General features: G+C 39.4%; 5 protein-coding genes across 7 annotated transcripts in view; 3 read left to right on the top strand and 2 right to left on the bottom strand.

The window, feature by feature from the left end:
- Positions 1-17,366, top strand: part of ano5a (anoctamin 5a) — a 23,548-nt gene extending 6,182 nt beyond the window's left edge. Inside the window, exons 1-19 of one of the 2 annotated variants that reach the window (XM_074678338.1) lie at positions 2,895-3,206; positions 3,992-4,099; positions 8,289-8,357; positions 8,624-8,908; positions 9,000-9,119; positions 9,250-9,365; positions 9,450-9,584; positions 9,688-9,793; positions 9,910-9,970; positions 10,159-10,310; positions 10,964-11,038; positions 12,468-12,696; positions 12,788-12,960; positions 13,053-13,150; positions 13,275-13,405; positions 13,521-13,726; positions 13,814-14,013; positions 15,296-15,401; positions 15,511-17,366. In XM_074678338.1, the coding sequence (XP_074534439.1) occupies positions 3,201-3,206; positions 3,992-4,099; positions 8,289-8,357; positions 8,624-8,908; positions 9,000-9,119; positions 9,250-9,365; positions 9,450-9,584; positions 9,688-9,793; positions 9,910-9,970; positions 10,159-10,310; positions 10,964-11,038; positions 12,468-12,696; positions 12,788-12,960; positions 13,053-13,150; positions 13,275-13,405; positions 13,521-13,726; positions 13,814-14,013; positions 15,296-15,401; positions 15,511-15,741 (2,607 nt within the window). In that variant the 5' untranslated portion in view covers positions 2,895-3,200 and the 3' untranslated portion in view covers positions 15,742-17,366. Of the gene's footprint in view, positions 1-2,894; positions 3,207-3,991; positions 4,100-8,288; positions 8,358-8,623; positions 8,909-8,999; positions 9,120-9,249; positions 9,366-9,449; positions 9,585-9,687; positions 9,794-9,909; positions 9,971-10,158; positions 10,311-10,963; positions 11,039-12,467; positions 12,697-12,787; positions 12,961-13,052; positions 13,151-13,274; positions 13,406-13,520; positions 13,727-13,813; positions 14,014-15,295; positions 15,402-15,510 lie in introns of those variants that run through there. The other variant, XM_074678337.1, reaches the window with a different exon arrangement.
- A 2,197-nt stretch (positions 17,367-19,563) lies between these two features.
- Positions 19,564-29,398, top strand: slc17a6a (solute carrier family 17 member 6a). Its single transcript, XM_074678350.1, has 12 exons — positions 19,564-20,288; positions 21,658-21,913; positions 22,299-22,417; positions 23,344-23,458; positions 24,403-24,490; positions 24,686-24,772; positions 25,501-25,643; positions 25,730-25,879; positions 26,877-27,009; positions 27,107-27,217; positions 27,314-27,441; positions 27,592-29,398. Exons 1-12 carry the CDS (start codon positions 20,203-20,205, stop codon positions 27,919-27,921), a joined length of 1,746 nt encoding a protein of 581 aa, XP_074534451.1. The 5' UTR covers positions 19,564-20,202; the 3' UTR covers positions 27,922-29,398.
- An 8,811-nt stretch (positions 29,399-38,209) lies between these two features.
- Positions 38,210-39,826, bottom strand: fancf (FA complementation group F). The gene is made up of 2 exons (XM_074678363.1): positions 39,748-39,826; positions 38,210-39,466 (listed from the first exon to the last, which is right to left on the bottom strand). The coding sequence occupies exon 2, from the start codon at positions 39,413-39,415 to the stop codon at positions 38,384-38,386; it is 1,032 nt and encodes a 343-aa protein (XP_074534464.1). The 5' UTR covers positions 39,416-39,466; positions 39,748-39,826; the 3' UTR covers positions 38,210-38,383.
- A 498-nt stretch (positions 39,827-40,324) lies between these two features.
- On the top strand, positions 40,325-62,632 carry gas2a (growth arrest-specific 2a). Of its 2 annotated transcripts, none has more exons than XM_074678365.1 (8): positions 40,325-40,583; positions 46,136-46,297; positions 48,313-48,443; positions 52,620-52,761; positions 54,936-54,999; positions 55,087-55,291; positions 55,376-55,483; positions 61,318-62,632. In XM_074678365.1, the coding sequence occupies exons 2-8, from the start codon at positions 46,153-46,155 to the stop codon at positions 61,528-61,530; spliced, it is 1,008 nt and encodes a 335-aa protein (XP_074534466.1). In that variant the 5' UTR covers positions 40,325-40,583; positions 46,136-46,152; the 3' UTR covers positions 61,531-62,632. The 2 variants fall into 2 exon arrangements, with proteins under 2 accessions (XP_074534466.1, XP_074534465.1); XM_074678364.1 differs by having other exon boundaries at positions 52,617-52,761.
- Positions 62,633-62,741: 109 nt separating this feature from the next.
- svip (small VCP interacting protein) lies at positions 62,742-67,542 on the bottom strand. Its single transcript, XM_074678375.1, has 4 exons — positions 67,043-67,542; positions 66,711-66,761; positions 64,514-64,627; positions 62,742-63,812 (listed from the first exon to the last, which is right to left on the bottom strand). The coding sequence occupies exons 1-4, from the start codon at positions 67,103-67,105 to the stop codon at positions 63,798-63,800; spliced, it is 243 nt and encodes an 80-aa protein (XP_074534476.1). The 5' UTR covers positions 67,106-67,542; the 3' UTR covers positions 62,742-63,797.
- Positions 67,543-70,358: the final 2,816 nt, after the last annotated feature.

Below are 70,358 nucleotides of genomic sequence, written 5' to 3'. Positions count from 1 at the left end.
GAGCGGGGTAAGACGCCCTTTGAGGACAGTTGCATGTTGGTGTGTTTGTTTCAGAGTTTTCAGTCCTGACCTGACTGTAGCCATGCCTGCTGTGCTCAGAGTGAAACAAAAAGTTTAACACAGTGTGTGATGTGCTCAGTTTAGATATCCTCTGTGTGACTCTGGCTACAGTTTGAGCTGTCTGTCGTTGAATTTATTGTGATTTTAGGCTTCACCTCACTCTCCCCTCGGTTCCTCCACAGCTGGCGAGAAAGCGGGCGCTTTTCCTGAAGTTTCGTTCCAGGGTATGGCATGGTAAAACAGGCTTGTGATGTGATGCAACCATCTGCATATGTCTGTCTGCCTGCCTTTTCTTCCTCCTCCTTCAGGAGTCCGTGCAGTGTTGAGAGTCTCAGTTGGCTGTTATGTGCAAAGAAATGCTCTGACACCGGAGATAAAATCAATACATTGCTCAGCGCTGAGAGCTGATGTTGACTTTGATGCTTTCTGCAGAGAGAAATGGAAAACATGAAGGCATGAGCTGTGTGTTGACGCATCAGAAGAGCTCATTAAAAATGGAAAAGGCGCCTAACTTGCTTTGTTCTCACCTGTGATATTTGTCTGCTTCACTGGAGAAACATCAACAGTCTGCTGGAGTCGCAGCATAATTACAAATTCACACTTCCACAAACACATGTGTAGCCCAGCACCTAGACTTTACTCTGAATTCATCCTCTAAAGCAGATTCAGTCATGTAATGCTCTCAGACCTCTTTATAACACTAAAAGTAAGTTCTTTGTTCCACAGTTTGTTGTCTCTGTGAATCAAAAATGACTCTTCAGCAGTTAATCCTGATAACAAATAGATTAAAGCTCCTCAGTTAAGTGGAGTGGAACATTACAGCAAGGAGTTTTAGAGGAGAGGCAGCTGCACATCTATAAATTGCCTCCATAATGCAGGATAGGAATATAAGCTCAGTGTATAGCACTCCTGCTATAGGAAGTTTAATCCACACATACTGTATGTGATCTACAGGAATGTCAATGTGAAGTTTTAGAAAAGCAAAGTACCACAAATCATTTCAGAAAATCTTAGAGTTAAAAGCTTATTATTGTAATAATCTATAGTAACAGAATGAAGCTTCATTATATATTTATAAACTACCAGGGATATTGAAACAACCACTCAACAACCATGATTCTAAAAACCAAACAAACAAAAAAACAGAAAACCCTTTAAAGTTGTCAGGAGAGTCACCGGGTGAAGGCAGGACTTTGTATCATGATACTGTTACTGAGATATATATATAAATCAAAGAGGCGACCACTTCTATTTCAGACTCCTTCAGCACAAAAAAAGACCTCGAGGTACTACTTTAAAGAAACCTCTCCCTGAAACTAGTAGCCCGTTTTTTCTTACACCATGTTCTACATTTACCATCCTTAATTAAGATGAACAACATTCAGATGTCCAAACACCCAGTAGTTAGGGGTTAGTTGGTAAATGTATAGAACTTTGTGGTCTCTACCAGAAACAGCAGATGCACTGATTCCATACTACTGATCTGTAATTATGGAAAATTAAAGAGTCTCTGCAGCAATGTTCCACTTTAAGAAAGCACCCACCCAGCCATAGCCAACATGGTCCAATGTAGGCTGTGCGAACCAGTGGTTATGATGTATGCGGGAAATCAGAAGAGGAAAAATACGGGAAAGATTAGTGCCACTGGAAAAAAAACACTTGAAGAGAAGGCCAGTGAAAAAAAAATAATTTCTTTGTTTTCTTCGAAAAGCCCCCAAAAAATCTGACTTCAGTCTCAGAATCCCAAGATTGAAGTCAGAATTTTTCTTCTGATTCTCAGGTTGAAGCCAGAATATTATAAAGCGCTTTGTGGGAAAAGAAAAGATTACCAGCCTAAATTATCAAGTTCTATGAGGTCAAGATTTTTAATTGTTTCTCAAAATTCCCACTTATTGATAAACAAGGTTGAGAACAAAGTCAAAACTCTGTCAGAACTTAAGAATTAAAAAAATATATATATTATTATTGCAAAATTCTAAAAAACCTGTTGGAATTCTGTCTTTGATCTCAGAGTTCCTGGAAAATGTTACAAATCTGACTCTTATCTTAAAATTCCAACAAAGAATCAAAATTTGGCCTTCAATCTCAGATTTCCCCAAAATCTGAAGAAATCTGACTTTAATCTCAAATCCTGACAAAAGTTTGGAGTTCTTTCTTTAATCTCAGCATTCCAACAAAGTGTTAGAAGACTCTGCTTTAATCTCAGTTTACAGCAGATTTAAAATCCTGACTTGAATCTTTAAAATCCCACAAATTTTGATTTCAGATATCCGGACAAGGTATGATAACCCAGATTAAAGTCAGAATTCGTATGAAGTAAATTAGAATTAGAAATCTGACTTTAATCTGAGAAATACAACCAAGCATTATATAATTTACTCTAATCTCAGGATTCTGATTTAATAGACACAAAAAGGAGGCATTGATTGGCCTTTTCTTTAGGAACAAATTTTCTTCATGGAAGACAGTTTGAACACTTAAACACAAATGCTTTCAATAGTTTTTGCAGTTCTTTTTAAATCTCACTTTTGTTCCCAAAAAACAGTGTGTGGCAGTAACTCTCTGCAGTTAAAGGAAAATATGACAAACTTTCATTGATTAAGCCTCATTTGCTCTTTGAACACAGTGTTCTTTGGTCGACAGAACGCTTAATGGATCAGAGATTAGATCAGAGCAGTGAATCAGTATGAGCAGATTATGCTCCAGTAATCAGTCAGGATTTTCCGGAGTTCGGCTTTGTCTGAGCAGATTCTGATTTTTCAGCCAAGGTATCTTCTGATACATTAGACGCCATGTTGTTGTTATTCTACAGGCGGTCAGTGCTGTACTGTGCAGTGATATCACTTCTCCTTGTCCAGTGCTGCGCCCTTATCACATTAACTAGCCAGCCAGCCGCGTTAGCTCTGCCATCCCCCTGTGCTGATGTCATCTCCAGGAGTCTCCTCCACTCTCCCTTTTCTGGATGTCTGAGCGAGTGGGGGCTTGTCCTGAGAGCTGAGTGGAGTGGATGGAGCTCCTCCAGCCGGGGGATCAGTGTGGAGAGGGGGAGAGGAGGAGTGCTTTCAGGGCCGGACGTTGCTCCCCTGAGAAAGGCTGCTTGAGCTTCCGCTGATGCATCGTAGTCGTAAAGGGAGTGGGCCATGGAGGTAAAGTGCTGCTTGAATACTCAGAGTTGTGCTGAGGAACAGAGGCTCCTTCAGGATTTTGTAGTTTTCGTGATGCTAAGTGTCTGAGTCTCTGGATTGTTTGCAGCCCTGGGTAGATGCAGGTAGCTTCTGTTGTGAGCTGGTATGTTGACAGGGGCTCATGGGACATGGTTATTTTTAGCTTTCTGAGCAGCTGAAGCAGCAACATGAAGCAGACATGCCCTCCTTTCCTCCCTTGAAGCATTCCTGTGTAGCTCATCCCTCTTAGCCGTGTTACTGCAGAGGAGACAGCCACCGGAAGGCTAGTTGTACTCATACACATGCTTGGAATTTCTTAAGCCCCTAGTACAGGTGTTTCCAGACACTGTGGACTCAAGATTACATGTCAAGATACAGAAAAAGCACAAGGAAATAGAGTTTCTGGCTTCCTTTTGCACCTTTTATTCCCTATTTTTGTCTTTTAATTGTTTTTTTTTTTTTTGTGAGATGTAAGGAGGTTGGAGGTCAGAGCGTACTCTTCTTTAAAGCCTTGGTTTGTAACTGAAAGGCGGCATGAGCAAAATGAAACATTGTAGTCACAGGGGACCTACATCTGTGATGATGTTGCTTGTGTTTGGAGTCTAATTATGATAATCACTGTTTTGTCTAATGTGAAATTGGAGGCCTGGGTTTGCTATTAGCCACTCACACAGCTTGCCGGCCTGCTGTGGTGGATGCATCCAAAGATTTATCAACTGTGTGTTTGTGTGTCTAAATGATGCGACCTCTGTTCTCTCTCATTATAGATTAACAAAGAGCAGCAAAGCAAAGACTCTGTGTTCTTCCGAGATGGACGGCGGAGGATTGATTTTGTCCTCGCCTATGTTGACGATAAAGATGGTGAAAGAAAACAGGTAAGATTGAGACCTTTGACTGCTGTTTACACTACTTTCATTTGCATATTTAACTCACAGCACACACTTTCTCTTCCCATTGTTACTTTTGTTCATATCCAGCATATGTCAGCAGTCTGACAGATGTGTTATATATTTTAAAAAGAGCTCATTATTTAGAATAATAAAGAATAAAGAGAAATGTTATTACCACCTGTTGACTGAAGCAGTGGGTGCCGTGTCCCTCTCTGTTTACACGGAAACGCTGATGGGATGAAAACGCTGTAGTAAGCATGCCAGGCCTGTAGGTAGTGCTATAACTGTCTTGTCTAGAAGCAGCTTTTGGGAGAAACTTTTGTCCCACAGTACCTTTCCCAGTGACACCCATATGGCTTTTACCTCCTGTTATTATTGATACTTTTATACATGAAGAGATGGGAAGGAGAAAAGGGAAAGGAAACTGGGCAGAGATAGTAGAAAAAAAGATTACAAAAGTCTCATGAATAATTATTGCAGTATATACAGATGGATCAAAGGAACCTAAGAAGGGAAGTACGGGATTTGCTTTTGTTATACCACGTCTAACTATACATGTTGAGAAGCGTACAACTGATCATTTATCAGTATATACAGTTGAGATGCTAGCTATTGCAATGGCGCTGCAGTGGGGAGAGTATAATACACTTAAAAAGATCATTATATGTTCAGACTCATTATCAGCCCTTGAATCACTTCAGTCCATGTCATCTCTCTGCAGACCAGATATTCTCTATGAAATTCATGAAACTTTATTCAGACTACACCATCAAGAGGCAACAGTCAGATTCATGTGGGTACCAGCACATACAGGTATTGAGGGGAATGAAATTGCAGACTTCTTTGCAAAAAAAGCACTGAAACTAAATAGGATTATGGAAATAACATTTAGTAAATCTGAAGCAAAGGCAGTGATAAAGAACAGAATCATGAGTGAGTGGCAAAAGTGCTGGGATGTAGGCAGTAAAGGTCGACATCTTTATGAAATTAAACAAAAAGTGGGAAGAATGGAAGTCATAGGCAAAACAACCAGGGAGCAAACAGTTATGTCAAGATTAAGACTAGGTCATACCAGGTTAAACAAGACCATGAATTAATTGGAAAACTTCCAACAGGGAGATGTGACGGTGGAGTTGAGGATGAAACAGTGGAACATGTTATATGTAAGTGTCAAAAGTACAAAACTCAAAGAGAAATTATGTTAAGGAAACTACAGGAAAGTGGAATTAGAGTGTTGAACCTTAAAAATCTATTTTGTTTGGGAAAATGAGAGTATAAAGCAGTGTTTGATTTTTTTAAAACAAACAGAATTAATAACCAGAATTTAGTGTAAGGGAGTTTATTATTATTATTATTTATTTATTTATTTATTTATTTATATTTATTTATTTATTTATCTATCTATTAAATTGGGAATCGGTCTTTGTCAGTGACGTCATCTACAAGCCCCTCGCGCCATTTTGGTAGGTAAACGGATGTAAACAATAGAGGTTAACACTAGAGGTAAACGGAGAGGCAGTGAGGAGCTCTACGATTTTATACAATGTTAAAACTAAAAAAAAAACAAAAGCCAAACGAGCGGAGACCATATCGAGATAAGCTGACGAAAGATTCCAGGGAAAGATATTTAAAAAAATTTCAACAATGAATAATATTGATCGGTGCATTAAGATGCACTGCAGAGTTTGCGAATGTGACGTCACCTGACAAAGACCGATAGGGACCTCTGGCTCACACTCCTGTTTGGTAGGTGGCGGTAATGCACCTCTAACGTTGGATGCCAACCGCCGTAAAATGAGAAGAAGAAGCTTTTGGGAGATCTCCACCGAAGTAGAGTTGAGCCTGTCATCTAGTGTATTGGGGTTAAAAAGTGGGGCGACAGATGCACATTTTGTTGAAAGACAGACAGAAGATACGGCAGATTGAGCAGCACAACACGGTAGTTCGCGACGATTGTAACAACGGTTGCTCTGTTGTATGCGCACGCGAGGCGGAGTGTGACGTCAGCGTTTCTACTAAAGACGCCGGCTTACTGTTTACACGGCAACGATGTCGGGAGCGTTTCAGAAAAATCCCACTCTGGAGGCCGTTTTCAAAAGTTTGCGTTTTAGGTCGGCTGAAATGCACCAAAAATTTTACGTTTCACCCTCAAACCGTCGTCGTGTAAACGGCCCTAGAGGAATTCCCCAAAGTGTGTGTATCAGCAGCATACCCCAAATACTGATAAAGTTATACCAACTGTTTTCCTTTGCTTGTATCAGTAATCCTCTCAGGGCTTTTCCTAAGAAGGTCACACCAAAGATAAACTCACAACAGCCTTTTCTCAACGTTTGAGGCCCTTTCACACAGTTTTAGACCCTGAGTCTTTTCCTGCCTGGTGACTCCGCCAGCAGTGTGAGTGTTTGATACGAGGATGTTATACTTCACATTCATGTGTCACCGACCTGCTTTATTTCAGCAGACTCACATTACACTAACAGCCTGATGGGTGAGTCAGCTCTCAGGCCTGCTGCCTGGTCAGAAACTGTCTCATTTTTTCCACTGTTTAAGGAAGTGCAAATAGGGGGCCAGTTCCTGTGTTTAAACCACATGTGTTACAAATCTTTGTGCTAACAAGACAGTTTTTGATGACAGGGGAGATTCCTGTCTAAGAGTTTGTTACTTCACACACATAGTTCGGCTTATTCCAAGTATTTTAGGATGACAAAATGACAAATGACTGTGACATTACTAATAGATCTCAGTTTCTGTTTCACTTGATGACTAATACAACTGATGTCAAACTTGATACAGATTTTTTTTAATGGTTTAAATAAAGTCTTTCCTTGGATTTATTCACATTTTCTGTATTTCATTATTTTACTTCTGGGTTACATTTCTTATTTTACACTTATTGTATCATAACGTTGCACAATTTCAAAGACATGCTACACATCACTTGAAGTGTTTTTCCAGTCTTTAGCTGCTTGTGTATGTTGACTGTGTTTGTACTGGTGTTTGTAGTGTGACCATTTCTGCCGTGGATACAGTATTAAGAGAAAAACTGTTATCGTCCCAATAAATTTTTGTTTTATTATACTGAGGAAAGCATTGGTTCAGGCAGGGCACAAGTAAAGCTCTGTCGTTGCGTGTCCTTGTGTGCTATCTGTGTGCTATCGCTCCATATAGTGTCCTCTTGGTAAAGGTATAGATATGATTGCTCTGAAGTGCATCAATAAAAAAAGAAAGAGGGAGTACAAAAAGACAAAGGTCTTAAGTTGTTGTTGTTTTCTTTTTGGTCGCATTCACTTTTTTTTTTGTTTTTGTTGCGCAACATCCTGTACAGATAATCATCTTTTGCAAAATCCGTCTCTGAACTATGTTAGAAAGCTAACTTTTAGGACACTAAATAAGAAGAAGAATGAATAAGTGAATGTGTCAAGAATAAAGAAAGTATCAACACAAATTAAATTACATCAATAAGGGAATGTGACTTGTTTTTTCCTTCTATTTTTTTTTAACTAAACCAAAACCTTAAAGTTCATCACAAAACTAAACTTAAAATCACTTTATCCTTTCATAAGTTAATATTTCTGAATTCCAGGCAATAAAAAGCTTCTCCTTTGTCCTGTCTGTCTGTCTGTATACTGGAAAAATGAAATCTTTTCAAGTATTTTTGCTTTAATTTTCAGTAGAAAATGTCTCAAGTCCAGAAAAATGTCTTGTTCAAAGTTATTTAAAGACAAAAATTAGGTCTGAATTGCTTGAATCTGGCTCAAATCAAGTATAACAAGACAATTTTTACTCATAGTAAGACAAAAACACTTGATACAATTTCAGTTTTGCAGTGCATGCTTGTTAAATGACAATAATAATAAAAAAGCAACAAATAATACTAAATAAGTCTTAAAGCTACTTGTAAATCTCTCATCATGAGAGGAGGGTAAGAGGAATGTAAAATGTGATAGCAAATAGCAAAATGTATCCTTGGGGTTTTTTTTGCGGGGTCTTTGCTACTGCTCTCCATGTCAGAAAGGGGAGATGTGCTCTCCCCACCTCAGGCTTTGGCATTCTACATGCGGCAGGGCAGGGAGCTGACAGAACAAAGCCATACCACTGAATGTTACTGAATGCATGCAGATAATTAATTATTTTCAATACTTACTGAATGTATCTGCTTTTATTTCCTCTGAAGGAAAAGAGGGAGGTGTATCAGGCAAATCTGGAGAAAGTCGGCCTGGAGCTGGAGACAGAAGATAAAATGGTAAAAGCATCAAGTCACTAATCATTTATTAAAAGGCATATATGAATGTTTGTGATTGTTATGTCATATGTCTGATTTGTATTTGTTTTGAAGCTCCGTTATCAATTCTTCTTAAGACCAAATTATTTTGACGTTGATGAAATTAACTCTGTGATTTACCGTCATACTACAGTTCAATGAATTTACCATAAAACCCAGATTATTTTTGTGGTTTATGAATACCTTGCCCTGAAGTAACCCCATGTTAACTGTCTCATTGTCTGTAGGAGTCAGAAGATGGAAAGACTTACTTTGTGAAGATCCACGCTCCATGGGAGGTGTTGGCCACTTACGCTGATGTACTGAAGATAAAGGTCCCGTTCAAGGCCAACGACATCCCTGACAACAGTGAGATGCCCATGAACTGGCTGTCTACCCCTTTCCGTCTGCCGGAGCACATCATGCACCCTGAGCCTGATTATTTCACAGCTCCTTTCAACAAGAGCAAGTCGGATTTCTTCCTGATTGACGACAAAGAGACGTTCTTTCCTCCTTCTACTCGCAACAGGATAGTAAGGATATTCTTCCCTTCAAATCACATTGTTTTTCTTTCACTCTGCAGTATAAATCCTCAATTTCCAAGTTTTTCCTTTCTGTGCGCAGGTCTTCTACATTCTGTCTCGCTGTTCCTACACCCATGAAGAATGTGGAGACAGAGACAAGAAGGGAATCAAACGTTTACTGAACAACGGCACCTACTCTGCTGCTTTCCCCCTTCATGATGTGAGCCTCATTTTTTTACTTCTAAATTCTTTCACTTTCTAACAGAAGCTCCTCTTCAGGTGTTACATTGCAGGGATGATTTACTCAACAATACATGTGAAGTAAAGTGGGTTTTTTTGTACTCTTGCAGTGCAGATACTGGAAAAAATCACGGGATCCTAACTGCGAAAGTGAGAGATACAACCTGTACAGATACTGGGCTGGGTTTCGATCGTTCTTTAAGGAGCAGCCCGTGAATCTTATAAGGTAAGACTTTGACGCAGAGTAGTCAGCTTTCTAATCTAGCATCAAAGGAAACGTACAGAAAAATGATGCTTTTTCGTTCTACAGGAAGTATTACGGGGAGAAGATTGGTATTTATTTTGCTTGGCTGGGTTTCTACACGGAGATGCTCCTGTTTGCTGCTGTGGTCGGGACAATCTGTTTTATCTATGGGTTCCTCACCTACGATGACAATGAATGGAGGTAATTTTTGATCCTAAATTAGTAGATATGCCTTAAGATTTGCAGCTCCTGTAATATTTGGTTATTTTTTTGTCTGACTTTATCATTCACCACATTCTTACAGTCGCGAAATATGCAGTGATGAGGTTGGAGGCAACATAGTCATGTGCCCGCTCTGTGACAAGAAATGTGGCTACTGGAAGCTGAACACAACGTGCAACTCCTCATGGGTGAGACATCTGAGCTTGTATACAATCACAGTTCATGTTCTTTAAACTATAAAGGATGTATTAGGCGCAGTTTCAGCTTTATTTCCTCATTCTTATCAATTATTCTCTTCTTTCAGCAATCACATCTGTTTGACAACGTAGCAACCGTGTTTTTTGCCATATTCATGGGGATTTGGGGTGAGTAATAATGACTGCGCTGAGCTTTGCCTGTTTTTACACCAGTGCACCCCCTAGTGGGAGCTCCCTGACTAGTATGACTCATCTAAAATCATTGTTTTTTACTCTGAGTTCACCCCTCAGGTTTACTCTCACCCAGATAAAAATGAAAGTGAAGGCTTACAGTCAGGGGTCTATTTTCTCTGCAGTGACGCTGTTTCTGGAGTTCTGGAAGAGGCGGCAGGCTCGACTCGAGTATGAATGGGACCTGGTCGACTTTGAGGAGGAGCAGCAGCAGCTGCAGCTTCGACCAGAGTATGAGACCAAGTGCACCAACCGCAAGCTGAACCGCATCACTCAGGTGTTTGTGTGCTCATGAAACACTAATATACTGTATGGTTATTCTTGAAAGTAAACGTTGACATAACCTCAGTATTACGTACAGATTAAAGTGTCTTTTGCATCGTCTAGATTGAGGTTAGTTGTAGTCATTCATGAGTGCAGTTCCTGAGGTGAAACTGACGGACAAAGATATGTAAAGTAAAATGTGCTTCAACTTGCTTTGACCACATCCTACTCATCTGTAGGAAATGGAGTTGGTTCTTGAAAGGACTCCTACAGATCTATTGGGGAAATTGTTTTTGTGCTGGGTCACCGTGGTACTCTGGGTAAGGGTAGCACTTTACATGGAATGGTGAGGGGGAGACTTCAGTGTGGTGCAGTTTGTGTGGATAACAGATTTCTGGAAAGACTCAGAGGCTCGAGTTTCCTCCTGTACTGCATTACCAAATGTCTGTTTGCTCGGTATCTTGAAATGTTACTGCACAAAGCATGACATCACCAGGAGATCAGATCCTGATTGAAACGCCTGCACACAAAGTGCTCCAATTCTAGCTCTGCCTCTTGTGTGAGGCAAGGGAGTGAAAGAACCAGGCCTTGTAGAGCTGTCTTTTCAGGATTTAACACAGGGCGACTTACTCTCCCATGTCCATGCTTTGCTTGCTTACGATTTAGGAAATGGAGCCGTACTTACCCATAACAACCAAGTGTGCACGCACATGTCTGTCTGGAGCCACCGTCCTGTTCTGGGTGAGCATAGTATCTTTGGTAAACTTGGTGAATCTGTAGTTTTTCTTTCCTATCATATTATCCGTCATCTTTATCTAAATCATGTGACCAGAGATGTTCTGATACCCAGTTTAGGAAACCCCTTTGATTGTATCAAAAAGGCAACAAAAAACAGACAAGTACATACAAACAAGTAGCATTGATATTCATTGTTTTTAGCTTCAAAACTCGTGTTTTTGGCCACTACTTGTAAGTACTGTTTATGGTGGACAAAAATTAAGCAATGCTGCGTAAACTACAATAAAAAGTGGTACAATTATGTGGCAAGCAATTGAATTCAACAACAGTCAAGTTTCAGAAACCACAGATTTCTCCTCAGATAGTTTAAGGCTGTGGTTTTAAATTTAAGGTATGGATCATTAAAACAGTAAAAAATATGAATGAAGTTTGATGACACAAATCACTACCTGTGTATCTACTGTCTAGATTTTTGGGATGAATTATACCACACCAATTGCCGAGAGTAGGGATGCACAATATACACGGTATCAGCCGATGTTAGTCATTTTTTTAACATTGGTATCAGTCGTTATGTTATTGTTATTGGCCGATGTTTACTCATTAGCTGCCAGCATTTTCTGAGCATCTTGAACAATCTTTCAAGACCCAAATAACATTGTTTTCTATGACTATGTAAACACCAAAACTACAAAAGAAGAGTGGACCATCTTCTTTTATGTCTCTCTTCCTGTTTTTGATCTAAAAAACAGACAAAATGTACTTTTTTGATCACATTCACCCTGGGCGCTCCATCCTTTGTTCTCTCCATGGTTGACTTTTCTCAAGATTGCGCCACTCTTTCTCTCTGAATTACCTGAACACATCATCTCAGATTGTTTCTTTTTTTTTTTTACCAATATCATTGTCAGTAAATACCGGTATCAGCCAAAATTTTCATATCGGTGCATCCCTAGCTGAGAGGTCGACAACTTTAGCTGGCTCAAGTTCTGGTATTAGGAAAGTTGCCAGTAAGATAAATTGGTACTGGAACATCTCTGTGATCTGGATCAGTATGTATAAAACTAAATGTATCCTAAATGTTTTTGGGGTGAGACAAAGCCAAAACACTTAAATGGATCATGCATGAAACATTAAAATTAAAAGAAAACATTTATTATTGAGAGCTCTCACTCCTAAGATCTAATTTTTCCGGCTCTATACATACTGGGACAGATACGATCCCTCTTGTGTACTCATGTTGGTAAAAACCTGAGGCATGTGTGCACACTCTCACAACCCTCCTAACATCTGTGTGTCAGCTTCCTCATTAACTCATCTGTATGTGTTTGCTGTTAGCACATGCATCACAGTCAGTGTGTTGTCTTCACCGTACTGTCGTCTTGCCTTGTGGTTGTCTCCTCATGTTGTCACTCTCGTCTCTGCCCTGAAGATCTCATTGATCATTGCCTGCATCATTGGGGTGATAGCGTACCGCTTGGCGGTGTACGCAGCCTTCGCCAGCATTATGAAGGACAATCCCACCACCCAGCTGCAGGTAGTTGGTCCCCTCATCACGCCACAGCTGGCCACCTCTGTCACCGCCTCCTGCATCAACTTTGTCATCATCATGATCCTCAACCTCATGTATGAGAGAGTGGCTGTTTGGATCACTGACATGGGTGAGGATGAAGAGTGAGATGGAGAAACAGATTATTATGTCTCTGTTTTCGTCTTAAAAGTGGTTTCAAATCTTTTTCATTATCTTTGCAGAAATTCCCAAAACTCACCTGGAGTATGAGAACAAACTGACGGTGAAGATGTTCCTCTTCCAGTTTGTAAACTACTACTCTTCCTGCTTCTATGTGGCGTTCTTCAAGGGCAAGTTTGTCGGCTTTCCTGGAGATTACCATTACATGTTTGGCAGCAAACTGAGGAATGAAGAGGTACCAGTTTTATTAAATCATCAAAGATTAGCGCTAAACAGAAATTATCTTGTAGTTAACTCTCCCTGTGTCTTAATCTGTCTTCCTTTTAGTGTGATCCTGGTGGTTGTTTGATTGAGCTGACCACACAGCTGGTGATAGTGATGACAGGAAAACAAGTGTGGGGGAACATCCAGGAGGCTCTGGTCCCGTGAGTGCTTGCCCTGGTTTATTAAAAACCAGCTATATCTGAGAGTATAAATAAAGTTAGAAATGAATTTTGAGGGTCAATCATGTTGTTTCAAAGCTCTCTATCCCCACCTTGTGGCCTCCAGGTGGCTGATGAACTGGTGGGGCAGCAGGAAGGCACGAAGCCACCCAGAGAGTCTGTACAGCCGCTGGGAGCAGGATCATGACCTGCAGGGCTTTGGACAGCTGGGCCTCTTCTACGAGTACCTGGAAATGGGTAAATCCCCTGTCAATAAATCACACAGAAACAAGATACTGTAAATACAGTGTCCTGCAGATGGTGCTGTTTCCATCCTGCTCTGTCTCACTAACCTGCCTCATCTGTGTCTCAGTGATCCAGTTTGGTTTCATCACCCTGTTCGTGGCCTCCTTCCCCCTGGCTCCCCTGTTGGCGCTCATAAATAACATCATCGAGGTGAGAGTGGACGCCTGGAAGCTCACCACTCAGTTCAGACGTCCTGTAGCGGCAAAGGCCCACAGCATCGGAGCCTGGCAGGAGATCCTCAACGGGATGGCCGTCCTCTCTGTCGTCACAAATGTAAGGGCATGTTTGTTCCCTTTCTATCTGCTCATTATCTGGTTTGTCTCTTGTTTTCCTCACATTGGTTCTTTTCTTTCTCCCCAGGCGTTCATCGTGGCCTTCACCTCTGATATGATCCCTCGTCTGGTGTACATGTACGCCTACCAGCCAGAGGAGAAGCTGAATATGAAAGGCTACATAAACAACAGCCTGTCTGTGTTTGAAATCGCTAAGATCCCACTGCCCAACAGACCTGAAGACGGAGAAAACCCTTTCTGGTTCAACAGCTCCATCACGACCTGCAGGTGTGTGGGAGTTTGAGAGGGAAACAATGATTACTGTGGTTGAACATGTTTCTACTTCCATTTAACATACGGATCCTTTATTCAAGTACAAATTTGTTTCTTCGCTCATCAAAACACCAGACGACAAGTTGAGCCCCTATTCAAAACTGTACTGATTCAAAATACAGCATTACACTTTCAACCAATCAGTATTCGTCCTTCGGAGTTGTCTTTTACAGTGCAACATTTATAGATTATTTATTCTTTTATTATAGTTTATAACTTTGGTTTTTGTAGAGCTAAATCTTTGCATAACTATGTCCTCCCCAAAGGACTGCAAAAACTCAAGGCAGCTGTAAGGAGTTTTTAGCAGACTATGAAACAGACTAAAATGTAAACTCTTTTTATTTATTTATTTTTCTTACAACATAGAAACGATTTTTATTTACCATTTATATGTATATGTTAGAATTACAAGATAATTACAGCATTGAAATTTCAACCAAAAAGAAAAACAGTAAAATATAGAAAATGATTTGGCCCAATCCACTTTGCTTTTTTGGATGTCAGCCCAGTAAAACAAAGTTTTCTGACTTTTTTTTATAGTTCTGTTGTTAAAATCAGAACTCTTTTTTAAATAGCAGAAAAATGTTTTGTATTTTACTGACTTAATGCAAAAAAAACATTTAGTGGCCATAATCCTTTTGAGCAAGAAAATGATGGTTTAAAGTTTTCTTTTTGAAAACAATGTCCATACACATGCAAGGAAGCTCTGAAAAGAGATGAGAGGTGTTACTTTGTCCACCAGAGGCGCTTAAATCAACAAACTGAAATAGGCTTATGGCTCATGGGCTAGTCCAGTCTCTTTGATCATAATGATGCAAGATCATGTGTCTTCAGTTATCATCCGTGTTATTATTTATTTATTATGAGCGTTTAAATTAATTTCCATCCCACATTGGACTTTGCTTTGCATTAAGAGTGTAAATATACAGAAAACAAACAGAATCAGCCATACAAGGCAGCATATATTAAACATTAAACAGAGGAATATACAATGTAATTGAGTTTTGCAACTCAGCTCATCATAATGTATGAAACAGGTTAGCTTCTCAGTGTTTTAGACAATCCTATTGATATGTTCTCTGTCACGTTTGTTTCTCAATTTTTCTTTGCACAGTGGATTCAAGAAAGACGTTAAGTTTTCTCGTGTTGTTTCCTTTAGAATTTTTTGCATTTGTTTTTATTTTTGACTTCATATTAATTAAGACATGTCAAATACTAACTTGTTTATTTTTTATAGGTATCGGGATTATCGTTACCCTCCAGGCCATGAGAAGGAGTACTCCCACACTATGCAGTTCTGGCATATTCTAGCTGCTAAGCTAGCTTTCATTATCATCATGGAGGTAAATCCAGACTGTAAAGCTTCAGCCAAAACCAAACACAAAACCACGCAGGTGTTAAAGTGTCTTCATTTAAAGTAAATCTGACCTTTTGTTCTGTCTTCCTCACCAGCACGTGGTGTTTATAGTGAAGTTCTTCGTGGCCTGGATGATTCCTGACGTGCCCTCTGATGTAAGAGCGCGAGTGAAGAGAGAGCGCTACCTGGTCCAGGAGTATCTCCACAACTATGAGGTGGAGAAGCTGAAGGTCCAGCTCAGCCACAACAACCATGAAGAGTGCACCTGCACCCCGATGATCTATCCGTCTTTACCCAAACATGAGGTGCTGTCAGAGTGTCTCTAGCCCAGCGAGCTGCTGCTCTGCCAGCTCCACAAAAAGGGAGGACGTGGTGAAATAGATCATATGTTTATTATGAGTCTGATCTATCTATCAAAGAGCTAGAGGCTTCTTCTTATCACAGCCATCCTTCTCCTACTAATCTGATGACATCCAAAGTGTACACATGTGAGAGACCAAGTCACCATGCATGCTGAAACTGAGGCAGGTTGAATATGTCTCTTCTTTTGCTCTCTATGTTAGAATCAAAGTGCTGAGGATAATCTTAACTTGCTGTAAGGGACAGAGAGGAATTTGAATACACTGTGCATAAAACAGGCATCGTATGCTTGTTTGAATATGAGACTATTTATTTAAGTGCCACTATGAATAACCAAAGGTTAGCTGCCTTAATATATCACACTCTTACTGTATTATTGGCTCTGTCTGCCAATACAATAACAGCTGATGTTCAAGCTTGCTTTTATGAAGTTCGGTTATATTCTTTATTTATATGCACAGCTTTATGGAAGCTCCCAGCGCCATAAACTTTAATTTGATAACTTTATTTTTCTTCAGTTAGTGCAACAAATGTGAGTGTTTTTATTTACAGCTTTGGGGTAAGAGCACAGAAGTGACAAAGTTCTACCAAAACGACTTCTGATTGGCTGATCACATTTTGTTTTAACAACCAAATAGTTTCTCCAGGCCAAAATCTGACTCATGAAGTTGTTTGTTTTTAACCCGAGCTGTTTGTACTGTAGGAGGGATAGATTGTGTCCTGCAATGGCCAGTTGCTGAGCAGCACTATTAACAGTGAGTCTGAGATTAGAAACTCAAAATCCTCTGAGAAAGTGAAGAGATCCCTTTTTAATGTGCAGTTTTTCACCAACACGAGCTAATAAAAGCCTTACCTGCCTGCTCACCTCTGCCTGCGCCCTCCCACAAAGCTCATCGGCCATCGCCTCGCTCCGCTGCTGCTGGTTTCCTCAGCTGCGTCTGTGTGAAGAAGGAAAGATTCACATTCTGTTTTTGATTTTTGCACAAAGCACTTAATGAAACCAGACTACCAAGACATAAAGACATGTTCGTCTACTTCTTGTCATGACACTATGTGTACATAATCAGTGTTTGGAAGTAGCTTTATTGATTATTCTTGTTTGTTAAAAGTTGTACTGCAGGGAAGATGGAGCTCTGAAGTTGATGATGTAGCTTTTTGTGTTAAAATATGAAGGACATGATGTTTATTAGGCTGCCTGCGTAAGTATCTGCTGTTGAAGAAATTAAAGTTAAGTTAGCTCGCTGTGCTACAAGCTCAGGCAACTAGATGCATGAAGACGTGACCACGTAGCAAAGAGCAGTGTTCAGGTTTCCCTGTCTGCACCTGCGCTCAGCTGAACTGAAGCCTGTTGATGCCTTAATCCATCCAAGACTTTTATATATTGCATTTTCCTATTCCTGTACATCTATTCTAAAGTCCTCTTTTTTTTCTTTATGTCTACTTTTGTTATGCTTTGATCCTCATTTTATACTGTGGCCATACTTGGAAAATGTTGAATTGTTTACTGTATGCATTAAATCTCCATTCTTGAATTTGTCTTTTTTTGTATTCATCTTATCTTTAAATGTGTATTGTAAAAAAAAGAAGAAATTTCCGCAAATAAACTTGAGAAAGAGTTTAACATGTTTCCAGTTTGTCCTAAAAAAAATGTTGTTGATTAATGTCTTTACTGCTGATATGAAAGTTCTGTTCACATGACAGATGGCTGAAGAGGACACTGATCATTATGCAGTGTTTGTTCTCACAGAGGGTGTTGGTGGGTCTCACACCTCAGCTCTGTGTGTTGGCAGGGGAGTTTGACTTGGCACACACAGAAGACCCTGTGGCAAAAACCACAGGCCAGCAGCTCTTGCTGACATATTCATCAACCCTGAAGTAACAGAAATGCTCAATTTGTTTACTACATGAATTTCCCTTTGGGAATGAATAAAGTATTTTATCTATCTATCTATCTATCTATCTATCTATCTATCTATCTATCTATCTATCTATCTATCTATCTATCTATCTATCTATCTATCTATCTATCTATCTATCTATCTATCTATCTATCTATCTATCTATTTCTTTTAGTGATTTTTGGGAGAAATATGTCTCTAAGTGTGCTCAAAAATGCTTGTTCCATTAATATAGACTTATGAAATCAAACCTCACCTGTCCCTCAATCTTCTTTTAATACCAGATGATAAGTGGTCAGTTTACTGCAGTGTTTGCCTCTTCCCAATGAAAATTTTCTCCATTAGAGGGCAATATGGGAAAAATATGTCAGGATTTATTAATGTCAGTATCAGGATCTGGATTTCATTAGGATTTTTTTTTTGTAACTACAGGGGATGGGTACCGAATTAGGTACTTTTACAGATACCGACTGAATTCTGTCAAAAGGACCGGGTACCGATTCACGTAAAACCAAAAGGTGCCATGTTTAGGTACCTGAATGCATCTTTGTGACTGTGAGGGAGTGGAAGAGTAGGGGATTTTCTATGCTGGACATGAACACAGCATTGCAAGGTTATATATTGAAGAATAAATATTCTAAATTGAAAAAATGTAATATTTTATTATTAAACAAATTAATATTTTTTACCACACAAACACAAAAAAGTACCGAAAAGCGGTACCGTTGGGTACCAGTACCGATTGCCAGGTATCGGGTATCGGTACCGTATCGTTTCATATGTGAAAGGTACCCATCCCTAGTAACTACACTATTTTTACCTGGAAACAACATTTTTAGCCTCAGATATTTCTTAGCCTGCAATCTGAACTATTTTTCTGCCCAATTTTACTTTTTCTGCTCTGTTTCATAACTTTAATCTCATCTTGTGTCCTCTAGTGTGTTTATTTGAGCTCAGGATGTTCATGGAGCACATTTTCACATCATGATAAATAAATTTCAAAGTCGTAAGCTGTAACAGTTGTTAAGTTTCTGCAGAATGTACAGAGCTTCAGCTTTATACAAGTAACCTATGCACAGTTCAAATGTAGTTTTGTTTGTGCACTTGACAGAAAACAGAACATAAACAACGGATCTTAGGCCACAGTTGGCCCATGGGCCTGACTTTGGACATACCTGGTTTAAACAAATAGATTCAATAAGTTATTAGTCTGATATTTCGATCTTAGAAGGTAGAAGTCAGCAGTTTAAAATTATCCTTCAACTCTCTTTCAACCTGTTTTCACATTTGCCTTCCACAATGTTAAACCTCCATCCTGACAAGAGATGCCCCTGCAGCTTCAGCAACTTAATCCTGGGGCCTAAGTTTAAGAAGGAGTTTTAAGACACTTTTTTAGCCACACTCTTCTTAAAGCAACGATGTAAGCTTCTTTAATGACAGAGGAGTGACTGAGAAAATGAAGGAGACCTCTGTCAGAACACCTCAAACGTAGTCTTTATCTGAGTTTTTAAACATCTAAACTTGTGAGAAAAACTTATGAATATAAAATAAGATAAAAGACAGTTTTAAAGATGGTATCCTATCTCATTTATCTCATCTCTTATCAGCTCGGGTTTGGTTCTTACACAACACTGCCTCTGCGTGGTTGACTGCGTACTCTACTGTAGTCTGCTTACACATGCGTAAATAACACGTCTGTCTTTAAGTCAACCAAGAAAAGAACACCTCATGTAAAAGAGAAAAAAAATCATCATGTATTTTTTCTTTCCACAATTAAAATGTGATCTTCAGACTAAAGTCAAATCGAGAAATAACCGGATTCAGAGGGAGGGTGTGGAGATGGGGGTGACCAGCGCTTTGTGGCGGCTGCATCAAGTGATTTATCAAAATCCAGCTCATCTTCAAACCATTTTCTGTCCCGTCAAATGAATTCGTGAAGGAGGGAGGTTGTAAATTTGTTCATCGAGGTCGTGAACAGATTTTTGTCGGCTGTAATTGAATGAGAGCAGAGCAGAGCTGAGGGAGGGAGGAGGGGCTGCGCGGAGCTGCTGACAGGTAGATGAGCTGTGCGCTGTCCGCGGTGCTGAAACCTCCTCCGGCTGCTGCTCACCGGAGATCCTCACCTCAGATTAGACCGGATCTCCTCTAACCTGCACCGTTTCACCATTTTCATCTTTTTTTCTGCTGTAATCTCCAAGAGGTTTTTTAAAGAATCAACTTTTTCTTCCTTCATTTCACCGTTTTTCTTATCGCTGCCTGGATCTTAAGATGGCACTGCATGGATTAACATTGCGCAAGGCAGAAGCGGACTTATTTGACTGCTGTTTTGTGACTGTGAAAGCAGCCCTCTCACTCTAAACGGGTTCCCCCTCTTTCTCCATTTTCTGCCTCGTCTTTTTCAGGACATCCAGGCGTTTTCTGCTTCAACTCCAGGGGCGTGCTATTTGGATTATTGTCCCTACAACATGCTTTTTATTGCAGCACTTCCATTTGTTATAGTATTATAGAATTTTTGAAGAGAATTTGGACATGGAGCCAGGACAGGAGCGAGCTGCCCCCACCACTAAAGAGGGGCTTAAACAGATCGCAGGAAAGGCCCTCGGGAACCTGTACAGGTAACTAAGATTTCTGCACGATTTTTTAAATTGCAGATTTAGAAATAAAACCGGAAAAAAATGAAAACAGCCATATGTTAACATCACACATCAAGCATGCATTGGCTCTAAATGTGTTAACCATTGAATATAAATGAATGAAGGGGGGAATCTCTGCTTTCTGAGATGGATCACGCACTGGATGGTGGATGTGGCCCGAATATTTAAGGATCAGATATTTCCCTGGAGGATGATCCCTCCACCAGCAGCTGTGGGTGTTTTTTAATAATTAATGAAACAGAGCGAGTCGTGACACAAGGTCGGAGGATATCTATTACCTTATGTATCCATGTGGATTCAATCAAGATCGATGGACTTCATTTCAATTGACTACCTTTATTATTTTTACACTGACACGAAGATTTGAATGAAATATGCAAAGAAAAAAGGGAAATGGCCACAAAGCAAACAGATCCTTGTTTTAAAACCAGAACAGAGGATATGTAGGGGCAGATTTTCACACTAGTGATTCAGTCTTTTTGGAATTACGAATAAACGTCAATTAAACCTGGTTTTGCAAGATCATCTGCAAAAAAAAACTAACTGTCAAAAAATCTGCATATAAAATTTTCACCTTGAGTCTTAATGTTTTATTTTAGAGTTAGATCCTAAAAATATTTCATTTTTTGAGCTTGAGTTTGAAAAAAAAGCATAGAAAGATGAGTCAAAGCGTTGAAATAGAAAAAAAAAAATCTCTAGGTTTGCTGTGAGCTGGAGCAGGCCTGTGACCGCTCTGGATGAGGCCTCCAACATTTCAATGATTCGTTTTAAAATGAGCCTCAAATTCCTGCGCACAAATTCCACCTTGAAGCCAAATCAAAATGCCGACGCCACATTTATGAGCTCAATGATCATTAAAAAATGGCAGGAATGTCTCTAAACAACGGAGCTGCTGGTATTGCTGCAATGCGGTATTAAGGTCATTTTCTCTTCGTTTGCCAGCGAGTCTTTCTCCAAGAGGAATGTGGAGAATAAAAGGAGGGAACGAAAATAATAATACTAAATTAAAAAAAAGTGATTATGAATGAAAAGCTGCAAGATTTAAAGGGTCTGAGCTAGATTAAAGGAGGATATTAAGACATGAGAAAGGCCTAAAACTGAGTTAGCATAAAAGAAAGATGGATTACATTTTTTTCTAAGTAAAAAAATGCATAAAGAGCTGCAGAATTAATATATGAGTACCTACGTAAATGAATATTTGCTCATTTAGCTGAAAAAAGCCATTTTTCCCAGTTCTTCCGCTTTGAATCTGTTGGAATATTTATTCCTGAATCCATTCTAGTCTTAACTCCAAATTCTGCCCTAAAAAGCACTATTTTTGACCGTGCAGGAGGCTTGAAAAGCGGCAGCAAACAAGTGAGGCGATCGAGCTCACGGAGGATGGGAGACCTACGGCGGACGCGGAGCGGAAGCCGCCCCTGTGTGACTGCACGTGCTTCGGGCTCCCGCGCAGATACATCATCGCTATGCTGAGCGGCATCGGCTTCTGCATCTCCTTCGGTATCCGGTGTAACCTGGGTGTGGCCATCGTCAGCATGGTCAATAACCACACGGTCCATGAGAACGGCAAGATCATCATCAAAGAGGTGCCTGAAAACCCCGCCCACTTGTACCCCGGCACGAGCCACAATGCACGAGCCCCATTTGATGTGTTTGATGGGCCAATAGACACACCTGCAGAATGTGTTTTGAGGTGTTTGGTCTCTATAAGAGCATAATTTCCAGATAATTTTGTACTAATTTTTAGTTTCATTGAATCGGTTAATTTCTGCTTTCAATCATCAATCGATCAAACATATGGAATAATCGAACAATTAGGTTAAATCAGATTCTTTTTTCATGTCAGAAGAGTTACCATACAGTGTTTCTCAATCACATACATTATTTTCATTTTGAAAACTTAAACTTTGACAGGATTTAAATGGAAACATCCCTAAAACATGTCCTTTTTAAAATTTCTCTGTGTGAAAGAAAGCAAAATTCAACTGGGACCCTGAGACTGTGGGGATGATTCATGGCTCCTTCTTCTGGGGTTACATCGTCACTCAGATTCCAGGAGGATATATATCCTCCAGACTGGCTGCAAACAGGTAACTGTGCACGTGATCATTCCACTAAATACATGAGTTTAACATCGTGGGTGGGGTCTACTTTCAGATATTTCTTCAGTATTGGGATTTTTCTCATGTAAAACAAAAATATAGATGGAATATCAGTGCTTTGTGATGCTCCTGATTTGGGGGAGTCAGTCTGACCTTACAGCAGATAAACTGGGGATTTGGCTGATGCCCACCAGGCGTGCCTCCTCATGTTAATGAGCTCCCATGGGACCACCGTGTCTAATCCTTTATGTTCACAGACATGGCAACCACAGCAGCCAGATCACGGTGTAAAATGAATTTCTAAGCGACTGGAGGATGAATTTGAGGACTATAGCACCTCTTTATGCCATGTTTTTCCCCTACAACTACAATGGGACTGAAGCAGTGCAAATTTAAGACATCAAACTGTAATGTGAAACTTTAGGTTGATAAAATCTTTGTCAAAAAATAGTGTAAATGAAACAGTGATGAAAAAGACTGATTGGAAAGCGCCCGAAAAAGGACATGGCTCCAGTGTGTGTTGTACATGGATATTGCAGGATTGTTAGATTACCATAAGGGACATGAAGCCTAAATAAGATGCAAATCTTTGAAGAGCTTCCTCATGCCAAGTCAGCTGAGCCCACAGCCGCCTTCTGCTGCTAACACCTCCTGTCCTCACTCCCCTCACTCTGTAGAACTGCCTGGTGTGTGTGTAAGAGAGTGTGTGTGTGTGGCACCCATTTGGGAGTGTTTTATCTCTCTTATCACTACTTATTTTGTGTATCAAAGAACACCATTGTCCAGTTTTCTTTGACCAACTGTAGCTCAATCCCTTTACAGAGCATAGTGATCAAACCCTGCTGCCATTTTCAGAGAAAGAATCCCGTTTTGATGATATTCTGACAAATAATCCTAACACACTTTTTATTTAGAGTTTTTGGAGCTGCCATCGTGCTGACATCTACACTGAACATGTTCATCCCCTCTGCTGCCCGCGTGCACTATGGATGTGTCATCTTTGTGAGGATATTACAGGGGCTGGTGGAGGTACTGATGCTGTGTTTATCCATCACATCTTGACCTTTTCTACATTTGAAAACGATGCCTCATTATCAAGCTGAGGACTTAACTCAACCCCTAATCAAATTGTCCTGACCTTCTGAATTTGAACAGGTTTTATTTGCTCTCAGTGTGAATTTGTACCCAGCAGAAAAAAGCCCATTATTTAGAAGATCCAATCATAACCTGTGTACAATTACTAGACCAGCACATAAACAGCAAACAGCACGAAACCCTGAATAGCAGAGGCTTATGTGTGTTGGTTTAGCTGTCCAGAACAGCCTCATGTTCGCATAGAAAAACATAGAACAAAAGAGATAAAAAGCTCTCGATGAGGGCGGCTCCCACAGCTCCACAGAAAGGAGAAGATTTCAGGGAGGGAAGCTTTTATCAGACTGAAGGTCATCCTCTTTTGTTTTTTTGTTTTGCCTCACTCTGTCCTTTCAAAAGCAGCTTGTGAGAGAAAGAGAAAGCGGCTCCTGTGCTGGCCCATCGACTTATTACTGCAAATTAAACATTAGCATTTCAGGGTGTCTCCCACTGCAAGCCCCAGCAATTTGTGTCTATCAATAGTTGATTGTATGCCACTTAGTGAGTAATGAAGATTTAATGGGAGCAATTCAGTTTTTTTTTCCATGAAGTGGGTAGTCAGCTTGAATCTGTACTGGCTCACACCTCAGTCATTAGTCTCTATTAGACAGGTCAGCTAGCACGCATGTCAGTTTGTTTGTTATTAACTGCAATTTGTCCTAAATGTCTGTAACAAATGTGAGCAGACTGTGTCAATCAGGCAGAATCAGATAGGATTTAGGAAGTGTAGGATTTGTGAAACAAATCATTTGTGCTGGACTTCATTTAGAGGCATCAAAGCATGTGAGTGTTATCAAAAAGTGATGCAACCTCTCACAGTAATATCTTCCCTTTCTGTGCAGGGAGTGACTTACCCAGCATGCCACGGGATCTGGAGTAAGTGGGCTCCACCGCTAGAAAGAAGTCGTTTGGCAACCATCTCCTTCTGTGGTGAGAGAGCTGCACCCATCTTTATGTTCCTGTGAGAATACAGGAGTAACACCTGAATCAATTCTGCCATCACATGCTCAAGTTTCAGATGAATAAATATTGCCCCTGAAACATTTGTCAGTGTATACCATACATTGTGATAAAGCTCCCACCAGGATCAGATTTTGCTGGGTCAGACTTTCTTGTCTTGTTCAGGATCGTACGCTGGTGCAGTGATAGCCATGCCTCTGGCTGGGATCCTGGTCCAGTACACAGGATGGTCCTCTGTCTTCTACGTGTACGGTGGGTGTCACTGTTAACAGATTTAACAACTTGAAACCAAAAAAAAAAGTGTTTTATACAGATCACAAGTAATAGGTGACGGCAGCTACAACCTTACATGAGCTTGTATGACCAAATGCATGTTAAGATAATGACAGATCTGAGTATTGCTTCATAACTCTTTCTCTGTGATGTGTGATGTTACACAAGCAGAAACCTACACTACACTAACTGTAGACCCTAACAGGAAGTCCAACTCAGTAGATACAAATTTTGAATGCTAATCTTTAAAGCAATAAATAACATGCTTGGTAGCTTTTTTGAAAAATCAGATCTCAGTGGCTAATTTTTTCAATTTATTCAGACTGAAAGTCGCCAATAAGGTTACTATATAAAGACTTTAAATGTTGAGATTCCAGATGAGAACTCATACTTTGAATTCGACAACCAAGCAAAGACCCTGCTCCCTTCAGGGACTCTGTCACAAGCTTCAAAAAGAGTGTCAAATTTTGATTTGCCATTTTTTTCGATTTGTCTTGGTCCATCTGAAACAGGCTCAGGCTCAGGCACAGAGAAGTTGCCATTGTATCAAGATCATATTAAACACACCCATTCAGAATCAGGTTTTGGCTTTTTTAAACTGGACTTTCCTTTTCTAATATAGGTACATACTCTTGATATCTTGTGAATCATTTTATCTCACGAGTTTCTTTTCTTTCCTGACATCTATACTGTCATGATATGTTCAGGATGCTTTGGGATAATCTGGTACATGTTCTGGGTCTTGACTTCCTATGAGAGCCCAGCTGAGCACCCAACCATCACTGAAGAGGAGCGGCGTTACATTGAAGAGAGCATCGGTGAAAGTGCTCAGCTGATGGGTGCAATGGAAGTGAGTTTCTGATGCATCCAAATTTGTCATGTGTAACAGCTGGCTTAGTGCTGTACACCCTGCTCAGTGTCTGTTTGTTTGAACAGAAATTCAAGACCCCCTGGAGGAAATTCTTCTCTTCTATGCCTGTCTATGCAATTATTGTGGCCAACTTCTGCAGGAGCTGGACCTTTTATCTGCTGCTCATCAGCCAGCCTGCCTACTTTGAGGAGGTGTTTGGCTTTGAAATCAGCAAGGTAAATAAATTAATCACTCTACATGGAGTTCAGACCACTCTCCAGTATTAGGTGATCAATGTCTATGATTAAAAAAACTGTTTTCCCCGAATACATTTATATATGATACTAATAAAAAAAATGTGAATGTTCCCATGTAATGTGACATTTTGGTTGTAAGTTTCAGCTTTTACTTTGAAAATCCATTTCGTATTGTTTTCCTAGCTAAATGAAGCAGCAGGCAAAGCTAGCTGCTAGCTTGTGGTGGCGTTAACTAACTTTGTCTGATATTTTTCTCGAGAGTTGACAGAGACAAAAAAACGGTTAGAAAAAAAAAACTACCGTACTTGACACCGTTACACGGACAAGAGAAAAATAAAGAATTCAAAACGAACTGGGGACTGCTGAATGTGGGACAAAGCAGCTAACGTGCTAACCGTTTAGCTTATTAGCATACTTGACGTTGCAAGTCACAGCCAGCCTTATGTGTTAACAGTGGGCGCAATTTGTCTGTTGTTTTATCCTCTAAATCATAATTCAAACTCTTACAGTTTAGTTAAGGTTAAAAATTAGAAAATCTTCCTTTTCCCCAAAAAATGTCTTAATTACAACCCTGTACTTTTTCTTCTTTTGCCATAACCGTTGAAATGCTTTAAAGAAACAGATTAGTACACCCTTTTTGCCTGCTCCTAATCAAATATGTCATAATTCCTCAGTCTCACCATGAGCCTTTTTAAAAAGAGATGTGATTTGGTTATTCCCTATTGTAAATTTGAATGAATAAGTCCAACAAAGCAACAGCTTTCAACCAAACCTCTTTTTTTTTTCTTTTCACTCCTCCCTGGAGCGTGTCAGACATGAATCAAGCTGGTTTGTCAGGCTGCTGGGATTACTGTGGATGAGTTATAGCTCAGAAATGATTCTGGAGTCAGAGGGTGAGACAGCCGCACAGCCTGGGCCTGAGACAGAGGGAATCACTTATGTGTGTGATGAAAGTGTCTGTCTAATGTTTCCTCAGGTTGGAATAGTGTCAGCTCTTCCTCACTTGGTCATGACCATCATTGTGCCCTTAGGGGGCCAGTTAGCCGACTACCTACGGACCCACAACATCATGTCCACCACGATGGTGCGCAAAATCATGAACTGTGGAGGTAAGACTTTGGGTGTAAAGCCTCAGTGTACAACACTTGATGTGAATCATCCTTTGGCAGCTGATATTTGTTGACTGTTGGTCCTTTATGTTCTCAGGGTTTGGGATGGAGGCCACTCTCTTACTAGTGGTGGGTTACTCTCACAGTAAAGGGGTGGCCATTTCTTTCTTGGTTCTGGCAGTAGGTTTTAGCGGATTTGCAATATCAGGTAAGTCCTACAATTTTAGAGTTTAATAATTTTAGAGTCTAGTATAAATTCTGTGTTTAAAACTGCACAATACTGAGTTTCTGTCTGTCGTTATAGGTTTCAATGTCAACCATTTAGACATCGCTCCTCGCTATGCCAGCATCCTCATGGGCATATCCAACGGAGTGGGTACCCTTTCAGGAATGGTTTGCCCTCTTATAGTAGGAGCCATGACAAAGAACAAGGTGAGTTATTTCTGTTCATACTGCTTATAGAGTATGAGGCTAGATAAAGCATCCTTACTGGATAATCAGAAAACTTTGGAGCCCACATCTCATGCTCAGGGCTTCATCAGGACCTTTATCATACGACTCAACACTGCTTTCCATCTCTAGACTCGAGAAGAGTGGCAGTACGTCTTCCTCATCGCCTCCCTTGTGCATTACGGAGGCGTGGTGTTTTACGGCATTTTTGCATCTGGGGAGAAGCAGCCATGGGCCGACCCTGAGGATACCAGCGAGGAGAAATGTGGCTTCATAGATGAGGATGAGCTGGCTGAAGAGACGGGTGACATCACACAGGGATACGGCGCCATGGGCGGTCCAGCTAAAAGCTATGGGGCCACTGCACAGCTGAATGGAGGCTGGGTGCAGGACTGGGATAAGACAGAGGAGTACGTGCAGGAACCAGCAGGGAAGATGTATTCTGAGCGTGGCTACTCTTAAACCAGTGGTGAGTCTGCTGCTCCCCCCCAAATAAAGTAGACTCTCCATCTTGGATTGCACAAAAAGCATTATCATAGATATATAAATCCATTCTGTGTATTCAAGTAAAATGGTTACTAGTTTCAAAAAGCCAATGTAAAGAAATAGTTTATTGCAATGCAGAACAATCCTCATTAGATTGTCCCATGTTTCTCATCACATCTACCGACTGTAGGGCTTCACTACACAGAGAGCGGCTGCAAAGAAATCTGCAAGCCTGTGTTGTACTTCTTCTTAGGCACCCAAACCTCATCAATCTACTTGAACATGAGCCAGATGACACTGCAGTTGACCATCATATAGGGTCTTTACCACTCTGATTGCACTGAAACTATAAGTATTCAAATACAAGATTCTATTCTGTTTCTAAATGTGTTTTATGTACATGTATATACCTGTATACTGTTTCTGTGAGACTATTGTGGATTTTGGGTCGTTGATCTGTGTTAACATTGATATAAAAGGCCATATTTTTCATGGACAGTACCTTTTCAGGGAGATGTCTGCTTGCAAAAAAGGTCTTCTTCTTCTCAAGTGAGGCCTGTAATACACTATGACAAAAAATAGCGTGAGTGAAGTTGAACCGTAGAGTTTAGTGTGTGTTTGTTTGCATGAAATTTGCTCAGATTCAATGTTTCAGATGCAGCCGCCTCCTACCGGTCACCGATAGTCCTCATTCAGCCTGTAACTGCTTCGTTCTTAGATAAGTGTCTTCTGCCATTATAAATAACAATAAAATGAACTTTCATTATCAGGTTTCAGTCGTGATGTGAGACAAATCAAAAAAGTTTTGAAGGCGATTGCTCAGAAGACATTGTTAATTGATGTTTGGTGTGCACTGCAATAAATTCTGTGTACCAGCCGCCACCCATCACATTCTGTTTTGTAATGTAACACTGGCTTGCTGTATCTAACTGTAATTGTTTTGGAGTCATGTGATGATTAACATTAAGGTGTGTGTTAATACAAGTTACTAGTGTCTGGAGAATCCAGCTTTAGTGTCATGATGCAGGACGTGTTGCATTTTGACAGCGAGGAATGCAGTACTGTATATGAACAACCAGGTTTTTGTGCTCTCTCTTGATGTTTCTTGGTTGCTCTCATTGTCACCAAAAGTACTTTATGGACACTTTGATATTGTCACGTTCGAGTGGACCACATGAATTAATAGACGGCTCTTCCACCTGACTTTATTTGCTATTCAAATACTTTATTTATTTGCTGTATGAAATCTGCAAGGATGTTTAAAATATATGAATATTTAAGAATGTTTAAGATGACCAAAAGATGCTATTATGGCTTTGTGCCTGAAGTTTATGTAAAACAGATAAATGTGATTTTATGGCTTCTAATATTGTGTTTAATGAAGAGGTATGTTGATGTCAAAAGGTGTTATAAAAAATACTCATATCATTTTATATATAAAAAAACAACCAAAGTCATGTTTTTTGTCTTTCTTACTTGCCTTTTTATCCTGGATGTTAAGCAGTGTTTCCTCAAAGACTGGTGGAAGAGTATCAAACCTGTTGACCATCTTCTCCAAACGCTGTCCTGCTTCTCCTATTCTCTCCACGTCTCTCATTAGTAAATCAATGACTGAGGTCTCTGGAGTCCAGGGGAGAGTATTGGATCCTGTAGCTCAGTAATTGGTAAGAGGAGAGAGAACAGTAATGTTAATGCTATTACTTGAGTTTACATCCCTAAAAACCACAATCACAGTCTGTCCTTTTAGAGAGTCCTGACTTTTATATGCAGAGTAAAATCCCCTTAAAAGGTGTTGTGAAGGTACATCAAAGTGTGATGAACTTATTACGCAGCCTCTCACACTTTGCTGAACTGCAGAGGAAAAGGATTAGTCACAAGGAGAAGCTGAAGTGAGAATGTGAGGAGTGTATTATTGAATATTACACCACGCCAATGTGTCCCCGTGCACGCACAGCTGAGGTCGAGAGTGTGACATGTAACACATTCAACTATTGACCCAGCTCTGAGTCTAATCACATGATGAATCAATACTGTTTAACTGTGGTGTGTGCTCCAATTTAAAAACTAAACATGCTTCTAATGAAAGTTTGACCTTCGTGGTTTGATAAAGTTAAGGTCATGTAACATTCATAGAGGACTTTCTGTTAATTTTTACATTTGATAGAAAAACGACAAAGGCTTAAAGCAAGACTACTCATTACAGTGCACAGACAATTTACAGTTCACATACTGAGTACAGGCATTGGCTAAGATTAAATATACACCACATTAACAACACAGGCAGTTGAACAAGCACAAATGGATGACTGAACAACATTGTCTTTTAAAGTTGACACCAGAGTACATTGTACCCTTGTTTTTTTATGAAATAATTTAACATAAAACCTTTTCTAAAATATATTCTTAAATATTTAAGACTTTGTGTTTTCATGCTTTTATTGTATCAGAGTAATGATGATTAAAATTAAATTTTTGTTCATAGAAGTAATGTGTAAATATTGAAAATTCAGACACTCATCACACCTGATTCAAGTTCATAAAAGAATATTTAATTATGATAATTAAAAAATAATGTGTTTTATGCTAGTTATGGTTATCTGCACAAAGGTTCATCCATGGTTTGCTCAAATGTAAATTTGTTTGAGTGTGTGTTTTGGTGTCTTCACCTCACACTTAGGGTCAAATAGGGAATGAAAGATGGCAAGTCTAAATTCAGAGATTCGAACAGTGAAAAAACAAGCTGAAATTACCTTTCCTTGAACCTCTGAGTGAAGGCACAAACTGAAGTCCATCAGTGAGCTGGTAAATAATTCAGAACAGCATGGCGTCCGTCAATATACATCACCTCAAGCTTCAACATGAAGTAGTAACGGCCACGAGGTGTAGAAGATTCTGCTACTATTTACCAAATGGACCTTGATTGAGTATCTCTGTTCTCTCTTCAGGAATATAACTCACCAGTGTTCCAGTAAAATAAAAAGTTTAAAGTTTAATGCTGTAAAAGAGTCAAACAGAGCAGCTTTAAGTTAAAAATCAGTGCCTTTGTGGACAAAGTATTTGAAGGGGGCTGTGACCTAATCCTGTGATTAAAACCGTCACAACAAAACATCAAATTAAACAAGCTGAGGTTAAAAAAAAAGAATGTTCTGTTGTGTTCTTCCCTCAAAACAGGACACCATCAGGGGCTTCTAGCTGAGCTGGATATCATCTAATCTTAACTTGTTTCGAGGATATTAGGCAAGGCAAGTTTATTTATATAGAACATTTCAGCATGGCAATTCAGAGTGCTTTACAAACAGAACAAATTAGAACAAAACCATTAAAATTCAATTAAAAAGCAGATTAAAATTAAAAATATACACTAAAACAATACGATTTAAAAAAAATTAAAATAGATTTTAAAACAGATTTTAAGATAAGAGTGGCAGTACAGGGTTAAAGAGAAGATATTAAAATGAAATGTTAAAATGCCCTTATAAAAGGCAGCTCTAAAAGGTGAGTCTTCAACCTGGATTTAAATGAGCTCAGAGTTTCAGCAGACCTGATATTTTCTGGCAGCTTGTTCCAGATATTTGGAGCATAGAAGCTGAATGCTGCCTCTCCATGTTTGGTTCTGACTCTGGGGACTAAAAGCAGACCTGATCCAGATGACCTAAGTGGTCTTGATGGTTCATACGGGATCAAAAGATCATTGATGTATTTTGGCCCTAATCCATTCACAGCTTTGTAAAACAACAGTGTTTTTAAAGTCTAACCTCTGACAAACAGGAAACCAGTGTAAAGACCTCAGAACTGGACTGATGTGATCCACTTTCTTGGTCTTTGTGAGGACTCGAGCAGCAGCGTTCTGAACCAGCTGCAGCTGTCTGACTGATTTTTTAGGGAGACCTGTAAAGACACTGTTTCAGTACTCAGTACAGTAATCATATTAGCTTAAAGTTGAGTGTTCTGGGATGCAAGTAGACTTGAAGACAGGACCGCTTAAACTAAGACCAAGGCACAACCAAGACCGGAGGGTATTGAGACCAAGAAAAGACCAAAAAAAGACCAAGGACCAAGGCAGATCAAGATAGACCAAGACCTAGTCAAGATTGAGACCAAAAGCAAGTTGATACCAACACCCCCAGCCCTGCAAAATAGGTGAAATTAAACATGTGTAGAATTTGCATGACAGCTACTGCACTATTAGAGGATTAACATATGATGACTGTAGAGTCCCTGAGTCAACTCCAATTGACAAAACAACCAACCTCCAACACCACCTTGCACATAAACTGTTTAATAAATAGGAAATATGTTACTGATGTAAATTTTACTTTTTTTGTAGGTAAAAAAAAAAAAAAGTAACAAAATTGAAGATACACAGTTATAAACTAAAAATGACATTGCATTCAATTTAACTGCCAAGTTACACTGTATAACACCAACATCACTGAAATAGCATAGGCCTAATGCTAAGTCAACACAATGGTGTTCAGATATGCAGACATCACATTCATTTAGTCTAACAAAAAGGCCATCATAAGTAAAACACTGTAACCAAACAATACACAGACACACACGTGCAAGCTAGACTTGTAGTCAAGACCACCTAAACCAAGATCAAGACACTACCAAGACTGGAGTGAACTTAGACCAAGATAAGACCCAGGCCAAAGACTGTTGAGGCCATGACAAGACTGAGACCACACAAAAGTCTTTCGAGACCAAAAACGGTCTCAAGAACAAGCCTCTATGTAGGTACGGCTGAGTTTGCAGTGCTCCCCAAACAGAGCGTATGGTCCTCAAAGACTTGAGGTTCAACTCCCAGTTTTTACCCTTTGATCCATGTTAACCCCACTCTGTTCAGACCAATAGAGGAAAAGTTTGTAGCTCTTTCAAGGTCACTACAGACTTGGTGAGGGGCTGCAAGCTGAGCGGCCACTTTTGCCTACATAACTGATGGATTAAGAGGAAGGCTTTTACTTTTTTGAGTTTCTTTACAGATGATCTTATTTACACAAATACAACTTTTCATTATTAGTTACCCTTGATTGAGTTGTCTTTGTTTACTCTCCAATGACCCAGAACAATCAGTCAATTGTGGAAGGATTTCTGTCTTTTCGATTTCTCTCTATCTTGTACGACAGGCAGAATATGTGCAGAAAAATCTCCGCAGCTTTGTGCAAATGAAGCTTCCAGCTCGGGGAAAAAAATGATGGACAAGCATGAAGTTTGTGGGGGTGGTGGGTTAAGGTGTTGACCATCAGCTCCGTGCACGTGATGGACAGTCTGAATCAATTAAATGTGCCGAGGCAGAGTTAAATCTACAGCAGCTCTGTGTTGACTGATGCCTCAATCACAGGAGGCAGCTCCATGTCGGGGAAACACTTCAAGTAGCAGCAGTGGCAGCAATTACACAATAAATCTCAGTTTTCTCTCTGATTGTTTGCCCAGCCGAGGAGACAAAGCATTAAGGCTTGCCACCGGCTGCTTCTCAGTGCACATGTTAATTTGACAGAAAACACAATCGTGTCACCAGCCACGTGGAACATGTTTTCTCATGCCTAACCAGGCGTGGTGGTCATGGCTGTTGCTCCCTGTGACGCGCCCGTTATGGGGAGCAGTAATTGGATGAAATCTGGTGTTGACGTTTCATTCGTAGCCGAAGATTCTTTGAGTATTTGCCGCCTCTAACCTCCAACCTCTGTATTCCTGCAGCATCCTGCAGCATCTGAGACTTCCTCATTGTCGTGTTTTTGTAATTGTGAGTCTGAGTGAGGAAGGATTGAGTAGTCGTCCGTCTGTGGGGCAGGTGCAGTGTGGCTCCTGGGGGACTGTAATGGGATGAGGCCCAGCTAGAATGAGCGTTTGATGACGGGGTTGCACTCCTCCCTTGAGACTCTGCCTGCATGCAATTATCCTCCTGATCCCTTTTCTTTCCTTTAGTCTGCAGCTCAAATCACACACAGATCTCTGCCTGTATATCCTTTAAAACACAATCAAAAATTCATCACCTTTTACGCTCAGTGGAGAAGTAATTATAACCCAAAATTTCAAACAGTATTGGAGTAATTACAGTTTTATGACACCCTCCAGCATGACATTACTCTACCTCTGGGCAATTGAATCCACAAACGCCTCCTTCTCCTCCCTTGCTAATTGCTTTATTAATGGAGAGCTTGGCACCTCAAATCAGTCTGTCCTGAGCTTAATAACATTACATGTCTCTTCCCAGCCAAAGCCACAAACTGAAACAAACATTCAAATGCTTTCCATTTTTCAAGTAAATGTCTAAATCCCTGCAAGATGCTCAAGTTATGCAAATGTGTCCAGTGTTAAACATCCATCTCGTCCAGCTCACCAAAGCAGCAAGAAATATGTGCTGTCACTGTTTTCATCTGTGCCTACTCTCAAAGCCTCCTGAAACATTTATGAGAACTAATTCAGACATATTTCACTCTCTGTAACAAAGCAACGTGCAGGGGATGGTTGGAGGAAAAGGAAGGAGAAGGTCTCCATCTCATTGTTTTTCCTCCACAAACCTGTTTTCCTGCAGTTGCATGTGAGGTGATCTATCACAGGTCTTTGCTGTTCCCCTCCCCCATATCACATTACACTGACGGCTTTATACTCTCCTCTCTACAGCGTGCTCATATCTCGCTTGTATCTCACACAAGACAAAGGATAAGACGCTGATAAGATTTTATCTGGTGAAACTGTCAATCCTTTTAAAAATGAGGACTTAATGATTGCAGAATAAGCTTATAATGAAAGAAATGTTTGAGTTTTGCACATAATAGACTCATCATATTATCATAAATTACAACATCTTATTTCTTTAAGGGCAACAATGTAAATACTTTGACTAATCTCACATTATAAAATAATCACCTGTCAAAACTAGAGCTTTGAATATCTTATTAAAAAAGGGGGGGAAAAAAGCAACATTCACGTCTCGAGAAGCTCAAACAAAGGAATGTCTGGATTTCAAGAATGTTGAATGAATATAACTAAAATCTGATTTTTTTCTTGTAGGTGTAAATTAAGCCCTAAGCCCTGCCTCCTCATACATTGAGATACAGCACTGTTTCTGCAACCACAGCACCACACTGAGCTGTCTGACGGTGCACTTTTTGTAGGATGTCTCAGAAAGGACGATGAGAGTTTCTTTCACCCCATTCTTCAAAAGTTGCAAAAGCATTTCACATGACTCAGTGAAAAAAGCACACTCGCCGTGTCAAAGAGCCTCCATCTTTGGGAGGAACAAATAAATCAGCATGTGGCTCCTCCCTCCTCTCAGAGCATGCCTGATGAAGGCTCCTGCTCATCATCAGCGTCCACAGAGTGGGACACAGGTGTGACGAGGGGCCCTCCTGCCTCTGTGATCTGTCATCGGGGCCAGACGAGGGCCAGGCTGGAGCGGCTTAGGCACGTGCTGAGGGAGGGCTCTACCCCCTCACCCCCCGCCCCTCAGAGGACTCCCTGCTTACAACGCCAGATGGGGGCTGGATGTGAGTTTTAATGAATGCTATTCTTCACAACCCCTTTAGGAGCTGGGAAACAACAGTCGCCCTCTGCACGTCTCTCTGCAGTTTGTCATCCCACACTGGATCACAATAACACACCGAATAAGACAGGAAAAAAATATTACAAAGAATTAGTCTGTTACTTGGAGCTGAGAAAAATGTTCTCTTTCTCTATAAATATTCACTCACTGTTCAAAGACAAGCAAGAAGCTGAGATATCTACAGAGGCCCTGAAGTTCAAAATACAACCATGAGAATACAACATCAAAAAAGAGAATGCATTGACAAAAAAGGTAATAAAATTACAAAAAAACTCATCAAGAAAAATGAGAATATGAAAACAAAAACAGAAAAACATGACAAAAAAAAGCAACAAAAGAGAAAACACACAAAAAATAAAACACCAAAAAAGACTACACGACTACTAAAAAGACGAGACAACCAAAAAGAGAACTAAACAATGAAAAAAGGAAATGCAACAAGAACAAAACACAAAACAGAAGATACAATGCAACAAAAACAAGGAAAATGTACCTAGAAAAAAATAGAAGAAAACTGCAAAAGAGAACAAAACAAAAAAATCATACACACAAACAAAAATCTAACCTTGTTAAAAGGACAGACCCAATTAGTTGGGATGGGTACTGAATAAGGTACTTTTATAGGTACGGACCAAATTCTGTCAAAATTACCGACTCACGTAAAAACAAAATACCTAAATGCATCCGTGTGACTGTGACAGCAAAAATTGTATTTGCATTTTGCACTCCAGTGCCACCCAAGAAGCACACAGCACCTTCACACCTTCAACTGAACATATCACACTTAACCTGAGCTGGTTGTTGATAATGAGGTTTTTCAGCTCAACCCTGTAATTTTACCTCCCAGCTGAAGAGAAAGGTGTAATTTACCTTCATTATCCAATATAACTGGATGCTGAGGGCTGGACCAGATCCTGAATTTAAGATAACTGATTGTTTGGCATAAAAAGGGTCTTTCTTCTGGAGTATTCCCTGTCAGATTTGAGCAGATTTATTAAATACTAGATTAAAAAAAATGTTCATTTGCTACAGATAGATATCACCACAGAACCATACTGCAGTGTTGCTTTTCTTACATTCTTCTCATTCGGAGTCAGACGGTATGAATCATCACCATGGCTGCTTACACTCTCTGCCAGCAATGTGTAAGGCTGTGAAGGAGAGTGAGAAACACAAAATCTATAAATGAAAAAAAAAAAAAAAATCTGCCAGAGCTCAGTCCCAGAGGCTAAATGAAAACGTGCTGCTTGGTAACACGTAGTCGAGGATGAAAACCTTCATTATCTAGCTGAAGAAACTGAAGTAATGCCATCCTGAATCATTATTTTAGCTTCCTAATGTTGTCTTATAAACACAGCTGACTCAGGTGTGATGTATATTAACAGGGAGAAAACTGCAGAAAGTGACTCTGCATGTGTTTCTAGCACAGAACCCTTTAATCATTGCTGGTTTCCATCCAACCAGATGCATATGTTCCTCACTGGTGGAAATAAATTGGTTGTGTTCATGATGCCCTTTACTCACTGACCCGTGTCTGTCTCTATGTGGATTGCTTTCACGGCGTGTTAAACGAGCCGTGGTCATGTTGGTGTTTCCCCGCACACAGTGGACGGGTCTCTAATCCGCTGTCTGCCAGAGATGTGTCACACATACCAGCCATTGTGCAGCCTTTGATTGAAGACGCCTGATCTGACTAACCGATCCCTCGCCGCAGAGGTGCTCTGCTCTGACACATGGGCGAGTGCTGGGATGTGTGAATTGGCAGTTCGGTCACATGACTGGCACGGAGCCAATCAAAATGTCTGGACTCAGACCGAGCGCAGCTTTCTAGTGAAAAGGCAACACTGACAGATGGTGTGTGAGAAATAATTTTAGGTGTGAGGTGTTAGAAAATTAGATCAGACAATGCTTTAGTTTCCTTTGTGTAACGTGCTTTCTGCACAGCTGCTTCACAAAAAAATACTACATTTTCAAATCCAGAATGATTTTTGAATTATGAAAAAGCTAAATCATGATTTAAAACTGCAGATCTCTTATCATTTAGCAGTAAAATTAATTTATGAAGACCAAAATCCCCAGAGACCAATCTATAACATGTACACTCTTCAATGCTGAACAATTACTTCCCCTTTAATTCAGTCAAGTCATGTGCTGCTTCTCATTACAAGGCAGCATGTGATGCTACCATCTGTCCAAACCCAGTGAATTATACCAAATTACACAAATTCATCTCTCTTCCCTTCATAACAAGATGATCAGATTAAACATAAATGTTTCTACTGAGAAAAACATTTTTTTAAGTAGGGACGTCATCAGTTACTAATTTTAAAGATACTTTACATCCTGTTCGTTCATGTCATTTATTTTCTTATTCTCTGTTTGTGCAAAATTGTATTTCACGAGCAGAAATAAAAAAAAAGCATAAAGCATAAACAATTTCGATGACAGAGCAATTTACAATGAAGGACTGAACTACATTCAAGAGTTTAAGCTGAACCTAAGGTCATGTTTTATTAAAAACAAGTGTTTCTTGTTGAATGCTTGTTTGTATTTCTGACAAAAACTTAACTTTTGGTTTATCCAAGGACACCACAGTTATTTTACAAATATCTTTTTATTGCTTTTATATCTCCACTTACAATACTTGACCTTTTCCAAATGAAGAAAATAAAACTGGCAAAATGAAGATTGAAACTGTCAGAGGAAGTAAAGAATGATGTCTGAGAAAGCACTTGCTACCAAAATATAGTTTATTTGGCATTGTGCAAATATTAAATATTAAGTAGACATGTCAAAATATTCAAAACACTCACACTCAGATCTCAACAAACACTGCATCCAGACATAAATATGTAACCAATTCAGCTATAAAAATAAACAGTCTGACAGTCAGCTGTTAAATGTTAACAGAAGGTCTCCCCAAACACTGAGGCCTCTGACATCAAAGTCTCCATCAGACATTTTTAAAGCATTTAGTTCTTTTTCCACAACCTCCTTCAAGGGGGGACAGGCTGTGAACAAAGCCAAAAAATGCTCTGTCAGTTTTTGGAAGGAAACAGATGGAGTTGTGCTGTTTTGAACCCATTTGCCGTCATTTATGCTGTACTCCATATCAGAGGCCCACTTCTTCAGCACTTTACAGTATGAGTCTTTAAATGTCAGGTGTTCTTTAGCCAGGTCAGTAAGAAGTTTGGAAGGCAGGGAGGAACACAGGTGCTGCAGCAGTCTGTGTTTTTTCTGCAGCCAGTCCAAGAGAAAATCCTGTGCAGCAGCTTGTGTCGCAGAGTTTTTTGTGGTCAGCAAAGCTGCAGCGATGACCAGACAGAAGTGTTCAGCTTCTCCTTCACGTCCTTGGAGGACAGAGTCTAAAAAGCACTCTGCCCTGCATGCATCACTTCCTTGGCTCAGAAGAGCACCCAGCCTCTCCATCAGCATCACCCCCTGCACTTCAGCATCAGCACCCACAGCTGACAGGTCTGTGAAAGGACTCAGGACTTTGCAGGCTGATTTGTATTGAATGATTTGGTTGCAGACACCGGTAACATCAGGATACTCACTCTGATTGGTTTCTATATAACTCTCAGTGTCAAAGAGTATCTTGATGATGGAGACTGGCAGATCAGGGTTGCTCAACAGCCCAATAAGCAACAGGTGCTGACACTGGGAGAGATCCGAGAAGGAGATTTCTGTGTATACGGGGAAAGTTGCTCCCAAACTTTGACTTGTGAGCTGCAACTGCTTTTCCATAATCCTCCTGATCGCAGAGTTATTGTGAAACCTGGAAAAGAGGTTTTCACAGTAGCGTGCCCAGTGGAAAGCTCGGGTCAGAGTTTGTTTGTCCCACTGCTCCACCACACAGCTGTGAGCAGCTACAGCTAGCAGCTCCACCGTGCTCGCTAAGTTTTTCAGCACCGCCTCCATGTGGCGCTCTCTGCGTTCATAGTCCAGCCCCAGAGAGCCGCTGGTGACTCACTGCGGAGGGAAGACTCAAGTATTACCCGAATGGTCCTCCACTGGTCATCGCTTGAACGTATGATAACTAGCGACTAGTTAGCGGGTTAGCAAGAAGCTAAATTGCAAACAGCGCCTGATAAACAAACTGTAAAACGTGACTTCCGGTGGCACATTTCAGAAGAAAATCACAAGTATTGTTTCAAAAACACGTAGCGTCACGAATTACGTGTAAAAGTGGGCGCGACACCTTTTAAACGTCTGTAAGGAATAAATATATGCATCTTAGCCTCCGTACTCACTTGTCAACCCCATTCTTTGGTCAGACTGCTTGGCGGTTCCGCTTTCTCCCAGGCGCATGCGCCAATGATTGCGAGCTTTCTCTGCGCTCAACAACTTTTTTTTGTCCTTCAAAATAAAAGCCAATGAGGGATTTGTTGACAAAATTTACAGAAAGGAGACAAAACTTGACAAACTATCACAGCACTCCAGCATTTTTACCCACAAAACTTTAAATGTAAATTCTCTACAAAATATGATTGAAACTATTGTAGACATAAAGCCCTGCCCAAGCACGTTTTTAGAAAAATCTATGCATTTCTGACAACATATCTTTTCATCATATCTTTTCATTGAAGTTCCTATCATGTGGCTACAACTTAAAAAGTTCTCATTTAATTTTAACCTTGGATTTTACCCTTGGAAAAAATTGTAATAGATTTGACACAGTCTGGGATTAGCACACACGCACAAAAATGTTTAAGAGAAAAGAAGAAAAAAAGTCAATTGTGTGTCGATGGATTGAATTTCTCAGGTTGACCTTCTTAATTAAGTCCAGAAATGTCATCATGGACCCGCACAAAGCAGGGAGAGAAGGGAGGCAGTGCCAGCGGGATCAAACTTCCCTCCCATCAGCAACAGCAGCAGCGTGCTGTGTGAACATACATATGTGTGTGTGCGCGGTTAGATCGTTGTGCAAACGCGCAGTCAGAAAGACCTCCCCAGCCCGAACCAGCTCAGTGTTTTGGAGCCTAACCTGTGGGTCGGTGCACAGCTCTGTAAAGCATGAAAACTGGGATCCAGCAGCTCACAGGACGAGAGAGAGGAAGGTGCACAACCAGCGAGCTGAACCCTCAGGGTGAGCACAAACAAGGAGCCTTATTTTGGTCTCATGCTAGATTTTTTTCTGCCGAATTACTGCCAGTTTTTAATGTCTCTCTGTTTACTCTGTTCTTGGGTGTACTTTAAACTCCCAAGATAGCCTTTGAGTTTTGATATTACAGTTTGTAGCTTATTTGGAAGTTGTCTCATTTTTGTTTTCACTCAGAAAAGCTGTTAGTTTGCCTTTTCATATCTCTCAGGTGTATTTCAGGGCATCTTGTATCATAATTCTGACAGATCCTCATTTTAGTCTTTGCATTGGTTTTAATTAGTGACTGCTCTGCTGGATTTCAGTCAGGCGTCCTCCCCTGATCCTATTTCCAGAGTTGTCTGTTGTGGTTGTTTTTATTTGTGAAAGTTGCAGAGGAGGAGACTGCCTTAAAATCTTATTACGCCAGTAAAACAAATATGCTGCTGAGTGGTTTAAAAGACTAATACTGCACTGTCTTAAACTAATTTATAACATTCTTCACTTGGAATCTGACTCTTTAGGTTTTCCTGACATGTTGTTTGTCTAAAAGTTTGCTTTTCATGTGATTTTAATGGTAATTTGATGAGTAAATCAAAAGTAAATCAGTGCAGGATCACAGCTGAGGATTTATGACACTCAATGAGGTATACTAACTGACACAGGAGCAGGTTTGTTGTAATGTGTAACATGATATTTTGAATATAGAAACACACTGTACTGCAGGGTGATTGTACACCTTCCATTGTTAAATATGAGATCGTGCAGAGCAATAATGTCCTTAAATCATCCTCCTGGAAACTCCACAGACCACACAGCCGACACAATGTGATACCTGTATGCTACACTCCCTCACAGCACATTTCGCAGTGAAAACATGTTGACTTCCTTCAATTGACTGCACAAGCCTGCTCCTAGATAAGTTTGCTATCATAAATGAGAAAAGCATGAAGGGGCTGTGAGGGTTTGGAGGACAGAGCTGCTCTTGTATTTTGCTAATTGATGTGATTCAGCAAGACAAGTTCCCATCCATATGCCCTTTTTCCTGGAGCTACTGCAGCTAACCGTGGCAGGTTATGACAGCTTCCCTGAAGTCACATGGCTTTTTGTGCGTGAGGATATATATATATATATTTGCATATTGCTCTATGTTTGAATATCTTGGGGAAAACATAGTTATCGTTTCCTGCTTCCATAAGAGGCTGCATTCAGATTCTGGAAATGACAGTCTATAATGATGAGCAGACAGCTGCTGCTGGCTGTGTTTTTGTCTGTGCAGTTCAAAGGTCAGGCTACAGTTTGGTGAGAGGATCCAAGTATGTTTAACAATAACTGGTTGTTTATCTGTGATTTTTTTTTTCCAGGGAAAAAGATGAAAAGCTCTAACAAGTCTTTACTATTGGAAATGCGTTGTTTCATTTTTGGCACATGTCAACCCAAAATTCGGGAGAAAACAAAGGTTAATTTTTGGCTACTTAAGAGTTAAAAGATTTGATGTTTCATGTCAAAGTGAATACATTAGGATTTCCAAATGGCTTTTTTTTCCTTTAACTTCAGCACCAAACCAGTGAATGTTCGTGTATGAATGAGTCTCGTCTCGTCTTGTTAGACATCTGAAGTTGTCCCAGTGCCCTTGTTCTGTCCGTCAACCTTCACCACAGTGGATGTGGGAATGTAGCACCTGTGTGTGAGTGCTGAGCTCTACAGTTTAGTGTGGAGCTCAGCCAGGAGCTCTTGTCTTCTGGGAGATAAGATGGCCTTGGTTGGACATCAAGGTCCTGATGTCCAGTGTTGCACCTCAGTGAGATATGGTTACAGCCGACTCCACAGGGACCTCGAAATGTTCCTCAGCTTTAAAGGTCAGATTCCTCACATTGTGATACACTCACTCAGTATTCAGAGGAAATTTTTCAGCACTCTCAGACTATGAAACAATTGTTTCCCCACAGCTCCGCTTCCTTGTTTGAATAAATCCTTCGTTTGATTTGCATCAAATATCCTGATGCTTTTTCCTCCTGTTGGGAAGGTGGAGGTTTCAGCTTTGAAGAGCTAGAGGCAAAACTTTTTATGACAGTTATAATACAGTAAAATGAAGGCAATCTTTTTGGATGAATCTAAAACCTCCGTCTTGTGAGTCATGGAGACATCTGTAACAATAAAAAATAAAGATGTCAGGAGCTTTGTGGTTGACTTTAAAAAGAACTTAAAGCAAAGTACTTTGAAAACCTGCTCTGCTCATTCAGTCAGGGCAACTTTCACAGAAATGACTAATTTTTCACATGAAATAAGTTATGTTTTCAAGCTGGGACGATATGCTATTCTAGCGATTCGATTCCATTACGATTTTTGGGGTGCTGAACCAATTCGGTTGAAGTTGTGATTCTTCGAAATATATGATTTTTGCTATTTTCAGTTTGTATTTTTTAGCAACAGAACATGGGAAAAAGTTAAATGATGATGATAATGTCTACAGACATAATATGCACATCACGTGAATCAGAGAGAAACATTTCTCCCTCTGCTGGAGAAAAGAGGTAACTTTTTTTTCCAATACAGTTTATGAACAAAGACTGAAATAAAGAATTTGAATTCGAAAAAAACAATGTTTTTTGATTAAGAATCCAGATTTTGATATTGTCTAACAAAAAAATCCTGATATATCGATTTTTTAATTTTTTCTCCCAACCCCTCTCATACGCTAACATGAAAAGCCATGGCGGGGAGAGCAGCAGCAAAGACCCTGGGGTACAGATCATTGACGATACATACAGCACTGGTAAAATCAGACATAAAAGGAGGAGCTGGGTTGGAGCTGGGATGGAGCTGGGTTTCAAAGATGTTTGTTGGTGAAGCACCAAGAGTGAGCAGGCCAAATCAGTTTAAGCACAATCTCATTTAGTTATTTGCGAGTTGGATGTGTAGCTGTAATCAGCTGAGCTGTCAGCTGATAGGAGTTGATGGTAAAAGCAGCTGATGTTCTGTGGGACTTTGTTTAATGTGTTCACTCACAAGCAAGAATGTAGCATCAGTACGAAGGTAGAAACGTATGTTTTGAAGGCAGAAACCTCCGGTGTGACCAGACTTACTGGTGGACTGCCATCTGCCAAGGGACTCTGATACAATGACAGATAACGGTATTTATTTCAGCATCACACACATTTGTTTTCCCATGATGTCAGTGTGTATTGTGTAGTGTTATCACCACAGCTCCTCTTTTAAAGGCTGTGAATACTAACTGCTGTGTTGTCCGCTCATGCCTACATCTGGTGCCCAGTTGTTTTGTCATTACTCACTTGTCTTGGCAGCAAATCAACTAATACAGTGACACTGAATGTGAACACTCTAACAGTAAAGCTCACTGAGTGAACACTTGGCAAACATTAGCACAATACTGCTGTGAGAAATCAGCTCATAAGTAGCAGTTGAAAGTCTACTCCTGGTATTGATGTCACACAGATTCTCCATCAGGCAGAGGAATAAAAGCCGCTGCAGTGAGGACTGGACTGGATTGATTCAGGCTCAATGATGAACTGGATCACAGAGTGCAGGGTGATCTGAAGGAGCTCTTTGTTCCTGTCCGCTGTTTGCTGAATAGAAGTCCCACTGTATGAGTCAGGAGGGTGAAAAAGTGTCTCTTTTCTGGTGAATAGGTGGAGAGGAGCTGAGTGTCAGGGTCAGTGAGAGCATTGCACGTTATCTGGTAGGCTGTCCAGGATTACTGTTGAGAACAAAAGCACTCGGGTCTCTTTTTCTTTATTCTACTTTTTGGGGGGACATTTGGCCCAAAATTGTACATCTGTTTGTATGAATTGTTGTTACTGGTTTTATACTTTTATGCATAAACTTCCTTTAAAGGATTACTGCAGATTCATTTGTAAAAATTAGAAGGAATATTGTGAGTGTTTTAAAGCTACACCTAGTCAGATTAAAAATGTATATACAGGAGCTACTTGTTCATACTTTTGTGGGCTTTTTCTCTGTGAAGGGAGGTTTTCCTGTTTGTATAATGAGGCATAAACACCACAGACTTGAGTTTTTTGAATGAACTCAGCAGCTTCAAGCGATGTAAAGAGTGCAGCAGATGCTGTCTAAAGACAATGTGAGGGTTTTTCTGAGATAAAGACTCAGTTTCCCATGAGCACTAGTGCCCATTGTTGAATGGATGTGACTCTTGCAATGACATGCATTTGTTTTGAAGTAAATGAATGATAAGCAGATTTTCTTTTAACCACACTTTTCTTTGGTTAAGAAATTTTTTACAGGGTACAGAGCAATGAAATAATGTACAGTATTTGTTTGGAGATATGGAGCACATTGCTTTGTTTGAAACGTGACAACAGGCAAACTTTGTAAGCTCAGTACTTTGTACCATAGTTTAGTGTTCCAGACTTTCTGTTAAGTGTTACCATAGACTGTATATAGAGTGGACAGCGTGGCTCCACCATTTACCATTGTAGCCAAAATACCCCCATCACAGGCGCAGCCATTGGGAGCAGTTGTGCAGCCAGAGTCTGCGCAGTAAAGACTGCGAGGGATTCTGGGAGAATCTGAGTGGAGCCAGGTGACAAAAGTAATTATTATTGTTTTTCTTTCAGGAGTCTTATCTCTTCTTGGCTCTCCCTCCGGACATATTTTACAATCCCTGAAAAAAATACACAAGAACGGCAGCTGTCAACCATCGTTAAGTAACATAAAAAACCTTGTTTTAACCTCTTATAACTAATGAAAGCAAACTTTTCAGAAAAAAGAGGACTTCAATACAAGGCAGCAAAAAAATATCTTCAAATCACAATCAGACGTGAGAAACATTTCAACGAGGTGTATGAATTTTTTAAAGTTTGACCACAGCCCATCTGGAATGACTGGAGAGCCAGATTTTTTTTTACCTATACTTGAGCCAGGCACCCAGGGGGAGTGGTTTTTGTGGCGACCTCACTTAAAGCTGAACAAGATGACGTCCATTTTTTTTTTTTTTACAGTCTATGAGTTTTATCTACAGGCTGATGATCTAAGACGTGTCAGTGACATAAAATGGTAGTAAATCCTTGATATGTTCTTGGGAGCTGAGTGTTTTAGTCTGGGCTCTAATAATTTCCGGTTTTTCCTTCTTCTATCCTTTTTCTTTTCGCCAGTCCAGCTCCAGTTACTTCAAATAAATCCAAGAAATCATTTTTCTTCAGAAAAAAAGATAGGTCACTGTGGTGTTGTTATAGGGACTTTCAATCTACATGCTATACATTGGTTTGTGTTCCCCCAGAGAGTCCAGCCCAGATATAGATACTGAGATATTGAGAAATGTCTCAATATCTTGGAAGATATTGAAGATATCAACTATATATAAGTGAGACTATTTTAAGACCATTTCTAAAGTCCTCACAGGGTCTTTAAGGTTGAAAGTTGAAAATCTGATGTACTGCTTCACGCAGAAGCTACCGTATAATATCGGTTCCCAGGTTTCCAGACTTAGAGATGGCTAGAATTGATTTCTCAGGGTCTACACTGAGTCACTGTGCCTGTCAACTTCTTGTAACTTGCCCTCCTTCTCCTGGTCTCTTCTTCAGGCTGTCAGTAGGGAACCATGTGCAGCTCCCTGAGCCCCAAACAGCCTATTGGGCCTGGCCTCACCGACATGCAGCAGTACCATCAGTGGCTGGCCAGCAGACACGAAGCTAGCCTGCTGCCCATGAAGGAAGACCTTGCCCTGTGGCTCAACAATATTCTGGGTATGCAACGTGATTCATCCACGACTCCATGCTGGTGTCTCTGCCGCGCTTTATTTGCTTTTAATGAAAACTTCACACAATATGCTCTATTTACTGGGTCCAATTTGAATTTATGTTGATGCTTGTGTTATAATAGAGCCTTTCACTGCATCATTTTGTTATCAACTATGATTCACATTATTGCAGTAACGCACCTTTGCTTGGGGTCAATTATTCATTCTCATGAACATCATTAACTTTGCCCACAGATACAAGTCTCTGCTGCTGATTCATTCAAAACAAATTTGTTACAAACAGCTTCGCAAAAACGTCCCCGTCCTCCACATTAATCCAACAGGTATTGCTGATGTAAGCACCTGTGAAGGGAGCTGGAATCAATCTGAAGCTCATTACGGTGCATCTGAAAGTCCCCGGCGTTTGGGAACCAGATTCATTGGTCATGTATTGTGCTTTAGGTTCACCTTAAGTGAATAATGGGAGTCATTAGGAGTTCACAGATAATTCACAGGCAGGGTGAAAACCAGCAGAAGCTCTGTGTGAGGGTGTATATAGCATAACAAATAACTGACTCTGTCACAGAACAAATTTATGACGCATGAGTTTAAATCAAAGTCTTAATTTGGTGCAAATAATGAAAGAAAGCATCAAAAGTAGGTTTTATAACTCAAGCAGTTATTAATAGTAAATAAGTTTAAAGTTATACATGAGAAGGCTTCAAATCGGCTTAATTAGCTTTGGCACTAGTGGCAACACAATAATGTGTTTGTTAGCAAAACACAAATTCTTTAGATTCCTCCAGCAGATTAGGCTTTCTATCAATAATACAGTAATTGTTCACTGGATTACTAGAGGCAAAGTATTTGTTAACAAGTATTTTATCCTCATGTTTTTTTAAAGTCTTTATAAAGAGAGCAATCCACTTATGTTTTTTCTTTTTCTCTGTGTGTAACAGAGTTTTATACAATTAATATTGGTCATATTTACTTTACTGGACATGCTCCAGGTGGAAACCACTGAAACCGACTTCTCCTGCATCTGTTAGCAACTTCACTCTCCTCTTATCTCTGGAGGACTGTGCTTTTTTGTTTGCACTTCCCCCAGCTGATTTTTAAAACTTTGAACCCCCGTGCTTTGGGATGAAGGACAACAGGCTTTTGACACACGTGTTTCAGAAGCATCCATGTGTTTCCAGTAAATAAACAGTGTCAGGACAGTTTGCTGGAAGTGGGCACTGACATTCTTACACACTCAAGTGGGGGGGCCAGTGCGGTATATTGATGATCCAGTGGGAGGCAGATGAGTCATCCTGTTGTTGTGAGCAATTTATAGGAATGAGTATTAGAGTTTGGATGTTTCTCTGGGAGCCCTCGGGAAGTTTTGGTCTTCATGGAGTGAGGCAGAGTTTGAGCGCATAAGACGGGAGCTCACTTAGTATTTCTCAAGATTTCAATCTCTCTTTTCTGGGCTCAATCACAACATTTGGAACTCATTAAACGTCAAACCCCCAAGACCCCTCCTCCTATAAGAGGCAGAGAAGGGATTTAAAAAAATCTCCCCTGGTTCTTTCCACAGACACCCCCCTGCCACCACCTCCTATTTCATGATGATCTAACTGAGAAGGAATGGTCGTCTGGAAGTCAGTCAACTGGACACCACATGTTGATCACTAATCTATTTCTGCAACCGTGCAGGATAATGAGCCTTTGCTGCGCACAGTCTGACGCCCACTTTTCATGTGACCCTGTCTTTGCCACCCCATGCAACACAGGCAAAAAATCCCCTAAGATCCCCTCAAGTCATGCAGTAATATTTGCACATTTGGATTCTGCAGCGCTGCTAAAACCCAGCTGCTCAGGCCAAGCTCAATCAGCCAAGCAGTCTCTGAGAGTCAATAACATCGGGTCTGGAAATTATATTTTGTGTCCTTATACAGTACATATAGATTCTAAAATGAGTGTTTTTATGTTGGATTTATTGCTGGACTCTCTGCTTACTTTATGTGTCCCCCCGGTTAGGTCTGGAAATCACTGCAGAGAGCTTCATGGATCGCTTGGACAACGGCTTCCTGTTGTGCCAGCTGGCTGAGACACTGCAGGAGAAGTTCAGGCAGAGTAATGGAGGCCTGGCTGCTCATGGAAACAGCAAGGTACAGAAAACCTGGGGATTGATGTAATCTGATACAGAGAAAATAATAATAGGGAAGTCATATCTTGGCTTAAAATGCACCTAGATCAACTTTTGGTTTGCTTTGTTCAGTAAATCATTGACAGTGTGACAAGATTCAACAAAAGGCAAGAAATAGAGCATTTTGACTGACATCCATCTGATCGAAAACAACTCAGATATCCCCATCAAATAATGCTAAAAAATCCCACATATAAAAGCATTTGAAATTATTAAAATGTTTATCTATAGAAACTCTTGTGTTTTGAAATCTGGGCCCAGACTGTCAACCGTGCTGAAGCTATATTGACTCACACAGAGGCATGAAACAGCTATACCTGGATATTAAGTTTCCTTCAATAAGATCAATAAAGGATCTTCATTCTCAAAGGACTAGTGAAAGTATTAGTAGTATCAGATTCTTAACAGGGACTCAAGAAACTAAGCACTTAAGTAACTTTACTGGTAATGAATTATACTTCTCTGCACCCTGTTATAGATTTTCCTTCTTGGTTGCAACTCAGTAATGTCCATTAATCCAACTTTTCAGGGAGCTCCACAAATTCAGAAACCTATGCGTAATAGGTTTGACGGGGGATGGAGGATGGAGGATGGGGGATGGGGTATGGGAGCAGGCCAGAAAAAGGAAAAAAAAAAGATGTCTGAAAAAAAGAAAACATAAGGTTGGCTACAACACATTAGCTGATGGGGCCCCATGTCTGCAGTGAGAATTGGCAGGAATATGGTATAGTTCATTTCATATGAGCTTCGGGGGGAGGTTTAATCATTTTAAAAATATTAAAGGCTTGTTATCGGTAATTTAAACCAGCAGTAATGGGCTGCAGTGTGATTAACTGGGTCAGTTCTCAAAAAAACAAATGGATTAAGGCGCAAATCTTTGGATTGTATCAGCAGCAAAGCTCCCACTAAAAAAGTCTGATTTCTCCAGTGTGGTTCAAGACAAACCAAGACTGATTTGTTAATTTTTTCAACTTTTCAACAGTTCTATAGAGATACCCCCTTGAAATCAAACAAACTGCATTTATAAGGAATAAAATTTGATGAAATCACCTTACTTTCTGGTGCTGAATATCATAAAAGTATTGGCTTGCAAACATTTTGGCATATATTAAGTGCATACTTGTGTTCACATTGAACAGACATCTGGTGCTCAGTGGGATTACATGCTTCTGTCAGAGGGGATCACTGATCAGGGTGTGTTTCTGTCCAGAGGGAAGGAAGTTGGATTCTTTAGTTGGCTCAGTCTTCAGGACAAGTTTTTAAAGTTTGCACTGAGATACGCTGTGATGATGACGGTGGATCTCCTGATGTGAGGAAACACTTGAGGTCTGTGACCATGGGAGACTGAAATAGAGGAGCCTATTGATGGTGGAGAGCAGAGGAGCCAGACAGGAGCTCTAGAAAGAAAAGTCTAGTGGTTTTACCCTGAGCTACACGCTTTGAAATCAAACTTAGTTGCATTATGGTCTTTTAAAAAGCATGATTCATTGCGGTATAATAGCTACTTACATCTTACATTGAACGGGTGTAGTTTAATAAAGCATGAAAGATTAATCACCTTCATCATGCCCGATACTCTGAACCATGTCCTGTCATTAAAAGTTCATAATTTACGTCAAACAACTGTGGCTTGAAGGCTCTTTATGAGCTGTAGTTGTTTATTTTAAACCACTTTAAACAGAACCTATATCTACTTTGAAGTCCTATTAACGTCTGTTTGGCTCTTGAGGTTGACCTAAGTGATTCCAGAAGAGATAAATCCCTTTGTAGTTGCTGCCCATCTTCCCACGTGTTCAGCTCACTGAGCTACTCAGTACAACCTCATTAGCTTATCTTGTCATACCAGAGAAGAAGCATTGACTTACCTCTCCACGAAGTGTTTTACTACAGCTAGCTAGTACTGTTACCCTGGCATGAAACAGAAATGAATAAAATTAGCTTTGTCCAACAGTAAATATCTTCTTTGAGTGCCTGTAAAATAAGCTAATTAACATGTTGAATCCTGTGGTATCAAAGTTATGTGGCAAAAACTTGGTAGATGTCATATGACATCAGAAAGCTAGCTTAGCTAACCTTAGCTAAGTCCTAAATGCTGTTTGTTCTCTGAGGTACATTTTCTCATGGAACTCTATGTGATAGAGCAAGCATATTTGTGGGTGTAGAGCTAGGTTAAGCAAAGTAAATACATTTATTTCCAAAATGCGGCAGGTCTACTTGAATTACTGAAATTAGAAAGAAAAGTGTTTGATTTAGGTATTTGAAGAAGTTGTTGTGTTGAGGTGATAGTTTTCAACTGGTAACCTTTAAATTCCAACTGATTCAGTCCCTTAAAGGTAGGAGGTTTTTTTTGAAAACAGTCAAATTGAGCAGTAATATCTTGCTAAAATACACAGAAAATTACAGGGTCCACTGGTAGAATGTCATGTTGGTTTGGTGAGCGTGGCTAAAATTAGCAGAGCTAGTACCACCAGCCTTTGGTCCTTCTTGTAGGTTATCTTCCAAATTCCTGTGCTGTTTTGACATCACAGTGGTGGTGTTTCTGAGCCGATTTGACCTCAAAAAGTCTCTGTACAACTATATCTTTATTCTAAAGCTTAAAACTGCTGATACTGCATGAACACAGTCACAGACAGCCACTTGTTCCTAAAATGCTTTTTTAAAACCAATCAGCAACTGTTGCCTTAGTGAAAATCCTGGCTCAACCTTTTTTTAGAAAATCTAAAGAGGTGGAGTTGATTCGCCTTTGGCGTCACATCATACGTTAGCTAACACCAGTCAAATCACCCCAGTTGTGCAAAACTCATAGTCATGAGTAGAGACAGTGAGTATGGATAGAGAAATTTCCAGAGCCAGCCTCAGGTAGGGATGGGTACTGAATTAGGTGCTTTCACAGGAACCAAAATCTGTCAAAAGTACCAGGTATCGATTCACATAAAATCAAAGGTAGGTACCTAAATGCATCCCTGTGACTGTGGGGGAATGGAAGAGTAGGTGATTTTCCATGCTGGACATGAACACAGCATTACAAGGTTATATATTGAAGAATAACTGTGTTAAATTGAAAAAAATTACAATTTATTATTAATCAAATTTAAATTTTTTACCACATGAACACACAAAAGTACCAAAAATTGGTACCGTTGAGTACCGATACAGATTTCCAGGTACCGGGTATCAGTAATGTATCGTTTTAAATGTGAAAGGTACCCATCCCTCGCCTCAGGTGGACACTTGAGGAACTGCAGTTTTAAGCATTTCTACACTGGATTCATATTTTAAGACTGGAAACTCCTGCTTGATCTTAGCACTACTAAAGTGTTATGGCAGTAGACACTGACTGCTGCTATAGCGCCAGCTGGAGGAAGGAGCCTGCACTATAACTCAGACAACATTAACCAAGCTTTTCAGGCTTTCAATAATCAAAATCTTTATAATTTCTTCCTTATTAGTAGTTCCTAACTTTTAAGTACTAAACCTTCTGTGTATTTATGAGACATATGAAGCTGTAGATAAGACACAATAAGCTGCCACAGAAATAAAAATATGTCATCCTTGCTGTTAATTTAAATGACTGTGGTAACGTGGCTGTGATTATTTCTTAAAGAATGCAAAGTAAGTCAACAACAAAAGAGACTGAAGAAGAAAAAAAGTAAAAGTGAGAGGGCCTGGAAAGAAAAAATAATACTCACAAAAGCCTGCATACTTTTAGCATGAGCTCATTGCACCTTTCTCATAGCACAGACACACATATCCTGCATAAAACCACAGCAAGGCACATAAATCTCCCTGAAACAGACTGCGTGGGGGCTGAAACCCATAAGCATGTCATTTGATCCCCAATCATAAGGAGCCTGGTAAAGTAGCCTAACCCGCCATCTCCCATATTGATCTGTGAGGAGAAACTCCTTGATCCTGAGCTGAAACCAGAGACTCAGCAGATGGGGAAGAAATCAGTGTAGATCAGAAATGTGTGACTCTATGTTTTGATGGGAAATTCAGGGAGTTGGGGAGGATAAGTCACCGTGGTGGAGATTTGTTTTGTCTCTGCAAAGTGAAAGTTCATATTTCTGTGCGATTTTATTTTTGGGGTCACTTTGAAAGTCTGAGATTTCCTGGCTGCTTTTTCTGTCTCAAGCAGAGTATCCCTCATCGGAGGATACCGTGTCGGCAGAGCGCTCCCTCTGGCTCCTTTTTTGCACGGGACAACACAGCCAACTTCCTGTCCTGGTGTCGTAAGGTTGGAGTTGGAGAGACGTGTCTGTTTGAGTCAGAGGATTTAGGTGAGTGCACTCTTTCATGGCCAAAAGGCTACAAAACAAAGACAAACAAGGATGTCAGGAGCAAGCACAGCACAGTCAGACTTTAGCTTTAACTGGTCCTGCTGCAGCGTTGGATTCAGATTTCTGTCTCGTGTGAATTGCCTGATTATGCAGGTAGAGTGTCAGACAGGTTGGACTGCTTCTCCTTCTCCATGAGGCTCAATGGACTCACATCTCCAGGGTTTGGTCAACTTCTTTAACATTTGCTCAAACCTCAGAAGGGCAGATAAGAGCAACTCCACTTAACTTTTAAACATGAGCAAACATAATGTTGCCCACATGCACAGAAAATCTGAAGTAAAACAAAGAAGCGTGTCAGAGAGAAAAGTAGGCCAACACTATGCAAATGTTTTCCTCTGCCCAGAGAAGGGATACTTTTCCTTCTTCCTCATCAGAACATGCAGTTTATTATCTCTCTCATCTAATAAAAGACTTTTTGTTTGTTGTGTCAATGAAATATTTCACAATTATGATATGCCTGAACTAAAAACATGATCCTGGCAGTCAGATGAACACTATGTGACCCTGCCTGTGGCAGAAATACATTCCTGCAATATGTTACAGATGCCTGGATGGCCGTCAGCAAGCAATTTTGACTATGCAAATCATTTCTCAAGGCCAAGTTTCACGCTGACACTGACTTACATGTAGAGATTTTGTGGTGCTAAATGTTGCAGAAATACTTGAAAAACCTGAACTCACATTTTCTCTCTTCTTTATACTCTCTTGGTGGATTTACAGTTCAGCTGTAGATGAAAGAACTCCAGGTTTGCTATCATGCATGGCGTGCTGTGTCACCCCCTCTCACTGCCTCGTCATATATTTGTTTAGAGTCAACACCTCAAACCTACATTCATGTATCTATGCCAAGTGTGAGATGTGCATACATTTTGGATTCACTGTAAACCCCAAAGTTCAAATTACTCAACTAGATTAGGCTATAAAAACTTAAAATTTGTTAGTAAGTTCAATTCACTCAAATGTCTGAGTTTTCAGTGTTGAAACTGATTGTTTCTGAGCAGATTTAACTTTTGTTACTGTTTTCGTGAGCACGACTTAAAATCATTAGTTTCTTCGACTGCCTTTTGTAACCGTGAGTGAGGAGGGTAAGCAGTGGATATGAGACCCTGCCATATTTCTAGACGTGCAGCAGTGGCACAGGTTGTCTGTGCTCCACATGACACGGACTGTTTGTCTGTGCGTCACAGCATGGACCAGCTGTTTGGGCTCTACGTGGTGTGGACTGGCTTTTGCGTCAAAAATAAGTAAACAATATCTTTTGTATTTTCAAAATTGGCCTAAATAGCATGATAGTCCAGTCAAAAAATTTATTTATAAATTGATTAACCATCAGGCACACTGCAAAAGTCAATAGGTACAAGACCCTGTGCCATGGAGCACAGACCACCAGTCAGTGCTGTGGGGCTCAAACAACCGGTGTCCCCTGAAAAACAATATTTCATTGTACAGCAGGGTCTCATATCTACTGCCTTCCCTCCTCACTCACAGTTTCTAAAGTTATGAAATTAGAGCTAATTTTTGTTGTGGGTATTTTTAACCATGAGTGAGGAGGGAACGCTGTGGATATGAGACCCAGCTGTACTTTAAAATGTTACTTATTTTAGTTTTTCAGAAAAGCTTCAATTTTTCATTATTACATTTACTTAATTCACAAGGCAAATTTATTGATATTACATATTTCAGTTTTGAGTAAGGTAAACTTATGTTTTACAGTGAGACGCAACATTTTTTTAACATTTCTTAATATATTGATTTGTAACAAGCAAGCATCAGGTTCATTTGATTGAAGAGATTTAGTCGAATGATTTTCCATTATAATCATAACAACTTAAGATGTTGAGTTACAGTAACTTAAGTTTCATATTTCATCACTTAGTTGTTTTTTTTTTTTTAAGGTAACCGGTTTACAAGCATTTTTCAAGTAAACTCAACTTATCCAGGTTTACAGTGTTTGGAATGGTGTGAATGTAGCAGCGGTCATTTCAATGCATGAAGAGTGTGAGCTCATCGTAATGTGCCCCTTTCTATCACGCAGCCACTCATCCTCACTCATTGCAGATAAATGTAATGTGTTGATGTAAACACCAAATGCTAACACTCATCTCCCCCTGTAGTTCTTCATAAGCAGCCTCGAGAAGTGTGTCTCTGTCTTTTGGAGTTGGGACGGATAGCATCGAGGTACGACCTAACTTTTTTTTACATCAGGTTTACGTCTTTGTGTTGTCTTTACACAGTTCTCAGTAACAATTTTTGTCTCTGCTTCAGATACAATGTGGAGCCTCCTGGCCTCATAAAACTAGAGAAAGAGATCGAACAAGAGGAGGAAGCTCCTCCACCTCCTCCATCACCTGTATCCCCAGCACAGCCTCTCTCTCCTTCCCCCTCTTCATCTCCTTCCCCGTCCCCAACTCCTACCACAACCAAACCCAGCTCCAGCAAGAAGAGCACAGGGAAGCTTCTGGACGATGCTGTAAGTTAAAACATTTAATCTCTGTTTCTCATTTTGATTTCAGAGTCTTAAGTATTATTATATTTATTGCCTTGTACGTCACAGGTGAGACACATCGCTGATGATCCACCCTGCAGATGTCTGAATAAATTCTGTGTGGAGAGACACTCGCAGGGGCGATACCGTGTGGGAGAGAAGATGCTTTTTATTCGGGTGAGTTTACAACAAGAAGGTTTAGATTTATGCAGCATCTGGTGCAAGTTAGAGGCTTTTATTTCTGAACAATGGTGAAAAGAATTCACATCTTTTCCTTAATAAAACCACAACAGAGATTTGTTCCCTTCAAAATAAAGTTGTGGTTTCTTTGAGTGTCAGATAATAAAATAAGATAATAGAAGTTTACGGTTAGCGAAGAGTGACTTATAACTATAAATAAATAAACTGCACTGAAGGAAACTTCTGAGATAGTTCATTTAATACTACTTATACTTAATTTTATTCCAGAGACTAATGTTGTACTTTTTTTTCCTCTTTACCAGTTTGACAGGAAATTCACTTAAGTACACTTTTATCCATTACCAGCAAACATTCCAATGAATATCTTAAGCTAATTCCTGAGTTATTTTTTATTATCATTATTATTATTTTTTTTTTATTTTGCTTTATTGTTTTATAATGATCATATTGATATGTCACCAGTAGAGGCCTGGTGAATAAATTCCCCAATACTGAATAGTAAGTTTATTTTTCAAATAATGTGAAAAACACATTATCTAATGAGGTGTAGTAACAGGTTGGTACCAACACATTGTTAAACATGGTAAACAAGTGCAATATAAAGCTCCTGTCTGGCACTTTCTGCTTGTATTGATTTTAGCGCCCCCTGTGGATGAAATTATACATTTTATCCCTCTGCTGATTGTGTACTGAACATTCAGGTGCGTCTCAGGAATTTTCATATGACATCAAGTTTTTGATTTTGTCATAAAAGGATTAAAAAGAGTAAACCTTAAAAGATTGTGTTTCTATTGTGTGCTAAATTAAATGTTTCAAGCATCTTTTTGGTTTCAATTTTAGTGGTTTTTGCTGAAAATGAGAAATCCAGCATCTCAAATTATGACAATGTTTCCTTAAATTCATCCAAAAAATCATTTGGATACAGAAATGTCAAACTTCTTTTCAAGGTTAGCAAAGTCAGTCCATTCAGTGGGAGTTTTAGTGTAGCAGGCAGATTTTGAGTTCTGCAAGAAGAGTATCATCACACAGCTTGAAATTAGTACTTCAAACTGGACTTTAAACAAGTAGGGTACACATTGTGTGTGAGCTGTGTTTTCACATAAAAATCTCATCTTTCCTTTAGCACATGGGGTCAGAAAAAAACACTTCTTAGTAGCACTTGCTTTCGTAAAAAGTAAGAAAAGGATAGTTCTTCAGTATACCTTTAATTGTCTCATCACTCTAATCCCCCTATCTTGTTTCTGATGGTTTGTTTGTTTTTGGTCAAAAAAGGCAGAACTATTGTATTGTGTTTTTTAAGATTGAAATAAATTAATCTTTTTTTGCTTTGCTTTCATAATGACATGACAAATCTCAGAAAACTGATACAGTTTTATTGTTTTTCTGAGCTTATTTACATATGTTCTTTTAATTTATTAATCAGTCCGTATTGAAAACAATATGGTCTCACATTGCACTAAAAACTCGCTCTCCTCTCTGTCAGCATATGGTGGTGTTTTGATACTTGGCTTTGGCTTTGGGATGAAAGTAACTCATTGTATCCGGAGTGCCCGCCTTTGCTGTGAGCTCTCATTTACTGCTGCTGCTATTCTGACAATGTCGCTCTCCAGCCAAACATGATGTGGCTCATGAGCTATAAAATGAAATCACTCCCACACATTTCCATATGGTCTGATCATCCAGTTATTACAAGGAAAGTATTTCACTGTATCAGCCAGCACTGCCCTGCGGTTGAATCTGCAGCAGGAAACGTGGACTCTGTGTGAGCGGTGGGACAAAGAGTGTTGGAGAAATGGAGGCTAACGCAGATAAGAGGAGAAGCTTTGGTCCTCTTGGGATCCTGGTTTCTTGGCAACACACAACCAGGATTCACACCTCTAAGAATGTGATTCATGCTGACGGTATGCTCAGGATGTGAAGATGTTTGAAAAGAGTTCACTCTTGGATGTCCTCTGCTGTCGGCACCTTATATTACAACATCAGTTGTAAAATCAAATACCCATCATTTTAAGCTTTGGATGAACAAAGTTTTGTTTAAAATCATATTTAAAAAAATTCTAATTTCCTTTGTCAGGACACAGGAAACCTCTCAAACTTCAATATGTACAAAGAATTGATGGATTTTTTTGGAACAAATGCTTCAGTCTCAAGGTGTTGCTGAGCAACCAAGGACGAGTGGCTCACAGTGTTCTGATGCCGTCTGCTGTACAGACCATAAAATCCACACCGCCTCACGTTTCACTAAAGGGAATACTTATTTAATTTATATGATGAATAAATCACAAGGTGTCTTTCAAAGGCTTGAAAAAGATTAATATGGAAATGAAATGAAAAAATAAAAATCAGAAAAAACGAAGGAAAGCCAAGATGAAAGGAAAGACAAAAGAAAGACAAAAAAGTTGGGAGGGAAGCTAAGAGATGGAAAGAGAGAGAGAAACAGAGAAAGATGTGAAGGAAGAAAAAAATTGAAAGATGAAAAATGGTAGAAGAAAGAAAGAAAGAAAGAAAGAAAGAAAGAAAGAAAGAAAGAAAGAAAGAAAGAAAGAAAGAAAGAAAGAAAGAAAGAAGAGAGGACAAAGGTTGTCTTAAGGTTTCAAATGGTACAGCAGGAAGTTGATGATGTGAAAGCCACAAATGACTCAAATGAGAAGGGAATAAAAAAGATAACTGTTTAAAATAAAAGAAAATAAAAGAAAAAAATTTAAAAACAAATAATACATAAAAACATAAGAAAAGAAAGAAAGAAAGAAAAAAATGAAAATAAATGATACATAAAATAGATTAATAATAAGAAAAGAAAAAAGAAAGAAAGAAAAAGGAAAGAAAAAATAACGAAAATAAATTAATAAAAAAAATAAAGGAAAAGAAATAAAAATAAATAATAAAGAAAATAAATAAATGATAAAGAAAATAAAGGAAAAGAAAGGAAGAAAAAAGAAAGAAAAATGATAAAAAGACCGAAACCCACCCACCCACAGATTAAAGGAACTATGTCTGATGACTAACAACATCAAAACACATGAGGTTTTACAATCCTGCCTGTGAGAGAATTAAAAAATGAAAATAGAATTACTGAGTCACAGAAATATGTAAGAAACCTCACGTGAGCTACTAAAGAGAGGAGGGCAAACCAAATGATCAGTATCAAAACTGGACAGAAGTACCACCATGTGTGTTTTTGTGTGTATAAGTCACAGTTTAAGAATTTGAAAATTGAAATCTGAGCAGACTTTAATTGAGTAATAAACCTCTATTCTTCTGTCCCTGAGCCAGCACTCTTCACAGTCAAGATGCTTTAATTAAAATTCCTCGGATGTTTTTTCCCCCCAGCAGCTGCCACCACTGAAAAGCCTAAAAGCAGTGCGGCCTGTCTCTGTGTGCAGGACAACAGAGCCGTGCAGCAAGTCTGTGAGTCTAGTCCACAACAATTATCAGCCCAGCCTGAGAGACTGACCTCCTCAGCTCCTGCAGTAAATGAGGTGGTTGTAGCCTCACCAAGGGGGCAGAGGAACATGGCAGTGTTAGTGCAAAGGGTTCAGCCTCAGGGCCTCTGTTCTTCTCTGGGCTGCAGAGGGTGAGGAAGAGGAGGAGGAGTGGGTCTTGTCCCAAAACAGTGTGATTGAAACCCTTGTGCATCACACAGGTCCATTAAAGCTACAGTCACAAAGCCTGCAGGCCCTGAGCTGCTGATTGGGAGCTGTGGCCCTCCACTGCCCCCGTGATTGATTCTTGTAAGAGGCTTATAAATGTTGCATGTTTGACTGCTGGAGGGCAGGAAGCTTCATAACTGGCCAGGCTGAGGTGACAACATCATGAGGTAGTTCACCCTTTTTATCCAGCCATCTAGCTCTGAAACACTCTCCTACTGTTTCTGCTTTCGAAGAGAAAAGCATCCTTCACTTCCACTCTGAACTGACATGCGCTCTTTAATAATGCTTCTGATTAAGATGTTTCATTAACAGTTTGTTTAGTTGAGGTGTAATGGTGCGTTAATAAGGTTTAGGGTGATGAGGCTTATTGGTGAAGCAGACATGTTTTATGTGTGCACACTCCGGGGATTGTGAGTCGAAGCTCCTGATATACCACAGCCTTTTATTCCTCCATCCCTCTATTCTAATGGCCAACGTTGCCATGGTACCCAACCTTGGGAATGTGCCCTGATGCTGCAGGTGGCGTCCTTTAGTAGCAAATACAGCAGATTGAACAATGAATAAGCACTGTATGAAACACCTTGGGTAGGCAGAGTGTATATTGTGATTTTTAGTGATTGAGCAGTCGTTACATATGTTTGAGATGCTGGAAGCTCAGCTTCGGAAATGGAGCCTGTTGCTGTAACTACACCACAGTGTTCAACTCTTTGTCCAGAGTAAAATATATATATGTTTTTTTTTTTTGCCAACTTGTATTTTTTGGCTTTTTATGCCTTGATTAGGGAGCACAGAACAATGGATAGAGCAAGAAACAGAGAGGCAGAGGGGAGCCCCTGATGGCTAACCCTTCTTTAGGTCCTACAACCTAAACCACAAAGCCAGAGGCTCCCAAAGTTTTCACAGCTTGTACCCCTCAGACTTTTGACCTCCAGCTATGGACCCCTACTCTCATGCACTCACAGCAGCTGGGAAAAAAAATAAAAAGAAAGGCGTCTGTAAGCCTGCCACCACCCCAACCTCCCACAACTAGCATGTTTACTAGTAACTTCCCTTAGAGTGAATTATTTCTCACAAAATACATATATCTACTTGCATTTTCATCAAGGAACACCAATTAAAAAGATTTCTTTTTTTCTAGTGGTAGCAGTTGGTGTCTTTCTGGATGAGCAATTTGTCCATTTTAGCAATTTATCTGTTTTTGGTAGTTATCCAGGTGAGCTGCACAGACACACCCACAGGTGTCAATCAATCAGCAAGTCTAGCATGTATATTTATTTTGACAGTGCAATTCACTGAACACTAAAGGGTAGAGATGAGTATTAGCAAGAACTTAACAATACGATACCCATCACCACACTTGGATGACGATACAATAATATCACAATATTGTGATATATTGCTATATTCTACAAAGTTAACTATTTGATTGAAAACAACTTTTCTATTTTATTGTTTTTGAAATAATAAAAGTCAGATGCAGTGTTTCATACATACACTTAACTTGACAACATAAAGTGCATCAAGTTTGTCACTTAAACTACTTACATTAAACTAATGTTGCAAAAAAAAATTATATGGTGAAAGATGTGAGCAGTTGGTGAAACTGATAAATTTCACTTTGTGTTACCAATGTCACTCTTAAAAAATCTAATATTGTACAAAACAAATAGAGAGAAAACATTGATGTTTATGGCATCAAAACCCACATCATCAAGTTTGTGAGTAAAATATTTTAGATATACTCTGTTGTTGTTTTTTAACAAATATAGACATAAAGCTGTTTTGCGTTGTGATTGTGAGTATGCTGGCATGATTAAATCAGCATTTGCTCAAAGTGTTTGTCTGTTAAAGTATACACTGACAAAGTCACTCATGTAACTGGTGTTCAGTTTGTGATTCCAGAAATCAAACAGTGAAATGAATCAATCATTCAGAGCTTGCTCAACAAGACATTAAGCTAATTAGAGATGGAGCAAGCTCGCCTCCAGGGACATCACCCAGTCTATCAATCAATCTGAGCCGTGCTTAACTGTTCATTCAGCTTCTGCCTGAGTTGGACAGCTTCAGTCAGTGAAAGAAGAGGGGACAGAATTAACCATTAAGAGCTTTCCATTGGCACACAGACGTCAGGAGTAACACTCATCCTGTTCCTCTTTGCAGATGCTGCACAACAAGCACGTGATGGTGCGTGTGGGTGGAGGCTGGGAGACTTTTGAGAGCTACCTGCTGAAACACGACCCATGTCGCATGCTCCAAATCTCTCGGGTGGAGGGAAAGACTTCCCCTGTGGGTGGCAGCAAGTCTCCCAGTATCAAGGACCTCACACCTGACAGCTACCTGGTGGTGGCTGCCCACTACCGCAGCAAAAAGTGAAGACAAGAGACTGTCGAGTGCCATCTGTAAACACGCACAGAGGATGACCTCTTGTTCTTGTTTACTGTTAAGTGGATGTAGCTTCTGAAAAATCTTGTTGCTACATGTGATAACAACAGTCACATCCATAGACAACACATTTGTGTGCTATAAATGTGAGAGAAACTGAGACTGGAATCAGTCAAACATATCTGTTCGATTAAGTTGAACAGATCTGTAAACGACTTTGAAGTGTAAAAGTTTTACAGTACTCTCTGTACATTTCAAGAGTTGTTTTTACCATCAATAATTATATTTCCAGCAATATATCCCTTTAAGTAGAAATGATCTTTTACCCCTTTCATAATATCTATAAGGCCTGCTGTACCAGGCTGTGTTTGTGTGAGGATGAACTTTTTCTTGTTAACTTTTAAAAAGGGGAGGATTTGCAATTTTAAGGAGCCGGTATTCCTTGGCAAAAGTGTGTGATATTAAAAAGTGAGTAGTTTTTTTATTCAACCCAAGTTATGTCTTAGCCTTTTGTTTTCATTTTGCCTTTCTGTTTGTAATGTTTGCTTTATGTGGGCTTTCCTCTAAGGTTGTGAACTGTTTTCAAAGGAATTGGTGGAGATCTGAGCATCCAAAGAAATGTTAATGACCAAATCTTTGTGTAGTATTCTTGCATCACTGCCAGACAAAATAGACATTATTTTTTAGGGTTTTTTTGTTTCCACTTAAGATGCAAATGAAGCGTTATTTAGAATACTCATTCTGTGCAATTCATATTTTTACTTTTGTCATTTAATTAATTTGACAGCAAGGCTAGTGAAGCTGTTCATGATGCAGTATTTGAAGAAAGCTGTTCAGTTTTTATTGATATCACTACAGTACAATCAGTTTCAACATCCAGTATCTTTTTGACCTCCAATTACGTCAATGATGCTTCGTAAATTGAGTTTCTTACAATTTATAAAGTTTGTGTCATCATCTTCTATAACAATTTGTACTAAGTCTTCTTAAAATGTAAGGTTGATATGAGATCAGTGTCTATGCAAAGGAACCCAGAGGTTTCTATGTTTAATACTCGTGTGATTTCTGTTTCCAGAGGCAACTTTTCAATAAAACTGCCAAAACTTTAACCTCAGACGTTTATGATGTTATTTTTTAACAGAAAGTGTGTTAACCAAACCCAAACCTCAAAGAGTCAGCCTTAAAATGAGAATCTTCCATGAAATCCACACAACAGTAGCAGAAAGGTGATTTATTGTAGCAAATAACATTGGCTGATTTTTCCTGCTCTACAAAATGTTTAAAGCACCAGAAGCATTTAAGGATTGAGTGAAGGCCATAAGAAATGCACTCATTAAATCTTCATCACTACATATGCTGTGCAAAGTTGACTCTTTCTTTTTTCCTTCAGTTATATGAATCACCCCTTACATAAGAGTGGGGATGTTTGCTGTTCACTAAATGTTGACAAACTCTGTGCAAATACATGTCTAACATTAGCTCCCATTTGTCAAATGGCATCACACCAACACATTTTGTAATAATTTAAATCAAGCAGGCATTACATTAGTGTTTTGTAGACATAGCAAATAACTCAATGCAAAAAAAAAAACCTTAAATTGTGCAGAACACAAACTATAAGGACTTTTTAAGGAGGCAACAGCAAAGACGAGTCCAACGTGCAAAAGGCCAGGTGCACAAGGTAAGAAGCTGTTTGTACTAGTCTTTGTGTGGCCAACAAAAGAAGCCCTGAACAAGGTGATAATCAAAAGTTAGCAGGGTGCTTATAACTGTGAACTAATCCTACATGAAGCCCACTTGTGGCTTGTAAACATGAGCTGTTCGACCTGTGAAGTGAGTCATTCAGTACAGATTGTGGATGCTCTAATTAAATAAACAAAAATCTCTAGAGGAGAGGGAACCTAGAAATAATGCTGGACTTCAAAATGATGTGTGTACTCTAATCTCAGATATCACAGAACAGTTTAATCAATACCCTGTCAATACTAATACGGTAGGGCTTGAAACTGCTTGCACCTTGTTCTGCTGTCTAAGGTTCGAACCAGCATGAGTATCTTGGCAACAAGGGCTAAAGTCCTGTTTCGCCATCTGTAATCTCATCAGATTTTTCTGAAACACGACAGCTGTCATAGCATCATCAAAAAGGCAAAAAAAATTAAATAAAAAGAGAAACAACAGACAGCAGTTCAAACTTCTCTCAGGTCCTCTTGCAGCAATATTTCATCTTTGATGACTTCAGAGTCAAGACTTCAAGATTATCAGCCCACTTGCCACTGGAGGAGAAAAGACAGAATGAATCATCTGAGAGATTTCAAATGTCATTCAATGATCAGCATTTACAAAATATACATGCTTGATGTCACATTAAGATCTTATTTCACATGGATTTAAAGTTAAAGGTAACAGTTTTTGGAAAGCAAATGAATTACTGTTATTAAATTAAATTAAACTAATCTATTATCTTGACAAAAACCAAACTGATCTAATCAAAAGGCAGTTTTTTTCATCTCATAAAGATTTTTGTATGCTCATTAATTCAAGTTATTTCCTTTATATTAACATTCCAAAGATTAGAAACTAAAGGATTGATGTATTCTTTAGGGCCAAAATGTTAAATTAATAACCATTTAGTCATATAAAAAGAAAAAAACTGAAAAATTAATATTACCAAACTGGAGATAGCATTTCAATAGCTACTAACAGCGATCTTTTCAAATATATTCAGAGTTGTTAGAAAGCCGGGTATTAAGTACAACTGTGAGTAAGCCACACCCTGCACCAAAGCATCACTGTTATTTCAAAAGTTTAATTTAGTCACCAGAATCAGCCCCTCCCTAAAAACTGAGGCCTAAGACCCCAGGGTGTGCACTTCCCTCTGAAATTTTTTATGGCTTCCAAGTGCTTCTAATGCCTCAAATCAGATACACTCTTTTACTCAATTAAAACACAGCTTTAACCTAAGCACAATACCAACCTTCAACCCCCCGCCTCCAGACACTGAGGAGGTCATCTCCTGTTTCTCAATTTCTTCTTGTTTTTTCCTTTTCCTTTCGACTGCTTCTGGATTTTTAACACCCCTGTATGTTGTCTGAAAGGATAAATAAATCTGTTCAAGCACTAAAAGGGGATTACTTTATGTCACATCTTTAAATGTTAACCAGTGAAGTACTAGTGGTCTAAAACACGTGCATGTTATCCAAAAGCCTTTTGAATAGTTTACCAAAACTTTCTGAACAGCAGATCGGTTTATTCAATCACATCTGGGAAAAGGAATGGGGATTCAGATAAAGGGGATTCAGGATGAAGCAGCTAATAAAAACGTGACTGTGAGTAGGGACCAATGCTCCTATCTGCAGTAGTGAGTTGTGAAGAAAGTGACTTGGGGCAGAAGATGTGGTAGTGGTGACATCAGCCAATTCAGAAGAAGATGGGTTTCAGTCTGGTCCAGGCATATACTTACCTTGCTACTACTTTAGCACGGTTCTTACGGGTTTTCAAGTGGATTTTCTGTACAATAAAAGAATTGCTCAACACATTTACGTGCATCTATGGTGAAAGGGTTGTGTATGTGTGTAATGGGGGAAACACTACTAAACAAGAGAGACATCGAGCCTTAAAACATCTCCATATACATTCATTTAACATGATACAATCCATAAACTATAGATAACTCCTGGTTCCAAGACAGTAGGACTTATGTCACCCAATTGTTACATTTGTATCAGCCAATATTCCCAAGCAATCTGGCAATGTGTATCTGCATACATTATTGTTGCTAATTTATCCCTTGGCATCAGTTTACATTCAACCAGAAATGTGCACCATCTGTCCTGGTGTAGTTACACTGGAAAAAACTTAAATGATACGAAAATGTCAAAATCTAAGTAGACGTCTGCTTTCTGTGACTCGTTCAGTAAAAGAGTTTGCCAACTGCTAGATTCATAAATGTTTGTTTTTCATTGTTAAAATATTGTTTTATAGTGACAAATCTACAAAATATACCTGTAAACATTTCCGTAAATGTGCCGGTTTAGCCAAGTTGGCAAATTTGCCAGTACTATATCCACGTTATAGAATACGTTACAATACATACAAAACAGTTTCAGAGCACAAGGTCACACACTTGATCATCTCTCAACCATCATTTTACATTTCTTTTAAAAGAAAAGTAAGTATCATGCTCCCTGAGTTGGGCTGGCAGAGTATTCCAGGTGTAAGTAGCTCTCACCAAAAAGGCTGCCTGACTAAAAGCAGTCCTTTAAAGCTTTTGCTCCCAAGTTTTGTCATTATTTGGTTAGATATACAGTGATTCACAAACGTATTACAGCACCACTCAGTGAAAGGTGTTTGCCACCACTGCCCTGAATGAACAGCATACAGTGAACTATCAAAACACTGAATTAACCATTACAGAAACACTGTTTCCGTAATGGTTAATCCACCAAGATATGCATGCTCTTTTATATATCTGATGCTACACTATTCTGTTATAAATGAATTTTCAAATGTACTAAAAAAGCCCAAAAGTTACGCACGTTATTATTTTTTGATTGACAAACTACAGTTGTGTACTTGTGCTCATGAACAGAAAACTGTGTTTTAGTGAGAGTATTTGTTGACAACATTGTGCCTCATTGTGCTGATTGGATTTCTCATTTTTATGACAAGTGCTCTAATAAATGTGTCAAGCACTGTTTTTGACACAGATCAAGGGTCAGTTCTGCCATTGATAACTGACATTTTACATGATTGTTTTTACGTGAATTTTTTTGAGTGGCCAAGCTGAAGTGTCAGGCCCAGTTACACTTAAGTAGCTTAAAAAATATTATCCAAAAACAATCAAAAAACGTGGCTGTAAATCTAAATAAAAAACATTCCTTTTATGGTCGCATATATGCATGCATTGAGAAATGCTAGATAAAAGGGCTGACTAACAGGCCCTGCACCCTGTATTACAGGACTGTGACAGGGATATAGGGTCTAACAACATAGTTCACATTTTTGAATATGCATTTTAAACATGTTACATTAAAATGCATTTCAAAACACATAAATTTCCATTCATGAACGTTGGCAAACTATTTCAAGAAATGAATTTTAAATCCAAGTAATAAAACATACCGGGAAATTGTGCAATTTCTACAGTTTCTCTTAGAATGACGTGAGCTTACCTCTTTTTGTCTCTTCTCAGCGGCCTCAGCTAACTGTCGTCGTCTTGTTTCCTGAAAAATAAACGCATTTTTGAACTTACAAACAGCAGTAAGCTGCCTTTGTTAAACGTAACAGTGTGGGGCCTGGAGCATACCTAACATGTCAGAGTTTACTTTAACTAAGCGGTCAACGCCTACTGCACACAAACCTAACCTGCTATGGCCTCTGGAGTCAAATTTGGAATCATGCTTTGTTACGTTAAATATCATCGTGTCAAAGATCCTGTAAGAACAAAAGGTGTATCCAAAATCCTTTGACACGGTATTGGGAAAAGTTTGAGTAATTTACTTACAGGATCTGGGGTGACAACAACGTCGTCCGCTGCTCCACCAAAGCACGGTAAGCACATCCCCATACTTCAAGTTTTTTTAGGCAACAAAAGCAACGTAGAAAAAGGGGGTTTTCTGTGTCTCCAATCAGCCAAGAAAGCCGAGTTTCTTGTTATCTGGTATGTTATACCCGTTTAAACCGATTGACTGATAATTTAGGCAAATTAAGCAGCACTTTTTACTTGCAGCCGCAGCTGTCAGTTGGTCTAGCATAACGTTACCGTTAGCTAACGGCTGCGTCTACCGCTACGGTAACGATAGCATCCTAGCTAACAGCTAGCTCTAACTACAACTGGAAATCGAGTAACTGCTGCAAAAAAGCTCAATAAGTTAATTTATCACACCCCTTGATCAAATGCCTTAGCTTTGGAAAAAATAAGGGTGCGACGGTCAGTCATATAAGGCATATAAGGCATTCGCTGAGTTTGTTTTGGTTACAGTTCAGTGATGAGAAATTTGGGACTTTTAAGAGAGCACGCCCTTTTGGCTCGGCTCACTAAAAAGAGCCGGTTCTTTCGGCTCCCAAGTGGCTCCTCAGGCCTTTTAATTGCCTTTATTAATTTATTATCAGAAATAATGAAAGATTATGTGTACAGTGAATTAATAATATAAACATATATACACATACTCTATACTAGATGTTTATTTTTATGATGTGACTTGATAATTACATTCAACATGGAGCAGTGCTAGTACTACTACTAATAAAATTTAAGTAAAAAAAAAAAACTCAATTAGAGAAAAAATAATTTGCAAAAAATAAACATTTGCAGTTTCGTTTAGTTTTCTTTTTTCTTTTTACTTTCTTTCTTTTTTTGTAACAGTAAATCAGAATATGGATAAGAATTAAAATATGAAAAGAAAAAAAAAGGCACTGTGGACACAGACCACATCACTTTTTAATAAATCACGTGTGGCCGTAACAGAACAGGGATGAGGGGGAAAATACTCCCATTATTGAACTCACAGAGCCGGCTCTAAAAGCTGGTGTAGTCGCGACTGACACATCACGATTACTGTTCAACTGGATGTGTACTTTGCATGGGTGTGTTCAATGACTCTGCGTTGAAAAGTGTTAACCAACGTAACGGTTGAACTGTTTCCATTCACCAAAGTTATCATGTGGTTTTTTGTTGTTTTTGTTTGTTTTTGAGTTTGATTGTTTGTTTTTTCAGTGTTTGTCTTACATTTTCTAAATTCCTTTGCTATTAGATATATTTATTGTAGTATAGTCTTTGCAACATGGTTTTGAATGTAGCCCAGGGTGACAAGCTGCGGAGTGTTTTAATAGCTGGGTCAACAGCGCCGCCCTGTGGCGAGATAATAAAATGAATCCAAGATTTAGTTTGGCAAGAATATTTAAATGATCCATCTAGGACTTTTAACATAGTGATGGTTGCTTTGGAATTAATTCAAGAAAACCACAAGAAATCAAGAGAGGATGGTTGTGGCCTACAGCATGTGGGGGAAGTGCCATGTTGCCAATACAATCAGCGGATTGATGAGAACATAGTGAAAGAGAACAGGGCATCACTTACCATCTGATGACATGGAGCTAATATAAGGTATATTATAGGGTGAAATATGATATATTGTTACAGGTTTTGTAATTTCATCTTGTGATCATACATATTCTTGACGTGAGTCTTGTACAACAAGGTTGGTTAACCCACCTTAAGATAGGCTACATTTCTGAATTCATCAAGGTGTTTATTTTGTTTATAAGAAGATATTAACTGTTTGGCAATTTAGAAAATCAGGAAAATACCGTGTTTATACGTCTTAAACACACTTTGAAATAAAAATCAATCAAAATCGTGTATGATTTCTTTTTACAATATAGCCTACTATGATTTTAAAGTTTAAACCAGTATATTAAGATAAAGAAAAAGCATTTGTAATTTCTCCACCCTCATATTTTTTTTTAGGTCAACTTCATATTTTGATGTCAAACCAATTTTTTTAATGTGATTTTGAAAGCAGGATATCTGCATCAGTTTAAAAAACAGCAACACTGGGCTGTTTTCTTAAGTTTTTCCAATTCCCCTGATGTTCCATTTGACCAAAATCCACCTTGTTAACAAGGGTACATTCTATACAAAGCCTAAAAGTCCCTAAAAAACAATGATTTCATGTTTGACAATTATACCGTGCTATGCATTGCATGCAGAGTGCATGATAGGTATAGTTATATAACTATTGGGAAACAATCCGATCGTAATTCAGGCAAATGGTGACCTGTAATAAACGTTTTTTTTTTCCTTTTTTTATTTACAATAGGTCCTCTAAACTGAATAATTGTACGTAATCAAGAGAGAGATAGAGAGTAAACATGAGAGGACAGGCTCCCCCCTCGTATGATAATCTGCTGTCGCTTCCACGGATGAATGAGAAATAACGATGTGAAGTGATGATTCCACACAGCTGGAGTTCCGTCCAATCAATATCCATCAATCGATGCCTCTAGAGTTTAATGTTGTACCCCACTTCACTAGACAACACTTTGAAACTCCACCCATCCGTCTTCTCTGCGCCGCCCGGGCATTCCTCACAACTCCAAGCGGAGTGGGAATGGCAGGTCCATAAGACGGAACAGCTTTTGTAGATATTAAAGTTTACACTCAGATAACGTCTGCATGGAGGATTGGCGCTGAAGGTAGATGCAATGGAAGTGAAGGTGTCCCAGGCGCTGGGCAGCTCTTCAGGTAGGTCTAGATTACTCCTGACAGAGAACCACCGATAACTGACAGCACAGTGACAAAACGTTACTTGATCTGTGAATGTAATTTGTTTATGAGAAAGTTATTGTCATTGGCATGTGTAATGATTTGATCTTTTTTTTAGATGTTCATGCTTTCACTTATTCAAAACAAAACTTCATTGTTATTTTCATATTTATTCAATTGTTCTAATTCAGCCACGACTGAAATAAACCTTAATAGTGGATAATAATTGTTTGGATGTTTAAGTCTTCCTGACACACCCCCTACAACATACACAAAACCATTTCCTAGCTAAATGCTGCAAAAAACCTGTGTCTCCAGTTCTTAATAATATTCTAAAATATATACCAACTACAAGCCAAGTGATGGGTGTGAAATCCATTGTTTAACACAGATCCTTTAGGAATTTTTTATCAGTGAAGTGTAATGCTGAATGAAAACATAAATGAACAGAACTTGTGGTTAGGATTTTTTTAGAACACCTTGTGCCATTGTTATGCATGAATGAGAAAATTAAGCGCTCTACATGTGCATTAAATAGACCTTCTTCTGACAT

Source organism: Halichoeres trimaculatus, unplaced genomic scaffold (assembly GCF_033239565.1).
Source record: "Halichoeres trimaculatus isolate MK-OKI-2021-1 unplaced genomic scaffold, fHalTri1.1 fHalTri1_scaffold_10, whole genome shotgun sequence".
Taxonomy (NCBI): domain Eukaryota; kingdom Metazoa; phylum Chordata; class Actinopteri; order Labriformes; family Labridae; genus Halichoeres; species Halichoeres trimaculatus.
The sequence above is the reverse complement of the archived record's forward strand: the minus strand, read 5'-3'. Positions and strand labels throughout refer to the sequence as shown.

Bases quoted from the DNA above. Each gene is read 5' to 3' on its own strand.
- slc17a6a (XM_074678350.1), top strand. From the start codon at position 20,203: ATGGAGCCAGGACAGGAGCGAGCTGCCCCCACCACTAAAGAGGGGCTT. The intron at 20,289-21,657 runs GTAACTAAGATT...TTGACCGTGCAG, and splicing joins GCCCTCGGGAACCTGTACAG to GAGGCTTGAAAAGCGGCAGC. The intron at 24,773-25,500 runs GTGGGTGTCACT...TGATATGTTCAG, and splicing joins CTCTGTCTTCTACGTGTACG to GATGCTTTGGGATAATCTGG.
- svip (XM_074678375.1), bottom strand. From the start codon at position 67,105: ATGGGGATGTGCTTACCGTGCTTTGGTGGAGCAGCGGACGACGTTGTT. The intron at 66,762-67,042 runs GTAAGTAAATTA...TTTATTTTTCAG, and splicing joins TTGTTGTCACCCCAGATCCT to GAAACAAGACGACGACAGTT. The intron at 64,628-66,710 runs GTAAGCTCACGT...TTATCCTTTCAG, and splicing joins CTGAGAAGAGACAAAAAGAG to ACAACATACAGGGGTGTTAA.
- gas2a (XM_074678364.1), top strand. From the start codon at position 46,153: ATGTGCAGCTCCCTGAGCCCCAAACAGCCTATTGGGCCTGGCCTCACC. The intron at 55,000-55,086 runs GTACGACCTAAC...TCTCTGCTTCAG, and splicing joins TTGGGACGGATAGCATCGAG to ATACAATGTGGAGCCTCCTG. The intron at 55,292-55,375 runs GTAAGTTAAAAC...TGTACGTCACAG, and splicing joins GGAAGCTTCTGGACGATGCT to GTGAGACACATCGCTGATGA.
- fancf (XM_074678363.1), bottom strand. From the start codon at position 39,415: ATGGAGGCGGTGCTGAAAAACTTAGCGAGCACGGTGGAGCTGCTAGCT.